The following is a 72,089-nucleotide window of genomic DNA, read 5'->3' as shown; positions in this document are numbered from 1 at the left end:
TTGAGGACCGCATCAGCATCATTACCAACAGCTGGGGTTGGCGGCATGGTAGGTGGTGGCTTGAGCAACACGTAATCAAGATCAAGTTGCTCGAAGAATATAAGAATTCTTTGGGACCACCTTCTATAGTTCTTTCCATCAAGTGCATCGAGCTTGGAAAGATCGGGAATGAGTTTGCTCAAAGGTGTCGACATGATTGCAGTTTATGGGAATTCGTTTCTAAATTGTTGGATATATGAACTGCAAAACTACACCGTTAGCACTGACTGAAAATATAAACAGTAATTAAGAAGAACAGATTCGTAAACCGTGTCGTGGTAAGAACCACTGCCTTAGAAACGAATTCGCCTCGATGTGTGTAATCGCTGCAGTAGGCGGACCGTCCCCCGAGGTTAACACGGTCGCTCCGAATTCCGTACACCCGAAACCGGAGTGGACTGCTGGTGGTATTGCACTTCTGATCGGAAAGCACTCAGAGAGAACTCATAGAGAGAACTTTAGAAAACACTTTGGTAAGTGAATTGTGAATGTTTTGGAGTGAGTTGAGAAGCTGAATATAGCTCTCTATTTATAGGCTAGAAATAGGGTTAAAGTCGTCCATAAAATTTCAGGATTAAACCTCTTATTTGTAACAGCTGAAATGACTAGATGAACCTGACTCAGAAATAGTCCAGGTTCATTGTATCATTATTCAGCTGTTATAACTCCCGAAATTATATAATGTAACCCCTGGAATTAAATCAAATAACTCCTGTAACTCCTGATATTAACAGCTTGTCTCCTCTGTACAAAGCTGTAAATCAGTCCAGGTACATCTTAACGTTTCTGATTTAATTTAGGAATAAACTGTTTAATTTCTGATAAAAAATAATTCAGCTGTTATTATTTGAAATTCAAACAGTCCTCAGCAGCCTATAAATATCAGTTGATATCTTTCACATTTTCCATTTGTTTCTTTCAAAGAGAAATTCCTCAAGAATTTTCTCTAAAAAGATAGTATCCGCGCGGACGTGTCGAAGACACGTATTACCACGACCACGACCACGACCTCGACCTCGACCACGACCACGACCACGAGCCGAGCCGAGCCGAGCCGTGCCGTGCCGTGCCGAGCCGAGCCGAGACGAGACGGACGGACGGCGGCGGCGGTGCGCGAGAGCCCCCCTTGTTCTCTATCACTCAACAAGGAAGTGGAATGTCAAGCCTTAAATACCATTCCCAATAGTGTTTCCAACACTATGTGGGATTGAGCATTACCAACATGATTAGCATCCTTGAACTGCCCTTTCGGTATTAATTAATTTCCAGTTATCTTTAATTAAGAAAATTGAAAGTTTAAATCAAAATGTAACATTTAATCCAAATTACTTATCTCCGATCTGTTTAAGCGAATACCCTTAAAATATTAAAAAATATTAGATTTGTAAAGTAGTATGCTAAATCTAAAAGGTAGATAAAGGTCAAATTATATTGCTTTTAAAAAATATACATGCTGGAGAATACAAGAAATGACATAAAATGCTCACATTGAATCACACAAAAAAGAATGTAAAGAACAAAATCTTATTAAAAACAAGTGATGCTAATGGCAAGCTAAAATATAAATAATAAAATAACTAAATAACAAAAGAATCTATTTTTTTAAAAAAAAGAAGTAAACAAATATATAACATAAAAAGAGAGTGAAATAAAAAAACAAAATAAATAAGATAATTAAAACAAAGTAAAAAAGATAGGAATAAAAAGAAAATTAAAATGAAAACGGAAACGGAAACAAAAAAAACAATACAATATATATATATATAATAAAAGAAATATACAAAAAATTATATATATATATATATATATATATATATATATAAAATGTTAGGGAAAAAGTAGATAATGAAGAACAGAAACAAAGCAAAGAAAAAAAACAATAAGTAAAATAAATAATATATGTATATATATAGTTAAAAAATATTAAAGTGAATAAATAAAATAAAATAAAAAACTAGAATATTTAATTTCAAAAGAAAATTAATAATAGGAACTAAATTAAAATAACAAGAAAACAGAGGGTAAAATTAAAAGACAATCGAGGTAAAAAAACTGAAATTAATGGTCAAAATAGGTCTTGCAAAATATGCAGGGACCAAAAGAGGAATTCCCCCATTATGATTAAAAAACGTATAGACCCTAAATCAGGTCAGGTCAAAGCACGGATCGACTATAAAGCCCACTTTTCAGAAACTCATTTCATTTTTTTTCATTTGATTCAAAATGGATCAAAAGGGAAAAACCCAAATGCTCTCAAGTGTTCTTCATTTCTTGAAGAACACGGCCGCTGGGTTCATACGAACCCAGATTCCGGTCGCCGTTCATCAGCGGCAACAATTTTTTTATATTTTTAAAAGCTCTTTAAATCCCCTCTTCAAAAACATCTTTGGTTTTTAAAAACAAGCCTCGAAGAGGGCTAGATCTGAGGAAAAGGTTCTCGAAGACCCTCCCCCATTCATCGACCGACTCTTTTTTTTTTCTCAAATCGAAAACAGAAAAAAGGGAAGCCTACAAGAAAAAATCAACCGAATCGAAGGTAAAAATAATACATTTTCTTATTCATCTTTGCTTTCAAAAGCTACAATATTTGGCTTTCGATTTCTTTGCCTTTTGCGTTTGTATTTTTGTCTAATTTATCGCGTATTCCTCTCCTTTCTCTTGATTTTACATGTATATTTATAGTCTAAATATGCTATATTTAGTCCCGATTTTTTAGAGTTCTATTTGGACTAAAATGTTCAGTTTGTTGGTTGTTGCATGATGTCGTGAAAATCGACCGTTGGAGACGTGAGGAGTGGGGAGTCTGCAGCGGCGCAGCGCTATGGAGAAAAGGCTAGGGTTTGAAGTAAGGCTTACGGTTCTAGAAACCTTAATTTACTGGTTCGGGTCACTTTGTCCCTGGGCCTGGATCGCGGGTCTTGGGCTGCTACTGGGTTCACTGCAAAGTAATCGGGCTTGCTGGGTTTTGGGCCTGAAAAAACAAAAACACAAGATGTTGTAAAATAAAAATATATAGTATATTAATAATATGTATATATATATATCATGAATAGTGTAATATATATAATGTATAATATAATGTGTATGTTATCGTGTAACAAAAATAGGGCAAAGATTAAAAGGCACAAATTTCGTCCATATCGAATATCCTCTACCGTAGAGTTGAAATTCGATGTCATGATTGATATGTTGATTTGGATTGAATCACAGATGACTCCCTCGTTGTAAGATTGAGTTGAACCGGAGAATCCTGAGCACGATATTCTTCGTTATGAAGTTGAAACCGAGCTCAAAGCATTGGAAAGTTTTCCCTGGATCGTCTTCTAGCCCAAGACACTTCGTCGTGAAGCTGAAACTCGACCTGAGGACTTCAGTGTTACAGATGACTCATTCGTCATGAAGTTGGGTCAATCTTTTAGGTACGATATCCTTCGCTGTGAAGTTGAAATCGTAGGAAAATTGGAAAGTGGCTTTTTTCCATTCTTGACCTCGGTCTTCTTCTCGACTTAAAGACATTGGCGTGAAAATTTTGACCGGAAAGTAGTTCCTTGCTGCTACCTTACGGTGAATACGTCTTCGAGTTGAATGGTATCGAACTCGACAGTGTTTGTTGACAGATAACTCTTCTCTCTTTTGAGTTATGTTGTACTTGGCTGGGGAATAAACCCATGTTGTTGAAGATGACTTCAAGTCGATCCATTGGGCACGATATACTTCGTCGTGAAGTTGAAATCGTGGATGACTCATTCTTCGTGAAGTTGAGCTTTGAGTTGGATATCCTTCGTTGTGAAGTTGAAATCCAAGGATTGTTTCACCAAATTGGTTTTGAGTTGGATATCTTTCATTGTGAAGTTGAAATACAATCTTGAATAAGTTTCATCAAATTGGCTTTGAGTTGGATATCTTTTGTTGTGAAGTTGAAATCCAATCTTTTGTAAATAGCGTTTCTTCGAGTTCAATATCCTTCGCTATGAAGTTGAAATTGACTTCTGTAGAATTATGCATATATGTGATGCTATGGATGCAATGCTCTTAGGTGTGCCTAAAATGCATATGTGAAATATGTTATTTTAGGCTCTGGAGAGAAATCTCGATCTCCGGTTGCCTATCTTGATTCTGGAATCTTGAATTTCTGCTTCCCGATCCTGAATTCTTCAAATGTTTAAATCTGATGTGCATATTTTATTTTTTATCCTTGATTTAGGAAATGCTTCTCAACAATCTCAAGTTTAGTGCATGAGCCTTGATCGGCTTCCGAGTACCTGTACTTTTCAAAAATCTTTGTATAATAATATGCAATTATCTTTTTAGAAGTGAATAAATTATTAGGTTTAAATTCAACCAAAGATGCTTAGAAATAATTGATTTAAAGAAATGGTTGTCTTTATTCATATAGGGAAAAAGAACAAACGATACATGAAAAACATTCTGGAAAATGAATACATAAATGAAGTGTGAATGAAATTCTCAGATCTCAATAATGCGGGCACTCTTGTACTGATAAGTCGTTAGGTGATTTTGAACATAACATTTGTTAAGGGATCTTCGAAGACGCGACAACGTTTAGGAGATTGCAACCTTTCTCTGATTCCTTAAGTCTATAGAATATTCGGATGTCGGAATGCTTCTCTGTCTGTATTAGGGACCTTTCTTGAATCAATATCCAAATTGCCCTTTCAGATTTTCAATTTAGACTCATCATTGGTTTCAAGACACCCTTTGCGGGTTTTCAATTTCTACCTCAATGAGCAACACTGCTTCCATTCCATACGCCAATGAAATTGGGGTCGCCTCAGTCGAAGTTCGTACTGAAGTTCGGTAAGCAAACAAAGCAAAAGGCAGTTTCTCGTGCCAATCCTTGTAGGTAGCAGTCATTTTTTCCACTATCTTCTTGATGTTTTTATTTGCTGCTTCTACTGCTCCGTTCATCTTTGGTCTATAAGTAGTATAGTTGTGATGTTTTATGTTGAATTGCTCACAAGCAACATCTATCATTTTGTTATTTAAGTTTGTAGCATTATCGGTAATGATCCTTTCAGATAAGCCATACCGACATATGATTTCTTTCTTCAAAAACTTGTAAATAGTGGACTGAGTGACACTGGCGTATGATGCAACCTCTACCCATTTGGTGAAATAATCAATTGCCACAAGAATAAACCGGTGACCAATTGAAGCCTTCTGATAGATTTGGCCGATAACATCCATGTCCCACATAGAGAAAGGTCATGGTGATGACATCACATGAAGTGAATGAGGTGGAACATTGATTTTATCTCCGTAAATTTGATATTTATGACATCTTCTAGCATAGTTGATGCAGTCACTTTTTAGTGTGGACCAAAAATATATGCATCTCATTATTTGTCTTGGCATCATATGTCCATTTGCATGTGTTCCACAAACTCCGTCATGTACTTCTTCTACTATCATCTTTGCCTCTTCTGCATCTACACACCTTAACAGAACTTGATCATGACATTTCTTGTATAAGGCCTCCCCATCAAGGACATATCCAACTGCCATCCTTTTAATAGTTTTTTTATCTGTTTTGGTGGCTTCCTCTGGAAACCTCCACTTCTTAATGTATTGCAGAATGTCGTGGTACCAAGGCTTAGTGTCTTTCACTTCCTCGATTTGGTAATAATGAGCTGGGTATTCATACGAATGCATGTCAATTGGCATCATTTCAGACTCCTCGCCAGCCTTGAATGCGGTTGCCAAGGTAACTAAAGCATCAACCATTTGATTTTCTTCTCTAAGCACATCGTGGAATGTGACTTTATCGAACTCTTCGAGCAGATCCAGTATTAGTTTCCAGTACTCTACCAGCTTTGCATCCTTGGTTTCCCATTCTCCACGGAGGTGATAGATTACTAAGGCTGAATCTCTATATACATGCAAGGTCTTTATATTTTTCCCCATTGTAGCTCAAATCCCCAAAACACAAGCCTCATATTCTACCATGTTGTTGGTACAATCGAAATTCAGTCTACTAGTGAATGAATAATGATTCCATTCTGGGGAGGCCAATATGGCCCGATGCCATGTCCTAATGCATTTGATGCACAATCAAAATGCATTCTCCAGGAACTGTCTGTTGAAGTACTTGCTTCCTCTAAGGATATGGCCATCAAGTCTTCGTCTGGGAAATCAAAGTCCAACGACTCGTAATTTTCATTGGTTCTACTTGCCAAGAAATTCGATATGACACTTTCCTTTATGGCTTTGTAGCTCACATACTCGATGTCAAATTCAGATAACAACATCTGCCATCGGGCTAAACTTCCAGAAAGAGCAGGGACACCCATCACGTACTTTAGTGGATCTAACTTGGAAATCAGCCAAGTGGTATGATACATCATGTATTGCCTGAGTCTTTGTATAGCCTAGACTAAAACACAACAAACCTTTTTATATAAGGATATATGACCTCGTAATCGGTGAACTTCTTGCTCAAGTAATATATGGCCCTTTCAATCATCCCAGATTCATTATGCTGACCCATGACACACCCCATCAAATTCTTGAATATAGATAAATACAAGAAAAGAGGCTTGCCCGGGATGGAGGACATCAGGATAGGAGTGTAAGATAAGTACTCATTTATCTTCTCGAATGCAGTTTGACAATTCTCATCCCATGCTCCAGGGTTGTTCTTTCGGAGAATGCGAAAGATTGGGTCACACTTGTCGATTAACTGAGATATGAACCGTTCTACGTAGTTTAATCTACCTAGAAAACCTCAAACCTCCTTTTGTGTTTGTGAGGGAGACATATTCTAGATAATCTTAACTTTTTCAGGGTCAACCTCGATGCATCTCCTGCTAACCACGAAGCCTAACACATTCTTAGATGTTTCTCCGAATGTGCACTTGCTAGGTTTCAGCCTCAGTTGAAACTTTCTTAATCTCTGGAAGAGCTTTCTTAGATTCTCAACATGTTCACTCTCGGTTTGTGCCTTGATAATCATATCATCGATATAAACCTTGATTTCTTTGTGTATCATATCGTGGAACAGGGTCACCATAGCTCTTTGATATGTTGCCCCAGCATTCTTTAATCCGAAGGGTATCACTTTGTAGCAGAAAGTTCTCTATATTATGATGAACATGGTTTTTTTCATATCTTCAGGATGCATCCTAATATGGTTATATCCTGAGAATCCATCCATGAGCGAGAATAATGTGTTCTCGGAAGTATTATCCACCAAAGTGTCTATGTGCGGCAGAGGGAAGTTGTCCTTTGGACTTGCCTTGTTAAGATCCCGGTAATCGACACACATACGCACATTCTCGTATTTCTTCGGAACCGGCATTATTTTGGCCACCTACTCCGGATACTTGGCCACTTGAAGGAAACCAGCATCGAATTGCTTCTTGACTTCTTCTTTGATTTTAAGAAGCATTTCTGGTTGCATTCTCCTCAATTTTTTTTGTACGGGTTTGTATTCTGGTTTAATAGGCAGCTTGTGGACTACCATATCTGTGTCTAGCCCTGACATGTCTTGATACGACCATATGAGCACATCATTCTATTCTTGAAGTAAGACTATTAAGTTTTCTCTTGCTTCAGCCGAAAGAGTTGTGCTGATTTTAACCTCATTTCTCTCATCTTCAGTGCCTAGATTCAAGATTTCTATCTTGTCCTCATGTGGCAGTATTTATTTGTCTTCTCTTTCTACCATTCTCAACAATTCGGTAGGTAAGTTGCACTCATCTTCATTGTTACATTCATCAAATTCCCCGATACAAATAGTTGATTCAAAATCCACTTCTATATCAGGATCATCAGTGTCTGCATTATCGTTATCTGGGGACCTGAAGGAAAAAGAAAATATGTATACTTGAGAGGATAATATCTCACACGGAACAGTCGAAAATTAACTTCGAAAGAGAATGAAATGGTGTACTGAAATGAAGAAAATAGAAAATGAATTCAAAAGAAATGAAATAAGAAAACTTATTTTCCATGGAAGAAATTGCATCTTTTATTGAATTTAAACAACACGTTTATTCACCCTTACAAAAGATCACCTATTGACCCAGGTATAGGCAAATAGGGATAGTTTGAATATTACTCTGAAAGACATTTGTAAATCACATGCAGTTCTTCCGCTGACCAGTTGCTGAGCACAGACCCAGGTGGCAGTGGACGAATTTTGAATTCATCCGCGTCTTTAGCATTTTTTGTGATTACAGCATTGATACTCAGATTTGTCAGAGCTGCTTCCAAATCTAATGAGGTGGTCTCAAACACATAACCACCCGACTTAAATGTGTCGTAAAGAGGTGGGAATACCATGGGTTCCTGTTAGAATTCATCTCCAGTTAACCTGGCTATTATTCTTTCCCGATTCTTTTGAATTTCCTTCATCTTTTCTTGATGATTGGGCTGAAAACCAATCCCAAAATGATCAAACTTTGATATAGGAAGGATTGAATTAATCATTTCTTGTAGTAATTTTCCAAATCCTCTTCCTGTTTTGGCACCTCGTCCCAAGGTCTATTTGATTTCCATCTTGGTGCACTCAGAAAGATGGGGCTTAGAAATTTTCCTTCCTTCAGCTACGAATGTGGCATTCACAAATTCCAAGGAGCAAAATGAACATTCTAACACCTCCTCATCTACCTCAATATATGAAGCGTCCGTGGTTACACTTGCCACAATATATTCTTCATCATTAATAATCACCAAGGCTCCATCGATAACAAACTTGACTTTTTGATGCAGCATGGATGGTACTGCACCAGCTTGATGAATCCAAGGCTTTCCCAAAAGACAGTTATAGGAAGACATGATGTCCATCACTAAAAACTCAACATTGTAGGTGGCCGGTCAGATTGTTAATGGCACTTTAATCTTTCCAATCACCTCTCTCTTGGTCTCATCAAATGCTCGAACTACGTTCTGACTGGTTCTCATATGGAGGTATCAATTAGTAACCTTTTCAGTGTAACTAAAGGCATCACATTAAAGGCCGAACTATTTTCGATTAATACACTCAGTAAAGCTTGCCCCTTATAGTGGGTAGTGATATGTAATGCCTTAGTTCGACCTTTCCCTCCAAATGGAATCTCATCACTTGAAAATGAGATGAGATTATCGGCTAGAATGTTGTTTACTAGTCGATCTATGTTGCTGATTGGTATGTTTTGTGGCACAAATGTTTGATTCAGGACTTCTAACAGTGCCTCTTGGTGTGCATTCGAGTTCAACAGTAGTGTCAACATTGAAGTACGTTTCGGTAGGCTATATAACTATTCTACAATGGTGTATTCACTGTGCTTCAAGAATTTGAGGAACTATCTAGCTTCTTTATTCTTTACGGGTTCGTTGATAGCCAACACATCTTCCTTGAAGGGTTCAAATGGCCTTTGCCCCACTTTATTGTCATCTTCCCTTGAAGTGCTCACCTGACATTCATACTTCCATGGCACTTGTCGAATGTCCTTGTAAGCAAAAGGTTGGGTGCTGTGATCACCACCTTTGCTTGTGTCATTGATGCTGTCTTTATTTTAGGGGTAATTATCAAAGGGTTACCCCTACCGTATTTCCTTTCGGATGATTCTCCGATAACGCAAACATCTTCTTCTAGAGAATCTTGAACTTCTCATAAAATTCCAACTTCTTTCTAACCATCATGAGTTGGACCAAAGTTTTAAATTCTGGGCAATCATGCACCTTATACCCTTCTTTGTTGTGGTAATAATAGTGGTTATCATCTTCATTCCTTGATGTATTCAAATGTGGTGTGAGAAGCCTTGTTTTTACTATTTGGCTCCATATCCAAACCAAAGGAGATTTTACTTCTGAAACACTAGCTTTTACTCCATTGCCCTTCTCGGTAGTGACTACGTTAATCCCAATCTTCTGATGATTAGGCAAAGGATTTTTTGCAAAGTTTGATGCTCCAGAGTTAAAATAGATCCAATTCTTATTTCATATTCTTTGTACAAGCCTCTTGAATGCGAGACAATTTTCGATCGCGTGCCCAATCACACCACCATGGTATTCGCAATGAGCATTCTCGTCATATCATCTGGGGTAAGGGGGCTTCATTGGCACCATAGGGTAAGGTGACACCACATGAGTGTCAAAAAGTTATTGGTATAGTTCTTTGTATGACATGGGAATATGATCAAATTGCTCATTCTCTCTTTCTTTCCTAGGTTCCCTCTGATTTTGTTTAGAAGTACCTAACGGTACAGCTGTAGTTGTTTTGGTGCTTGAGATCATAACGTATTTGTTGGCAATGTAGGTGTTAACGTTGTTGATCTCTCTATCCTTGTTCTTCATGGGAGGCTTCTTGCTGGATTTCCTTTTCTATTTTGCCTTGTTTTTTGGCCAAATCGATCATCTCACCGGCTATAACTAAGTCTGAAAAGTTTCCTGATGTGATTGCGACCAGGTGCTCGAAGAAAGGAGCATTCAGGTCTATACAAAAAGCTTCATGATTTCCTTCTCATCCAATGGTGGATGAACTTGCACAGCCAAATCCCTCTATCTCTGTACATACTGTCAGAAGCTCTTGTTATGCTTCTTATCCAGGCTCTATAGCATAACTTGGTATGGTCTCATATTATTAATGTGTTTGTACTATTCCAGGAAAGACTTATCCAGATCTTTCCAGGTCTTGATATGAGATCGGTTCAGTTGATTGTACCACCGGATAGCTGAACCGGACAAACTCTCCTGAAAGTAGTGAATCAAGAGTTGATCATTTCCCACATATCCTTCATCTTCTGATATAACATAGTGATGTGGGCTGAGGGGTAACTATTTTCGTCGAATTTCTCGAACTCAGGGACTTTGAATTTTGGTGGAAGCACCAAATCTGGAACTAGGCTTAATTCTAATGCATCCACCCTATAGTAGTCATGGTCCCCTTTTACCACTTTTATTTGGTCTTCCAGCATCTTAATCTTCTCTTCCATCTTCTTCGCCTTATCATCCTCATCAAAATCTGGTATGTGGTAATCATCTAGATTATTGTTAGGGTTGGTTGCAGAAGTTTGTATCTTCACATCAGATGTGGCTTTCCCTTTGTTAGCAGATGAGACCCTGGGTAAGATTCTGGGTGAAATAACCACCTATGGGGTCGGTGGTATAGTTACCCCATCAGACAAACCACACCCGGATGTACTGGTTTGATGTAAGTCGTATAACTTTGCCACAATCTGATCAACCAAGGACTCTTGGCTCTTTGTGATTGTGTCTAGGGTGCTCTGACTATTTTGAGTTATCTTTTCTTCTAGCTCTCTCTGTAATTTCAACATATTCTCCTCGATTTGAGTGATTATGGCCTCCATTTGTCTTTCTTCATTCGGGTGTTGTACGGATGATACGTGTCTAGAGCTTGTGGAGGTAAACTTGGTCTTTATTCTTTCTTCTGATGAGATATTTTCTGTTAGTTAATATGAATGTAAAAACATAGAAAATAAAAAGATAAACATGAAAAATAAAATGTAAAGTATGCATTGCATGATGTATGTAATTTAGAGGCATTGATCTAGAAATGTGTCTGTTATTATAAATAATCCTTATTTAAACAGAAGTGTTTTATCTTTTAAGATACAATAAACATATCAAATGTACATCTGGACTAAATCCTCTAAACCCCGAACAACTTTTAATAGGTTGACAAGTCTTCTTCCGTCATCTGTCACTGGTTGAATGCCTTGTCGAACCACTCTAGCTTCAATTGCTAAGCCATGCAAATGACGAGTTATCTTCTATACTTGTTTCAAGAAATCACGAATGACTGCATCTCTAGCCTTTACCCGTTGCTGAGCTTGCTCCCAATGGAAATGCCACTGTAACCCTCCATCAAAGGGAAATATCTGAAGCTTGCTTGCTTGCTTCTTGAATCCATCCACAATGGCTTTTAACTCAGCTATGGTTTTTTCATCCCGCTCTTGTTGTTTCTGGAGAGACTTCTCTAAATCAGCTACCTGGATTATCAAGCACTTATTCTGATGTTGGATGTCTATCAAATGCCTCTGAGCAGTCTTTAGCTATTCTTTCAAAGGCTCTTTTTCATCATGCCCTTTAAACTTCCTTTTCAAGTTACTGGCTTTGCCTTTCCAGTACTCAAAAGTCATTTTCAGATTGGAGTTATTTTGGACTTGCTCTTGGTACCTCTTTTTCAAATCCTCGAACTCAAAATAGACTTTCTTCTATTCCTTCTCTAGCTTGTTTACCCGATCCTTCTGAGTATCGGCATCTAACTTCCACTGATAACGTTCAGCCTCGAGTTCCCTTACCCTCTATTTCAGTTCATTCTTCACAGTTTCAAATTCTTCCCTTGCTATTTCCAGCTTGAAAGGGACAGACTTGAGATATCCCTCAATGGTCTGGGTATCCTCACAATCTGGTACTGGGATGTTGTCATTTTTCCTTAATCTTCGCCACTCCAAATAGTCCGAAGTAAGTATATCCTTGGCAGCCACGACATCCATTCGAATCACCTTCTTCTAAAACTCAGCTACTTCCTTGATCATTTTCTTGTAGTTGTCACCATAGTACACAAATTGTGATTTGGATAGTCCGTATGTTGATGGGACAAACTAGCGTGCCCCATACTATTGAAGGGCCAAAAGTGGAGAATATCCAACTCCTCCCCATAGTCCAAGTAATGTCATAGTGTCTGAATCCCCACATCGGAAGAGAATGTCATTGTGGGTCAACCAAGGAGCTCTCCAGGTAATATCTAGGTCCTGAAGATGTGTGAAGATTTTCATCCATTTTTCTTTTGAGGCACATTCATGCTATTTCAGAGTGATGAATTCTCCCAAAGGTGAATAAGTGGTATTGAATCAGCGGTAGGCAATCCCGTTAGTCTTTCAGAAATGGTTATGAATCAGACTTTGAGAAGCTGAGCACACCTTATGAACCTTCATCCGCCAGTCTTTCTGCAGTGGTTGAGAGAGCTGAAGGTCTCAGCTAAGATTGTTGGTGCTGGATTTATTTCCCTCAGGAGTTGTTCAAACAGTTCCACCACAGCTGCATCGATGCACCCCAAAGTCTTCGGGAAAATAACCAAACCATAAAAGCCTAATGCGAAAAGTTCTATTGCCTTCCATTCATTAGGGTGATTCTTCATCATTTGCTTGATGTCAGACCAAGGAATTCCTTCCCCGCTACCTCTGCGTTGAGTCCGGTCAGTTACCAATTTCTCGTCTACTCCTGTAACTTTTGCCAACCTATTTTTGAAGGGCTGACTTTTGATGTGCTTGATATAGGCTCATTTCAATCTGATACTTTCGCAGTGTAGCAGTGTAGTATATTCTTCGATTGTGGGCACCATATCCTCATGGTTAAAGGTGAAACATTTATACTTTGGATTCTAGAATTGAACCAAGGCTTTGATTAAGGGCTCATCTATCTTGACATAGAGCAGAAGTACGATATCACCATACCACTGGCTAAACTTCTATTTCCGGTCACCCTTCCAACTGTCTCAAATGCTCCATAGCTCTTGGACATCATTCTTCTTTAGGATGACATAGGTGTAGCTAACCAGTTCTGACACATAGCTTCCCTGAAGACTATCTCCTTTTTCTTTCTTAGTCTTTTTGGATCATAGTCGTACCTCGGCATTTTTTATCTCTTTCATTACAACACCTTTGTCCATTAATGAAAATTATTTGTCTAACTAACACCATTTTATGGATCAATAGCCTCTTTTTATGATGTAAATGCTAAAAAGACAAACACGAAAGTAAAAAGTTAGTAAGATAAAATATATATACTGAAGAAAATAAAAATAAAAATGGCACACTGCGTGAGTAAGAAAATCATCCTAGATTTTAAAATGGGGTTTCGGGATAGGCTATAATTCTCTGTAGTCTCCCGGTTTAGGTTCTAAAAAAGGGTACCCGAGTTCTCCTTATTGGTGCCCCTTGGGCTTGTCAGACCCTTAGTCCTAAGCCCATTAGAAGCTTGACTGGACTAATTTAAACCCGAGAGGATATATTCTCTTATGCCCACACGGAGAATAAATTCACACGAAGACATAAGGTATATGAATCCCGAAGGTTACTTGCTAGGCTCATACGGAGAATAAATTCTCACGTGAATGTCGCTTTCACCCCCACTTAAAAACGGGTTTGGAGCTCGGGTATAGAGCCTTATATGGAAACAAGCTTAAAATGTTGAAATCATTGAAAGAAACTATTAGTATAACTATTTATTTAGAAAAAAAAATAATCAAAAGTAAGTAATAAGGATCGAAAAGTTACCTTAAAATCCAAACATACCATTTTCATTAAAAAGACAATTGGAAATTAACCTTAGCCTAACTCACTTACCTGTCCCCAGCAGAGTCGCCAAACTATCGGAATCGTCTTTCGGGTGGGCCCGAAATTGGGCTACGACTTGAATAAATGGGTTAGAGTCACCACCGATCATTTTAAAAATAATATTTAGGCTGATCGGATACCATCTTACCTGATCTGTGCCTTACCAAAGATATGTCGGATTCGGGAGCCGGTAACAGTCAAGGAATGATTAACACCCTTGAACTTATTTTTTGGTATTAATTAATTTCCAGTTGTCTTTAATTAAGAAAATTAAAAGTTTAAATCAAAAGGTAACATTTAATCCAAATTACTTACCTCCGATCTGTTTAAGCGAATACCCTTAAAATGTTAAAAAATGTTAGATTTGTAATGTAGTATGCTGAATCTAAAAGGTAGATATAGGTCAAATTATATTGCTTTTAAAAAATATACATGCTGGAGAATACAAGAAATGACATAAAATTCTCACATTGAATCACACAACAAAGAATGTAAAGAACAAAATCTTATTAAAAACAGGTGATGCTAATGGCAAGCTAAAATATAAATAATAAAATAACTAAATAACAAAAGAATCTAATTTTTTTTAAAAAAAGAAATAAACAAATATATAACATAAAACAAAGTGAAATAAAAAAACAAAATAAATAAGATAATTAAAACAAAGAAAAAAGATAGGAATAAAAAGAAAATTAAAATGAAAACGGAAACAAAAAAAAGCACAAAAAACGATACAATATATATATAATAAAAGAAATAAACAAAAAATAATATATATATATATATATATAATGTTAGGAAAAACGTAGATAATGAAGAACATAAACAAAGCAAAGAAAAAAATAATAAGTAAAATAAATAATATATATATATATATAGTTAAAAAAATATTAAATTGAATAAATAAAATAAAAAATAGAATATTTAATTTCAAAAGAAAAGTAATAATAGGGACTAAATTAAAATAACAAGAAAATAGAGGATAAAATTAAAAGACAATCGGGGTAAAAAATCAAAATTAAGGGTCAAAATAGGTCTTGCAAAAAATGCAGGGACCAAAATGGGAATTCGCCCATTATGATTCAAAAACGCGCGGACCCTAGATCGAGTCGGATCGAAGTGCAGGTCGCCGAGCGGGTCGACTATAAAACCCACTTTTCAGAAACTCATTTCATTTTTTCATTTGATTCAAAATGGATCAAAAGGGAAAAACCCAATGCTCTCAAGTGTTCTTCATTTCTTGAAGAACACGGCCGCTGGGTTCATACGAACCTAGATTTCAGTCGGTCGTCTTTTTTTTCTATTTTTTGAAAGCTCTTTAAATTCCATCTTCAAAAACATCTTTGGTTTTTAAAAACAAGCCTCGATGAGGGCTATATCTAAGAAAAGGTTCTCGAAGACCCTCCCCATTCATCGGCCGACTCTTTTTTTTTTCAAATCGAAAACAAAAAAAAGGAAGCATGCAAGCGAAAATCCTCTTTGTTTTCGAAAGTTATAATATTTGGCTTTCGATTTCTTTACCTTTTGCGTTCGTATTTTTGTCTAATGTTTCGTGTATTCCTCTTCTTTCTCTTGATTTTACATGTATATTTATAGTCTAAAATATGCAATATTTAGTCATGATTTTTTAAAGTTCTATTTGGACTAAAATGTTCGGTTTATTGGTTGTTGCATGATGCCGTGAAAATCGGCCATTGGAGGCGTAAGGAGTGGGGAGTCTGCGGCGGCGCGACACTGTGGAGAAAAGGCTAGGGTTTGAAAAACCCTGGAGCAAAGTAAGGCTTAGGGTTCTAGAAACCCTAACTTACTAGTTCGGGTCGAGTTGTCCTTGGGCCTAGATCGGGGGTTCTGGGTTCACTGCAAAGTAATCAGGCTTGCTGGGTTTTGGGCCTGAAAAAACAAAAACACAAGATGTTGTAAATAATATATATATATATCGTGAATAATGTAATATATATAATGTATAATATAATGTGTATGCTACAAGACGAAATCACGTGTCTACAATTTTATTTTTATTTATCTTTGAACTGGTTTTCTACAAAATCTACTCAAGATCGACGAAAATTCATCTGAAAATTCAATGTGTATTGCTCTGATCTTCTTTGATGATCATCCATTGAGACTAATGTTGAGATATGTTGTTCAAATTCTATAAATAATATTTCATATTATTCAAAATTTAAAACAAACACCTCAATCCCTTCAAAACCAAGAAGAATTTGAGTGGTTCATTTGAAGTCTTACTCTTTTTCTACTCTTAATTTTGTTCGTTAAGAGTCATCCTATTGAGTAGAAATGTGTTTTTTCTTGGCAGTATCGAACTCTTTAAAAAATAAAAGAGTATTTTTTTAACTGTTTTCCTTTACGCTTACTATAAGTTATCGATGAATGACTTGGAAGATATTATTTCTCATTCTTTTTTAATTAACCAATATTTATTTTATTATTCACCCTTCTATATTTTTTATTTTTATTTTGATCAACTCTCTCCAATGAATATCATAATTTTTTGGGTAAAGTATAATAATGGTCACTGAACATTTCTGAAGCTTGCATTTAGGTCCCCCAACTTTTAAAACTTGCAATACAGTCTCTAACATTTAATCCTTTTACAATATGGTCCTACCGTTAAACTGTCGTTAGAAGAAGATGACGTGGCAGTTAGATACCATTTGCAGCCATGAAAATTAGGGTAAATTATATAAATGGTCACTGAACTTTTCAGATACTTGAATTTAGGTCCCCAACTTTTAAAACTTGAGTGAATAAAATAGGAGAGATAAGAAAGTTGAGTGATGATATGTGTAGTTTACTCAAACAAATTAAAAGAATGTTACTGAAACGACATTGTATAACATTTGGGAAAAGATAAATGGGTTTTAAACTCAAATCAACGATAAGTCAATGAAAAAAAATTCCAAAAAATGCGGATTAGGTTTATTTTGGGTTTTTACATTTAGGATTATTTTTAAGAGTATTGATTGTTGGTGGATTAAAAATGAGGGAGAAAAGGAGTCGATCGAAGGCTTGTTCAACTATGGTGAATGGTAAGTTTTTCTTTTTGATGTATTTCAAAGTTTCTTTGTTGTTTAGATTACAAATGTCGTATAATATTTTTTTATTTTGAAAATTTATAGATTTAAGTTTAAATCTTGGTTAACATGAAATTTTTTAGTGAAAATATTTCTGATGTTTTGATTGAGTTGTATTTGGTGAATTTTTTTATTTTTTTTGATTGAATGGTGGGATATGCATGTGTAATAGTTAAAAAATAAATTTATTTTTATAAGAATTTGTATAGAGGATTTCCACTAAAGTTCTCATGCCCAAAGTTTGGTCAAATTTGTCAATTGTGGGTTGTGTTCTGATCTCAACTCTTCTTTGCTTTAAGAGACACGTTGGCCCCCCTCAGTCGAGACCACCATCATGCTAAAATCCAAAAGGAGAGGCCCTGCGTGAAAAATAAAATAATATTATGACCCTTTTTCATGTTTAAAAAAATGTTTTCATCCCACAGCAAATGCTTTAGCCTTTACTAATAAGGATTCATGGTGCGCCAAGGAAATATAAGAAGAACTAGGTCTTATTTAAACCGGTCGGACACCAATCCAGGTGTGATATTTAATTTCATTTGTTGTAGCTTCTTCATTCTGGCTTTGGAGTCACATAATCAGTACAGGACTGACATATATAATATATTTTGTTTGTACGAAAGAATCTTCAATTCCACTCTAGTGGAGGACTGAGTGGACTCATTCTTTTCTAATCAATAAAAGCATGCAGGAGCTCCTTAACTAAAACATAAAATTATCAATAATAATGTTTGGTAAGCAATTATGATATAATATTTGATATGGCAATTTATGAGATAACTGGTTGAAATCTATTAATCTTTGCAGGGTGACAAATATGGTACAATTTTTTTAATAGATTTACTTGAATTAACTCCAGTGAAAACTTCATGATTAAAGAATTTTAAAGGTGGGGAATAGTCATGGGAATAGATTAAGTTGAAAGCTTGAAATGCCTTGATATCATTTCTTGCATGATGGTGGGGTATGCATGTGTAAATGATGCCAAGTTCATGTGAAAATTGATTGTTACTATTCTGAAAATTTATAGGTTTAAGTTCATGTGTTAGGCATTTATGATTTTGGATTTATAGGTGGGGTATGCATGTGTAAATGACGTTTGATGGTATTGGATATTGAGTTCTAATTTCTTATTGTTTTTTCAGATTGTGTTGCATGTGTATTAGGTATTGAGTTTGAATAAAATATTGTAAACATGGATGCTATTTAAATATTGGTTGTTGGAACTTAAATGTGAAACATTTTTTCATGTTTGTTGTTTGGTTGTAAGAACTTTTAGGGAGTTGTGGTTAGGGGTGTGCATTATCAGATATCAAATATTATCTGGTCCGAATTTTCAGATATAACCCGGGATATCAACGCCGAAGAGTATATTTCAGCCCCAACTGTTGAACATCCTTCAAAAAAGAAAACGAAAAAGAAATCCAAACAAAGCTAGTATAGGTTTGAACTATAAATTTTAGTCTAGACAAGTTCATGGTACGATGAAGTCTGCTAAATACGTTGTGGCGTTGCTTGATCCCGTGATGCAGATGTGCTACTATCGAGAAAAAGGCTTATATTAGACTGTGAAAACCCCTGAATATATCATGTTGGAACTTAATATAGTTGATCACCTAACTAGCTTGTGTTTTTGGGATGATTGATCATATAACTGCACATAATATCAGAGTTTACTAGTTTGAATCATGAAAACTTGATACCCTAAACAGACATAAAAAGGGCTTAATATTCATTCTCTTTGTTCAAACTATCGAAGAATAAGTAACATTTGTACCAGGTTAAAAATATTTTTTCAAAAAAAAAAACTTCAACACGCCTTAAAAGAAGTTTTGCACCTCAGGAGTAATGGAAAAAACACAATGTTATGCAAGAAAATACTTTCAGTTATGGTGGATCTCCTCCTATGTTTGGTTGCACACCCCTAGTTGTGATCCATATTGTGTTAGAACTTTTCATGAATAAAATATTATGCATATTTTTTTCTTCTCATTGTGAATTGAACTTATGTTTCTTTTCCTTTTACGTGTCTTAGTCCTATTATACATACTGTTTTATTTTCTTTTTTAGTTTAACTTACGTTTTTTTTTCATTGTACTTCTACTTGTCAGAAACTGTTCACAATGAAACATCAGAATCTGAAGGTTCTAATTATTGGCCATTTGAGCATGAAAGGTATGAATCTGACTTTGTGGATAGTGAAAATGATGTGTATGATACAGTTGAAGAAGATGATATAATATTTGTGACTAGTAGTGTACAAGAGAACCTAGGATTTATGCCTAATCATACTGCACTAGTTTGTGTTTCTTGTGATGGTGATAATGATGCAGAGTCATTGCATAGTGCTTTTTCTTATGATAGCACTAATCATAGTAAAAAAATAAAGATTTCTTGAGTTTAATACTGAGAAAGATATGGCATGCCCTAGTTTAAATAAAAACCTTATATTTGCTACTAAAGAAATCTTAAGAGATGCAATTAGGCAGTATGGAAGGGTTGAAAGGTTTAGCATGTCATTTAAGAAGAATGATAACCGAAGAGTGCAGGTTGTGTGTAGTAAAGAGAGTTGTTCTTGGGTATTATGGGCATCTAAGTTGAACCCTAAGGATCCTAATGATGACACATGGCATATTAAGACAATTAATGATGAACATAACTGTCAAAGAGGCATAAGAAACCAAAGGTTGATATCTGCCAAGTGGATTGCCGAAACGTTTTTTGCAAAATTTAAGACTTACCTCAAGTATTCAATTGTCTCACTGTAGCAAGATACTAGAGAAGATTATAGAACTTATTTGTGTTTAGCAAAATGTTCTAGGGCTAGGAAATTGACTATAGAAAATGTCTTAGGTTGTTTTACAGAACAATATAGCAAAATATATGAATACCTAGGAGAAGTGAGACACTCAAATCCTTGTACAACCACAATATGCAAGTTAGACAACAGACTCTTCGTTAGGTTGTACATGTGTTTGTAGGGTTGTAAACTAGGGTTTAAGAATCACTATAGACCCTTGATTTCTCTTGATGGATGTTTTCTGAAGGGTTATTACCAGGTTTACATATTGGCTGCTGTGAGAATTGATGCAAATGATTGCATTTATCTCACAGCAGTGATAGCTGTGGAATCTGAAAATCGTGATAGTTGGAAATGCTTCCTGTAATTATTGGGAGAAGACTTGGACATAGTCAACTCTCATCATGTCACATTTATGTCTGATAAACAAAAGGTAAAAGTTTATCATTTATTTGTTTTTTTAGGAATAAGCCATATTTTTTAGTATTCAAAACCAGCTATAAAAAGAAGGTTTACATCACTTTTCCAACAAAATATGTTGCACAAGTCTAAGCTGAAATTGATTTCTAAAAGAAAACGAGGTTGATATGCCACACCTTGCAATGCAAGCAGTGTCGTATACATTTTCATATGATGAAAAAATTGAAAATCAGATTAACCTGCAAAGCATCTGGCTCACAGGTAGAGGCAAACAATATCTCTATACAAATCATCATCAGTGCCTCAATAATGTTCCTCTAACAATAACGTGAAAAATCTAAAACATGAAGATCAAATGGCACTCATGAATTAACTTTCTTAGCCAAAAAAACTACCAGTCCCCAATTCCCATTGTTGCCACTCCTCCTTACGTTGCTCTTATCATTTATTTTCTATTTATTGATTGTGCTTGTTGTTTATTTGCTATTTATGGCTCTTGATATTTATTGGTTGTACTAGTTTTGAAATGTGGCAGGGACTTGTTAACTCAATTCTGGAATTGTATCCTAATGCTGAACACAGAACTTGTGTTAGGCATTTATACTCAAATTTTAAGAATGTGGAGGGCTATAAAGGAAAAGCATTGAAAGATTCTTTGTGGAAAGCTGCAAGGGCAACTACTGTGAGGGATTTTGATAGAGCCATGTCAGAAATAAGAGGGATGTCAGAGGATGCTTGTAACTATTTAAAGTCAAAGGATGCTACCATGTGGTCTAAATCTCATTTTTCCACAAGGTCAAAATGTGACCTCTTACTAAACAACTTTTCAGAATGTTTCAATAAGGTACATATAATTTCAAATTTTATTTACTGTAAATTCAATGTTATTTTGATCTTACTAATGTCTTTTGCCCCTTTTATATTACAAGATGATTCTGAAGGCAAGGGACAAGCCCATCTTGACCATGATGGAGATTATTCATACGAAGATGATGCATATAATTTCTAAAAATGGAGAAGATATTCAGAAGTCTTCTGGTTTACTGTGTCCTAAAATTCAAAAGAAGGTGGACACATTAATTGGGAAAGCTATTAGGTGTTGGCCATCATATGCTGGGGGTCTAAGATATGAAGTTGCAATTGGTCCATCTGACCAACATGTTGTGGATCTAGAAGTTAGAGACTGTTCTTGTAGGAAATGGGGTCTTACAATTATTACTTTATGCTTTTTAGACTTTAATTACTTGCTGTTTATTTGTTGTTTATTTGTTATTTTAGTTGTTGTTTATTTGTTGTTTATTTGTTATTTAGTTGTTGTGAGTTCAATATTATTAGATATTATGTCTATTTTTGGATGTTTAATTGCTATTTTAGTTGCTATTTATTTGTTATTTAGTTGGTGTGAATTCAATTCAATATTATTGTATATTATGTCTATTTATTGGATGTTTAGTTGTTATTTTAGTTGATATTTATTTGCTATTTGGTTGTTGTGAATTCAATATTATTGGATATTATGTCTATTTATTGGATGTTTAGTTGCTATTTTAGTTGTTGTTTATTTGTTATTTATTTTCTATTTAGTTGTTATGAATTCAATATTATTGGATATTATGTTTGTTTATTGGATGTATAGTTGTTATGTTAGAATTTACTTGATGTACTGGAATGGATCTAGAATTGAGTTGTTGTTTAGTTGGTTTCTTACAATTTATGTCTTTTTATTGGCTTTTAATGGTATTTGATATTTATGTTAGGGTCATATTGTGTACATGATGTTTGATGGTGTTGGATATTTATGTTTCTCAACAGGGATCCCATGTGCACATACTGTCTCAGTGACTTTATTGATTTAAGAGAGACCAGAGAACTATGTTAACAATCGCTACCATAGGTCAACTCAAATCCAGTTGTATTCTAACTTTATCTACCCTATCCGAGGAGTCAACAGTGTGAACCAGTCCCATCAATGGAGCCCATACTTCCTCCAATTTAGAGGAGGTCACCTGGTAGGCCTAAAAACAAAGGAAAAATGTTGCTGATGAACAACAAAGTGGTCCTAGTATGGGGTAAATGACCCTAGAAATTAAGTGCAAGAAATGTGGTAAAGCAGACCACAATATAAGGACATATAGAGGTCAGGTCAGAGGTAATTCTAGGCTTAACATACCACTTCCTTAAGCAGCAACACATCCATCAACCTCAATTGGTCCACCTCCAGGGTTTCCATTATCTTCATCTGCTTCATCTTTCATTGCTGCCAGAGTACCAAAATTACCAGTCAGTATTTAATTCTCCACAATCTCTATTATTTACTTTAACTAACAACTATCACATATTGGTATTTACAGTTTAGGAGGCCTTCTGCAACAAGTGCCACTTCCCACCACCTTAACAACAACCAAGTCTATATCAACATCTGATCAAAGGAAGAAGATTGAAAGGGCTGCAGGAGGACAAATCCCACCACCTCAACAACAACCAACTCCATATCATGTTAGATGGATGTTGCAATCACCTTCTCCCTCTGAAAATACAGTGATGTAGGATTCACAAGAATCAATTTCTAGTTTCAAACCAAAGAATGTTGATGGATGTTGACAAGAGCTTCAATATGTGTTGATGGATGTTAACTGCCATTTTTTGTGTTGATAGATGTTACCTATCATCTTTTGTGTCATTTTTTGTGTTTATGAATGTAAAGTGCCATCTTTAGTGTCATTTTTTGTATATGGCATAGTGACTTAGTCAATATGGTATGGTTACCAAAACCATATACCACGATATATGGTCATTTTTTGTATATCCATAATGGCTTAGTCAATATGGTATGGTTGTTAAACCATACACCATTATATATGGTAACATTTGAATGTAAATTGATGCAAATGATAATAGAAACAATATTACATTTTGTTATGATTTTTTTTCCATTTTGCTATTTGGGATGTTTAATCAATGCATATTGTTATTCAAAATTGATATAAACAGTTAAACAAACCTCAAATGTATATTAAAGTAAATATTCTCAAATAGTACATTCATGTTCAAAATTTCAAAACATCTCAATTTCATTCTAAACACCAAATTCTAAAATAATTCAATTTCATTCTAAACCCCAAATTCGACCAACAGCTTATTAGGATGATCAATTAATACCATAATGTGATCTTGTTGGAAACAAAGGATATTTCAAAATAACATATCCTATGTGTCTATTGTCTTCTGCTTAGAGATAACAGTGCTTTGTTAAATATAGGGTAAAATACACAAATGGTCCCTCGACTATAGGATATTGTTTTGTCGAGTCCCTTAACTATTAAAAGTTACAAAAATAGTCACTCGACTATTCATTATTTTCCAAACTCGTTCTTTTCCGTAAAAAATTAACGGCGGTATGAGTTGGACGTTAACTTATTGACAGAGATATGATAGTCGTTTGAAATTATGAGATCGAATTTTATCATATTTTAGTTAGTAGGTTAACGTCCAATTCAAAATGTCGTTAATTTTTTAACAGAAAAAGGACGAGTTTGAAACATAATAAATAGTCGAGTGACTATTTTTGTAACTTTTAATGGTCGAGGGACTTAACAAAGCAACTCCCTACAGTCGGAGGACACTTTGTAACTTTTAATAGTTAGGGGATTGAACAAAATAACATTATATAATCGGGGACCATTTGTTTACTTTACCCTTAAATTTATAAGAATTAAATGAAAGAACGGGTTTTTATGCACGATAATTGGGCAACGAAAATATGATTCTTAAATTTATTTATTATTTCACTCGTAATAAAATATTTTCATTATCATCGTATTGATAATAATTCGTAGAAATGGAAAGTTGAAAGTAATAACGTAAATATAAGTATATTTATAAACTTGATAATTATGTTTTTGTCACACCCATTACAATAAGCAAATCTATATTAGAAAGTAGCATCTTATTGGATTGAACACGCCACGCTCATGGGTTACAGCATGCACGAACCAAATGACGCTGGTCCGAGCACTTGAACCCGGCTCGCGAAACCACCCTAGCTAGTGCAACTTTCATTTATTTATACTACTACAACTCCGTGAAAATGTCCGTTCAATCATAGTTTTAGTACGGTGGAAATGCTGGGGCAACTCCCATGAACTCCACACCGCCAACGGGTCCCGGTGCAACCAAACCCGAGCTTCGGATCTCTGACATTCCTCTGCGCACATTTCCTTGTTGTGCCTCGCATAGTTTCGGAAGAAAAACACCTACCAAGAAGACAAACATTTTAAATCCCGGTCATAAGGACGTTTGATACAATTAATACTAATATCATACCTTCTCCAGCGGCGAGGTTGAAGTAAAGGTCGACGACGTTGGGGCAGCTGTTGTAGCATTGAGGGGAGCAAAGCATTTCCGTGAAGCGAGACTCGAGGAGCGAATCTGACGATATGCCAAATGAATTCCGGTCGATGCCGCAGGCTTTAACGCACTGGTCGATCTCGATCCAGTTCCTGATCTTATCGGCTTCGATTTCAGACGTGCGGCAAGTGTATTCTTCTTCTCCGCTCCTCTTGACGTGCTTCTCTAGCACACAGCGCTTGCCCGTGGATGCCACGGCGTAGGCGCAGGTGTCTTGGTCAAGGTGTTCACATGTTATTTCCCCTACAAACAAAACAAAATAAGTAGTTATAACCCATCAAATATAACACAAAATTAACTTAATTAGGGAGCAAAAAACTGATTTTGAAAATTAACCAAGGGTGGCTTGCAAATTGAAGGCGAACAATGCAAGAGCAAGGACAGCTAATCTCTTGGAAGCCATGGGAATGTAATGGACCGACAAAAAGCCTAAGATTTTGCTGTGTTTTTAGCAACTTTGTGGCTTGTTCGATGTAAGAGGAAGGGGTGTTTTTATAGTTGGTTTGGGCTTGACAGTGGGGACTTGAAAAATCAACACGACACGGATGATTTTCGTATTAGAAATTGACACGAACCCTACTTTATGTTAGCGACAGTAATGGTGGTCATGTGGAGCCCTACGGTGACCCAGTTAAGCTTTATATGTTTTCTCTGTCGTAAGCAAGAAGAATTCATTTCTTTGATGGTGCCTACTCGTGCCTCAAAATACTTTTGTTTACAGGTGTCCACAAATCTTGGATTTATATTCCACAAATAAATTATTCATTAATTTAAATTAAATATTATAAAATCTCTTACGAGATTAATATTTTTAATTTATTTTTTCTTCACAATATTATGATTTAATTCTTAAATTTTATTTGGATATCTTACTAAAATAAAGCATAATATGTAATTAAAAATATTTTTGAAAAAAATGGGACACGAACCGGAGAGGGAATACTATAGTATATCCGGTGGATGGCTGGACTGAGTCAATTCTTGCCGTGATCAGTGGGCGGGAATAGAGTTGAAGGCAGATTATTTTCCCATGTGGTAGGCAATTCTCGTTATGCTTTGGAAAATCGAATTAACTAAATTCCCGTTAATGAATTCGGCATATTTGTTAAAAAAACAATATAATTTCTTCTCTATTTTTTAAAAAATAAAAATATATTTAATGGAAATTTAAAAAAAAATTAAACTGTATCCTTGATTTTAAAATATATTTGTTTATTTTAAAAAACCAAACATATTAGTTTTTATTTATTTTTCTTAAATTGATATTAACTATATTTAATATATAGTTGAAATTAAATTAATTTTAAAATTTTAAAAGAATCAGAATATTAATTGAATTAAATTTCTCATGAGCCTAACCTTGTTTGGACTTTTGCACTTCCCATGATTAGGGAGTAAATAGTGGGCTTTAGATCCGAATTTTCATCTACATTTTTGACAAACAAAATAAATTAAACAAAAGTTAGGTCCTAAACATTTTGAAGCAACATGTTGTTATCATTATTTTTAAGTTTTGAGTTGCTTTCATTTAAATGCATAAAAGTATAGTTTGAATAATTTTTCCCACTTTTTTATAGTTGTCGATACTCAATTTATTGACCTTCTAATCTATATTTGAATACCGTAAAGATTTATTATGAAAACAATATTTATAATTTAATTTGTTTCATTCATAACATCAAAAACGTCCCTACACCATCAATATTGGTTGTACTGACCTTATGTCAGAACCTAGTAATTCGAGTACGATTGAGACACATGTAGCTGACATAATCTAAAGAAAAAAAATCAAGAAAGTGATTGCTGGATTCGATTGAAATGATACTAATAATTTAAAGATTGAAGTAAGATATTTCAAAAATCTAAGGATGAACCTAGAATAGGAATAATAGTTTGAGAATCCTCTATACAATTAATTCTTATATAATATATTAAGAAATCGTGACGGTTTTTTATTAAAATGATAATTATAAATGATGTTTCAAAACTATAACAGTCATTCTGAATTGATTTCTAAACTTTAAAACATATTGTATTGACCCTTAATTATAATTCTATATGAAAACACAATTGGACATTATACGCCAAGTGCAAGCCAACGTATTATATAACATATTTTATACACCAATTATATGTCTGATAATGAATTGATACATGTGTCGTAACCTCTCCCAGAAGATCCGTTAGACTTAAAAAATTAATTTCGAGAAAGGCAATGAAATTCAATTTTGAAAACGATTTGATTTTGGAGTCGCCACCAACCATTAAGTTAGGTAGGTTGAAAACCATAAACGTAAAAAAATGGTCTGCGTTTTACCAAAGATTCTATCGAAACGGTCTTTTACCAGTGGGGAAAAGGGGAGTCTCGTTTCGAAAATAATTCTTGGAACGACCGATTAGTGATAAAAACGTAGTTTGAGGAGTCGTCACCAATCTTTGATTAGGGTGTGATTAGGCACCCAAAATAAATTTGTCCTTTTAATAAAATTTTAATTTTAATTAAAACGACAAACTTGCGGTCTGCGTTACAAAAATTTGAGTTCGGGAGTCGGTTACGTGTGGGGAAGGATTAGCACCCCCACAACATCCTAAATCGATACCTAGTCAATTAATTAGTTGTCTTTGCAATAAAATTTACAAGTTCGCTCTAATTTGGTTTTTGATCCATTGTTTGGCTTAAATAAGTGTTTCTAATTTAAATATCCACTAAATAGTTGTATTGATCTGTTTGCTAATGTTTTCAGAGTAAATAATTGTTCAAGGTTTTGAGTTTTCTATTCAATGTTGTTTGCTTTGCTTTCGCTTTTCCTCACATACTGCACAGCTGCATTTGCATAACATGAGCTAAAACCCCGCTCTGTCTAATTTAGATAGAAGTCAGAAACTACTCCATCGTGTGGTTTTCACCTTCGCATGGGATAGTGAATCGCTCCTGGAGCTCATGCCTTCTGGTCCTCACGATGGTATTCACCTCCGCACGAACATAAGGAGGTTTGTTCTCTCAAATTGAACTCGATCCTTAAAAGCCTGTGATGGATTAAGATTGAGGGTTTGGTAGCCCAAGAGGGCACCGACAAGGACAATTCGAGAATCTATTACTTTATAACCGAACCCAGCATGTAGTAAACTTAGAACCCAAATAAAGCATTACCCAGATCATAGGATCCCGTGAAGAGAGTACAAAAGGAAAAGGTTGTTTGAGCCTTTTAATTTTTGTAGCGTAATTTTTATTCCCGAATAAATGTATGTGAACTAGAGATCATGCGGTTAGGTTTAATTTTTTTGGATAAGCATGCGAACTAAAAGGCATGAGGTTAGGAATTTTATAAACAAAGCATGTGGGTAGAAATCCTGTTTGGGTAGGATCTATTAAAGCATGATTGGGTAGCCAAAATGTGGGTAGGTTTTACCGAAAAATCATATCTGATTAATTCATTTATGATAACCAGTTTTATTTTGTTCTTTTGTTTAATTTTATTACCATTTTGCATTGCATAATTCATCCCATGGTGTTGATCCTTGAACGATGTCCATATAGAAGGCTAGTAATATGGAACAAAGGATTCAAAAGAGTAGAAAACGATGCAGATGTTTCGAGATGGTTCGAGTAGTCCCCGCTAACAAATGGAGGCAGTGTGCATACTGAGTCAGATCTGATTGGATACACACACATCAATGACCGTCAAATAACATGTTCACTAGCTACCTTCAACATGATCAAAGAATGACTCAGTACTTGGTTGACTTATCACATGAAGCGGATCTTGTAAGCAAAGGATTGGAGCCTAAGACTGAAGAAGCTCTGAATATTCTAGATTTACTAGGGCACATCCAACAATTAGGAAAGATAGTTCAGATTTATCTGTGATATGTTTAAGCCTTGTAATCGAACTTCGTTTCTAATATAAAAAATTATTCTAAGGAATCGTTTCAGAATCAACACCTTGCATAGCATTTACGTTGCATCTACATCGTATTTACTTTTTCGCATTTTAATCATATTTTCTTCACATTCATTAACAAAACACCAATATTAATAAAAAGATTACATGACATAATATATATTGCATCTTAACATACATTAATCACGAATCACGGTGGTAACTCGCTGAGAATCTTATGACAGAAATGCTAAAGGTAAATTGAGGTCACTTCGTTCGTGCCTAGAAAAAAGAACTAAATGTGAAGTTTGGGGCATACTACTAAGAATTGTGCGTATCGGAGAGCAACTTACAGAATTTGATAGGTTTGGAGATATGGTCTTTTAATGAGGCAGTGGGGCATTAGATTATAATAACCCTGAAGAACTAGACGAGCACCCACATGTCTGATTAGTAATGGGGTATCCTAATTAGGAGGAGATCATTTCATCCATCATAGAGCTTTATTCCATTTGAAGCATCTTGTTTGAATTTGTTTTTTGTCATTTTTCATCTTTTTGTAAGGATATTTAAATGAATTTATGATACTTTAAAAGATGGTGAGCATTGAATTAAATTTGCAACTTGAAATTCTTTGAATATCAACTGAATTAAAAAACTTTGTAAATGATCAGAGTTAGAATGTTTGAAAAAGTAACAAGATTGAGAACTAATAAAACAAGAACCCTTAACTTTACCCCAGAAGATACACTCGAACACCATACCCTTCCCTTGTAAAGGCCAAGCTAGCCTTCTTTCTGCATGAAGAGACGATTAGAGGCTTGGTATTCATGTATGATTAGGAGCGGATAACGTGGGGCATCTTTTGTGTATGATGTTACAAAATTGACTAGAACACACTTTTGTTGATGACATTCAATGATGATTATGATCTTCACAGATGGAATAGTCGAGTAGGTGAATCTAGCTTAGTTTAGTTGCTTGGAAATTGAACACTAAAGATGAAATTTTTTTACTTTCAACAACACCTAGACTATAACAGGTTCTTCTTGACAAGCTTAAGAAATTAGATCCGTATACCCATAATGTAATTATATATGTATACAAATAAAACTTGAGTTGTCTCTCTAGAGAAATTGGTTAAACGATCCGACTTTATGGATAAGATTCAGCTAGCCTGATAAATGTGATTATAATATATATACAATAAAGCTTGAGTTGTCCCTCTAGAGTAATTGGTTAAATGCCCCGGCTTTATGAATAAGATTTAGCTAGCCTGATAAAGGCAAACTACAACAAAGTTGAATTCCGCTAGCTAGACAATGACAAATTTATCTAAATAAAGAGTTTCAATAAAGATGGACTATGGGAGTTAAGGAACACCTGTTATAGTTAATTTCACACGAGCACTCAGGAATTTCATTTTTAGATTGATATTTATGCACTGTCTTTGTTAGAGGAGTCTACGAAGCTTGAAAAATGGAAGATTTCAGATAACCGAAATAGAAGTGTTCTAGAAAGTCTAGTAATTGATTATGCTAGTTGCATCATTTTGTCCGCATCCGATTAAAATACCAAGCCAAGAAAGAGAGGCATGTTGCGATGTTCACAATGACAGAGAAATAAATGAAATTTTGGTGGCCGGAACCTTAAAAATAGGAAGTAAACCCATCAATTTTGTTACTTATCAAAGAGCTATAACTCTGAAAACATTAAAGAGCTATAGATTCTTTTGGTATTATGTGAATTCATGTTTATGATTTGATTCGATTGTGAGCCTGAATTAAGGGGTAATACTTTATAAAAAAAAATCATTCTTTGATTCTTAAAATAAGAGAAATGAGAAAAATATTTTCAAATAGGAAAGTCTCAAATGCGAAAGGTCATTGAAGCATCTGAGACCCATTCTGCCTCTATTGGAGAAAAAGAGTAAGCAGTGCCAGAGTAATGAAGCATTCCCCAACTCGAAAGCAAATAATCTGAGAGACCATAAAGACGGGAAGATGGAACTTGTGACACTTTCTTGTGACATTGTCATAAACCCATCAAGAAGTAGATGATCGCCTTATTTTAAAGGGGCATATATCCTAGCTCATGACATAATACAATGAATGCGACCAATCAAGGATGAATTTTGGCACCCAAGTGGAGAAGAACCATGAAAATACCCACTTTGCGGCATGGCCAGAAACCCAGATCATATTGAGATTATAAGATTCAGACCAAGAAGACATTAAGAACGAGTCTCACTATTTGAAGTGTCAGGGGCAAACCCTGAATATAAGCATAACTTACATCATAAAACAAATCAGACAAGCATCAATTAATGGGAGTCCCAAAAAACAACTCTGATAACGTATTTGAGCCAAATGAAGAATGGGGCATAAAAATCATATTACTGATCGCAGCAAGAAATGAAGATTTTTTAACGATATTATAATGTTGATGAGAAGCAAACAAAACAAAAAGACAAGATGATTGGGAAGATCTTCAGAAGTTGTAAGCTGCTACACCAATATATGAGAAAACCCTAGAGAAGAGTGATCAAGAGGAAGAAGACATGGTTTTCCACTTTGAAGTTAAAAGAAAATTAAATCAGCATTTGTGCATACATGAGAACATCATTTGCATAAAAGAAAATGCATTACATTACATTCACATTTTACACATAAACATATGGTTTTTTACAGATTTTCTAATGAAAAGAGAAGATTCATGACATCAAAATTCCAAGAATTGGAAGCTAAAATTCAAACCTCAAATATAGAAAATCACATTCAGTGAGGCAGACTCCCATATTCAATAGTTGCGAGACAAATTTGCACAAGAAAAATCGATATTCGAATATTATCTTGAAATCCAAATCTTCAAGTATGATCTTTCAAATTTTTGAACAAATACTAACAATTGGTAATGTTTAATTTACAGATATGATATTCCCTTAGAAGAAGCAGAACATATCACTCTCTTCCAAGATTTGATATTCTTGAGTGAAAGCGGAACAAGTCTGCCCCGATTCAATGGATCATCTCCCCCATATCTGATATTCCCTTAGAAGAAACGGAACAAATCATTCTCTTCCAAGATTTGATATTCTCTGAGTCACAGTGGAACAAGTCTGCCTCGATTCAATGGATCAACTCCCCCAGATATGATATTCCCTTAGAAGAAACAAAACATATCACTTCCAAGATTTGATATTCCCTGAGTGATAGCGGAACAAGTCTACCCCGATTCAATGGATCAACTCCCTCAAATATGATATTCCCTCAGAAGAAGCGGAACATATCACTTCCAAGATTTGATATTCCTTGAGTGAAAGCGGAACAAATCACTCTCTTCCAAGATTTGATATTCCCTGAGTGACAGCGGAACAAGTCTGTCCCGTTTCAATGGATCATCTCCCCTAGATCTGATATTCCCTTAGAAGAAGTGGAACATATCACTCTCTTATAAGATTTGATATTCCCTGAGTGACAGCAGAATAAGTCTGCCCCAACAAAATAGATCAACATCCCCAAATCTGATATTCCCTAAGTGACAGCAGAACAGATCCCTTATCATTTTTCAAACAATGAAGTTGACCGGACGAAAAATGCATTGTCTCTTCTCCTTTGTTCTATTCTTGTTGACACAAGAATGGACAAAGATGGACAAAGAGGGGCAGCTGTCGATAATCATTTTTCGTCCCATTCGATATATTATTATATTATTATTATTATTATTATTATTATTATTATTATTAATTAATTAATATTTTTTTAGATCCAATTACAACATCCCAAGTTAGACCCAATTACAAAGGATCATCTGACCCAAACTCAAAGCCCAATAGTAACTCAAAACAATCTGAAGCCCAAACACCGGTCTGACCTGACCTGAGACCCGTTTTGGAGCCTAACCCATGAGGGTTTTTCACCGAACTCTCCAACCGCCACTCACATCAATCATTTCCACTCGTTATTTTCCACCGTCGCTGCAGCTAATCGAAGCCTTGCCATGTCATAAACAAATCAGCAAGCAACCATAAACCAAACCCAAACACGCAAGAAGTAAAGATTAAAGGCATGCAACAAGTCGGACGAAAGGGAAATCATTTTCCCTATAGTTAGACCAATACCACACGCAAAAACGACCTTTCTTTTCTTTTTGTTTGTAATCATTTTTATCTGAAAGAAAAAAGAGGGTTTAGGGTTTCAAACTTTACCCATATAATTTCATGGTCTATTGAGAACATGAAGACATAAGAAAGGTTTGGGCTGGGACACAGTGGTGACGAGATGCTTATCTGACGGCGGGATGTTAAAAAGGAAATTTTAGAAATATAATTTTAGGGTAAACTATTCCATATATAAAATCTTAATCTTTGTATTATTTTTTATTAAAATTTAAATAAATATGATTATAATATTATTTTCATTAGTTTTATATGTAATTATACTCAGGGCCGGTCCAATGAGTTTTAATGCCCTGGGCGAGATAATAATTTTATGCCCCTACACTTGTACCGTATAATAGACAACATAAATAATTTTTTTAAACCAAAAATGTAATAGAAATTATAGTCAAACAATATCAATAATAATACAAACCAAAACCTACAAGGATACAAATATCACCTAAAATGATGCATTCGTGCATTTTTTGAAGCAAAAACCTCTATTATTTTACGATAATCAAGTCTTTGTAAAAAATGACTTTCGATGCTTAGAATTGCTAATCCGTTCAATCTATCTTGAGTCATCGTGCTTCTAATATAGGATTTTAAGATCTTTAATTTTGAAAAACTTCTTTCCGCAGAAGCAACCGTAACCGGTACCGTCAACAAAATTTTATATGCTATCAACACATTAGGGAACATATCCATTCTTCTTGCAAACTCCATTATTTGAATACACTAACCATTTTCTATCACAAGAATCACCATTTCTTAATTTACGAATAAAAAAATCACAAGAAAAATGTCTATCATGTGCATCTTTTGGAAAACTTGTATTAGGTTCAATTTCTCTATTAGGCCCTTTTTCTATAAGTAAATCTTTCATTTTTGAATCTAAGTCATCCCACACTCTAGGATAAAAAAATATTAAAATCAGTTGATTTATCTTTATCAACAAATTCATTATTTTCATAATCTTTAGAATTATCAACCGAATCATTAGGTGAATTATTGGAATTTCCAATAGGATTATTAGAAGTATTAGGTGAATCATTGGAATTTCCAATAGGATTATTAGAAGTATTAGGTGATTCTTTGAAATTTCCAATAGGATTTTTAGAAGTATTAGGTGAATCATTGGAATTTCCAATCGGATTATTAGAAGGTTTAACTGGTCTAACAATATATCTATCTAAAGAACCATGTAAAGAATTAGCCATTTCTTGTTCTTGTTTTTTTTTTTTTCTATTTTGTGCACCCGATGGTTGTTTTCGAGGTAACATATTTAAAAGTAATCAATAAAACAAAATATAGTAGCAAGTAAACAATAAAACAAATATATTAGCAAGAAAAGATACAACCTAACCGGTGACCGAAGTTTATGTTGTTGACATGTTCTTTCTCACAATAAACTGATCTGTAAAATTAATAATGAAATCAATATAATGGCCATAAACTCAATATTTAGCCACTGTCTTTTTCCATCAAACTAAGTTTGCCACTACACAATCAAAATTCAAACAATCAAACAAGCCCATAAACTCAATAATTAGCCACTATTTTTTTTCAATCAAACTAATTTACAAAAAGGCGCCTAAGTCTTGGGGACTATAAACTAATTTACCCTTCGGCTTCAGTGACTAAAATTTAATTTACCCAAAAAAATTAATATAAAACCTAAATATACTAAACCTAAACTAAACTCATGCAAAGAACCCTAAGCCACTCGACCCCTCTCCCTTCTCTCCACTCACTTCATCTTATCCTATCGAAAGCCCTAAGGGCTTCAACTCACGCCACCGGTTGGCCACCGTCTTACCCAAACTACCACCAACCGTCATCGAAAACACCCAAGACTAAACCCCAATCGGATCGAAACACTCTCTACACTAAATCCCTTTCTTCTCTTTCGGTCTTGGACTCCGATGACTCAAATAACTTCGGTAAACATCTAACCTTATTTTACTTTTTTATTTTGATTCGAGAACAATAAAAAACAAAAAATGGTTGCATGGTATTGTTTAAGGAAAATCCATACCTCTGTAAATGATCTTTTATTTTTATTGCTGAATTCTTGCAAATAAAACTGAGTTTTTTACTGTTACCAAACGTTTTTCATTCGAGAAGAAGCCCCCTAATATTACAATTGTTTTCCTTTCAAAGAAAAAATAAACCCTCCCCTCTTTGTTACAAGTGTTTCGAATAGGATGAGAATTTTTAATCGAATGGTTGCTTTGTTCAGTCTCTTTTCGTGTATTTCGCTTGCTAATGGTCCTTCTTTTCTTGAATGGTTTTTTCAAATCCTCTTTCTTCCCCCTTTTTTGTGCTAGAAATGGCTCCCCTTTTCTATCTTTTTTCCCACCGAATCTTGCTTGTCCTCTTGTTGTTTTTTCTTCATTATTACTTATTTGGTGAAGTGAAATCTCGAAAAATTTAGGGATTTAGGTTACTTTTTCTTCTTTGACTTTGGGGATGATTTGGTAAATATTGAATTTTGATGATTTGGGTTACTTGCTTACAAATTTGGTGATGACGACAAGTATGGCTTGGCTTGAGCTGGTGTGCTGCGCTGGCAGCTTGCTTCACTGGGTCGGGTCACTGACATATATATACACACTACACTAGAAAACTGATGCCCCCTCAAACATGTTGCCCTGGGCTAAGGCCCATCTGGTACATGTATTGGGTCAGGCCTGATTATACCACTAAGTAATTAAATGACATATTATGTGACTATTTTATATTTTAGTTAATTTTGGTTTGTGAATTAATTTTATTATTACATTTTAAAGTATTTTGATTGTCGTTAGCAGTAAATTGTCGGCCGACACCTATTATTATTTACGATAAGAACAATATCATAATATGTCATTTTATTCTTATTTATTATCTTTGAACTGGTTTTCTACAAAATCTACTCAAAATCGATGAAAATTCATCTAAAAATTCAATGTGTATTGCTCTGATGTTCTTTGATGATCATCCATTGAGACTAATGTTGAGATATGTTGTTTTAATTTTATAGAATTTGAACAAACACCTCAATCCCTTCAAAACCAAGAAGAATTCGAGTGGCTCATTTGAAGTCTTACTCCTTTTCCTACTCAAAATTTTGATCGTTAAGAGTCATCTTATTTAGTAGAAATGTGTTTTTTCTTGGCAGTATCGAACTCTTTAAAAAATAAAAGAGTCATTTTTTAATTGTTTTCCTTTAGGCTTACGATTTCTATAAGTTATCGATGAATGGCTTGGAATATATTATTTCTCATTCTTTTTTAATTAACCAGTATCTATTTTATTATTCCTCCTTCTATATTTGTTGTTTTTATTTTGATCAACTCTCTCCAACGAATATCATAATTTTTTTATTAGTCAACGACATGATTAAAAGAAAAAGTCTGAAAATAAGTACATAAAAACATAACTTTCAATTATCACGTCTCTATTCTCAAATAATAATTTTTATTAATAAATATTAGATATAATAATAAAATACATTGCATTTCCTTTATAATAAATAAATACTCAAATCTTTAAAGAATGATATTTAAAAAATAGTCACGAATTTCGAACGTAAAAATAAAATAAAATATTTTCTAGCTTGACACAACAAAATCGTTGCTAGTAAAACATAAGGCAACAATCCGTATCGACTTGAACGCAACTGGGCCCCATTTCTACAGCTCAACAAAGAATGTCAAAGAGCACAGAAGTGGCCTTCATAATTAAGGCACTCATTCGGCCCGAGTCGGCATTAATCTTCAAAAATCCACTTCGTGGCTTATGCCACCTGCCCGGCCTATTAAAACTCCCCCACAACTCCTTTCCGCCAAAATTTATTTCGATGTGTCAACACACATTTTCGTCCTATTAGAATTCAGACTCTTAAAAATAAGATAAAATTTTGCTAGGATTCAAACTCCTAAAAATAGGATAGAGTTCTACTAAGATTTAAATTCCTAAAGATAGGATCCACAAGCACTATAAATAGCTATTGTAACTCACCATTGTAACACACGATTTACACACAAAACACATAGGAAAGCACGGGAAGATACAAAGGCAAAGCTATTGTAAAGGATTCGAAAAGGAAATAAAAGGTAGCATTTTCTTTTTTCTTTCTTTTGAATGTGCACGTTATTTTTCTTGAAATTTGGTTCGAATAACCCAAAACATGGGTTGCGCCGATGACCAAAATGGGTGGGGTTTCGATGTTTCGAACCTAGATCTACCCCGAGGCTTATTTTTAAAAACCGATTTGATTTTCGGTTAAAGGAGGGGAAGAGTTTTTTAAAAATCTATATTAGTCTCTTTATTTATTATATGGATATTTTATTCATTTTTTTATTATTCATGTTATTATTATATATATATATATATTAAATTATTTTCATTTGATTTTTTTACTATATTTTATTATTATTATTATTATATATATATTTCTTTAATATTTTATTTATAAGTCTAATATTACTATATATATATTATAATTATCTTTATCTAGTCGTATGTATTTTTTATACTTTTAATAGTTTATTTATATACATATTATTAAATATATATATTCTTAATTATTTTTATTTGATTATTTCTTTATTTATGTAATATATCTTATAACTTTATATATTTATATTATTTTTTATTATTTTCGTTTTTTTATTTATTATTATTATATTATTTTTTTTAAAAAAAAAACCTTGTGTCTTTATCATTATTATTATTAAACATTATATTATATACTACTAACCTAGAGGGCCCATTTTTTGTCTTATTTCTTACTAAAGCCCCCACTTTCGGTGAATTGGGAGGGTAACTTTTCTATTTTTAAGTATTTGATGTACATATACAGCTTATTTATTTTATTAATACTTTGATATATATATATATATATATATTTATATTTCTTTTTCCTTTTCCTTTTTTCAAATATTACTACTTTACTATTTTTTTTATCTTACTTATTATTTTATTTATTTTATTTTTCTCTTGTATCTTATTTGTTTTCTTTACCTTGTTTATCTAACACATTTCTCGATTTTTTTTTCAAATCAATCAAGGGTAAGTAATTAGGATCGAAACTTTACCTTTTAATTTAACTTGTTATTTTTCTTAATTAAGACAACTAGAAATTACGTAGTACCGAAAGGGCGGTTCAAGGGTGCTAATCCTTCCTTGACCGTAACCGACTCCCGAGCCCGACATATTTCTGGTAAGACGCAGATCAGGTAAGAAATAGGGTATCCGATCAACCCATTTATTTTTAAATAAATGATCGGTGGCGACTCCAATCCACATTTTTCAAGTCGAAGCCCAATTACGGGGCCCAACCAAAAGACGGGTACGACAGCTTGGCGACTCCGCTGGGGACCGTAAGTGAGTCAGGCTAAGGTAATTTCTAGTTGTCTTTTTAATGAAAAGGGTAAGTTTAAATTTTAAGGTAACATTTCGATCCTTATTGCTTACTTTTGATTATATTTTCGAAGTAAATAGTTGTACTGACCGTTCTTTAATGATTTCAGCCCTTAAAGATTTTTCATCTAAAGGCTCTATACCCGAGCTCCGAACCCTATTTAAGTGGGGGTGAAAGCGACGCCTTCGTGTGAATTTATTCTCCGTATGGGCCTATCAAGTAACCTTCGGGATTCATATACCTTATGCCTTCGTGTGAATTTATTCTCCGTATGGGCATAAGGGAATGTTTCCTCTCGAGTTTAACTTAGTCCACACAAGCCTGTGATGGGTTTAGGACTAAGGGTCTGGCAAGCCCAAGGGGGCACCAGCAAGGAGAACTCGGGTACCATTTTTTAGCACCTAAACCGGGATACCATGGAGAATTAGAGCCCACCCCAAAATCTCATTCCAAACCCTAGGCTGCTTTGTTTCCTGCTTTAGTTTCTGTTCAAAGCATGCGAACTAGACAAATATGCGGTTAGGATTTGTTTGAAAGTAGCATGCGGGATAGAGATCATGTCCGGGTAGGAATAATAAGCATGTGGGGTAGATATCATGTGGGGTAGGACTTTCATTTTTATGATCGTTTTTTATTTTTTTTTCACCTCACTAACTCTTTTCATCTTTCTTTTATTTTATTTTCATCACTTGCATCATAAAAGAGGTCATTGATCCACTAAAACGTGTTTGTTAAAACTCGAATAATCTGAATCCATGGACAAAGGTGTTGTAATACAAGAGATTAAAAACCCCGAGGTACGACTATGGTCCGAGAAGACTCAGAAGGAAAAGGGAGACAGTCTTCAAGGAAGCTATGTGTCAGTGCTGGTTAGCTACGCCTCTATCAACCTAAAACAGAATAATGTGCAAGAACTTCGAGACATCTGAGATAGTTGGAAGAATGATCGGAAATAGAAGTTCAGTCAGCGGTATGGTGACATTGTATTTTTGCTTCATGTTAAGACCGATGAGCCCTTAATCAGAGTCTTGGTTCAATTTTTGAACCTGGGATACAGTTGCTTTACTTTTAACCAGGAGGACATGGTACCTACCATCGAGGAGTATACTACACTATTGCACTGTGAAAGCATTAAACTGGAGCGAGCCTACATCAAACACATCAAGAGTCAGCCTTTCAAGAACGGACTGGCTAAGATTGCAGGAGTTGATGAAAAATGGGTGACTGACCGACTCCGAAACAAAGGTAACGGGCAAGGAATTGAGTGGATCCACATAAGGGAACTAATGAAGGACCACCGTGATGAATGGAAGACTATAGACCTTTTTGCACTAGGTCTGGATGGCTTGATCATCTTTCCAAAGGTTTTGGGATGCATTGACGCATCCGTGGTGGAACTGTTTGAGCAACTTCCGAAACGAGTCAACCCAGCACCGACCATCTCAGCCGAGACCTTTTGGTCTCTCAACCATTACCGAAGAGCTGGTGGAGGTAGATTCATTGGATGTGTTCAGTTCCTTCAAGTCTGGATTCACATCCACTTCTGGATTCACATCCACTTCTGAAAGACTAATGGGGTTGCCTACTGTAGATTTATCACTACGTATTCACCTTTGAGAGAGTTCATCACCATGACATGACATGAAGGCGCTTCAAAAGAGAAATGGATGAAAGTCTTCACTCATCTTCAGGACCGGGATATTACCTGGAGAGCCCCCTGGTTGTTCCTCAGTGATGTTCTTTTCAAGTGTGGGAATTCTGACACTATGACCCTATTTGGATTTTGAGGTGCAGTTGGGTATGCTCTGTTGTTGGCACTTAGACAGTATGGGGCACATCGGTTTGTCCCAACAACATATGGATTATCTATATCAGAGTTTATGTATCACGGTGACAGTTATAAGAAGATGATCAAAGAAGCAGTCGAGTCATGGAAGAAAGTATCTCGGATGGATGTCTAGAAGATTTAGTCCGAACATACCTTTTATTGTTTTTATATCTCTTACAAGATAAAACATTTTTGTCTGAATAAGGATTATTTATAATAATGGACACTTTTCTGGATCAATGCCTCGAACATTTCGTGCATTCTTGCATTTTGCATTTTTGCCTTTTTGCATTTTCATCTACATTTTAAGCATTTTCACAAACATGAAATTAAGTCGTGAAGGACTCGATGAAGCGAATTTAACCACATGGAAGCAAGATTGTAACATTAAAGAGCCTAATCAGCTGATGATAGGACAAAGCCGGCTAGGATGATCTAAGAAAAGAATCCTCATATCCTAAGGACTACAATGTTGAAGCTGTTAACTGTTACCACATAAGAAGCTCCAAACATTCCTCTGAGAACTATAAGGCGCTGAAGCGCAAGATCCAAAACCTGATGGATTCAGGGGCATTGACAGCCGAAGAAGGGGGCATGGCATATACCATTTGCACTTAGAGGATTGTTTTGTTTGAACACGTCACTGATATTTCATGTTTGCTTAATCTTTTAAACGATTGAATTTATGCTACTTTCTAAGGTGGAGCAATTGAACAAATTTTAATCTTTAGTTCTTCGAATATTAAATGAATTAAGGATTCTTTTAACTCTTCAAGAATTATAGATTTTTGACATATGACAAGATTAGACCTTTCTTATCATGTATCAAACCCCAAAATGAAATACCTTGATCATTACCAAAAAGACCAAATTTTGACATAACTTCCCTTTGAAATTCTTGAACATTGTCTTTATCTTTTTGATACACCCATACCTTTCTTTTAGTCAAATAAAGTCACACCATTGTCTTTTTAGACTCAAAATTGACATTTTAATACCCAAGGCATTGAGTTGTTCATTTGAACATGAGCATTCTTCTAAGACACAATTTGGGGCATCTCGCCGGGAGCCTGAACATTGAGATATGTTGGGAGCAAGGAGCATAAAAATAATCCATTCGAAATAATTCTTTCACGCATTAACTACACTGTTTTCATGTGAAGAAAATTAATCCTGAAAATCTATCCCCCTGGGATACCTCTTCTGTGAGGACTTCCATGTATGAACTGATGAACGACTTTCTTTCTTTATCCCTTTACAACAGGAGAAAATATATATCCCTTGTGTCCCCTTTTGAGCCTGTAGTATTTTTCTTCTGATTCAACCCTAACCAAGGATCACCCTCCACATTGGGGGGCAAGGTAGAAGAAATCTGCTCACATGAGTGACGACATCAATCAAAAGGAGACACCAAAAGGTGGACCAAATGGCAAGTGCGAAGATCCAATCAAGAACAAAAAAGAAAAGAAGCAAAAAAGCAAAAAAAACAAAGAAAAAGAGAAACAAGAACAAAAGGAAAAAAAAAGCAAAAATCAAAAAGAAAAAGGGACAAAAAGCACATGCAAAGATTCCCTAAAGACAAATGGCACATCAAGCTTCAAACTATGAGATTGATCAAGAACAATCATTCCCGAATCTCTGAATCACTTCACTCGAAGATCATGGAACATCCAGAGAAAATCCAGAGAAACACATATGAGCAGATCCAAATTGAGCAAGACAGAATTGAAGGCATCAGAATGAATTGATCATTGGTTCAACACCCTGAAACACTTGTTTGGGCCTATTTATCCTTTTCTTTCATAACCATGAGCCTTGGCCTACATTACGTGCCTTAAAAGTCCCTTCTAATCATACATGGATTTCTAAACAGAAGAGACTATCTTCAGATTTCATCCCGCCCATCAGGATTAATCGTTGTTTGCAAAAAAACAATGTAATTAATGCATGGTAGAAAAAATAACAAAGGGGGGTTCAAGACGTAAATCCTGAATAACGTCTTGAAACCAAAGGAGGGTTCGAGTTGAAAACCTGAAAAGGCGGCTCGAATATAAAAATTGTGCAACTGAGGCGATCACGTAAATTTCTTGATAAGGCATCGCACAATCCGAGTGTGACAACAAAGGTTGGGAGTCAGGGAACACTTCCAGCAGAGGAGCATGCAAGCTACCCCATCAATCTTTTGAGCATCCAATGTCAAACCTTTGAGCATCAAATGCCAAACCTTTGACCAAACACAATAACCTGAGACTTTTTATCCTTTCCTTACTTGACTATCTCCCAAAGATAGCTTGGATCTTGGCAGTTGTCAAATAGCTATAATTTATTGAAGGATTAACATTGTAATTAATTATTTGATATCCGATGAACTCTAGTTTTATGATTCGTCTCAATTGTAAAACCGTGATAGGGGCAATATTTTTAAAACTTGAGATTAAACATTTTTTGAAACTCTTTTAATTGATATTTTCATGACTTTGAAAATAAAAGAGAAAGAAAAACATTTTTTTTTCAAACAAGACAGTCTCTCTAGAGTGGATCTTGGTAAATGGCATGTGACTCTCAAACACAAAGCTCATGCTTAGAATCAATGATGAAGCAAGAAATGAGGAACATTTGGGGTATCTTTGAAGATTCAACATCAAATATTGGGGCATTTTTGGATATTGAGGCATCTTTGGGGATTCAACATCCTAATATGAATTATCAGACCTTTTTCAGGAGATAAAATATAACCAATTCATGTTACATGCATCTTATGCATACATTTTAGAGCGTCATATCTATCATTTTCTTTCCACGTACATAATTTTTACAGCTTTAGAGTCAAGTTCGACTTCAAGACGAAGGATACTCGATTCAAAAGCACCTTTACAAATTGATATCGGTTGCTTAGCTCGGCAGCAAGAAGCTACACTTCAACCAACTCGACAGATAGAAAGATCGACATTCATTTTCAGATTCGACATTTCCAATATAAATTATGTCTCGCTTGAGACAGTCTCATTTAATGCAGATGATTATCTCACTTGAGATTGCTTTTTTAAAACAGACTTTGTCTCACTTGGGACTGTTTTACTCGAAAGAAGATTTATTTCACTCATGATTGTTTTTCTTAAAACAAGATTTGTCTCGCTTGAGACCGTTTTCACTAGAAGAGTTTTGTCCCTCTTGAGACAGTTTCCCTTGAAACAAATTTTGTCTCCCTTGAGACAGTTTCTCTTGAAACATAAACATTGAAAACATTTCCCTTGAAATAAATTTTCGTCTCTCTTGAGATAATTTCCCTTGAAACAAAATTTTGTCTCTCTTGAGACAGTTTCCCTTGAAATAAATTTTGTCTCTCTTGAGACATTTTCCCTTGAAATAAATTTTGTCTCTCTTGAGATAGTTTCCCTTGAAACAAAATATTTAAATATGTTTTCTTGAAACAAATTTTGTCTCCCTTGAGACAGTTACTCTTGAAACACAAAATCTTCAAATTTATTTCCCTTAAGACATAATTTTGTTTCCCTTGAGACCGTTTCTCATGAAACAACATATATCTTTGAGATCGTTTCCCTTGAAACAAATTCTATCTCTTTCAAGACAACTTCTTTTGAAGCATCATCTGAACCGTTACACTCAGCTCAGGCACATACTTGAGATGGTCGAGAAGCATTTCTCAAATCAAAAATAGAATGTGCACATCAGATTTGAACATTTGAAGAATTCAAGATCAGAGATCAAAATTTGAAGATTCAAGAATCAAGATTCCAGACAGGCAACTGGAGATCGAGATTTCTCTCCAGAGCCCCAAGATAACATATGTTGCATATACATTTTAGGCACACCTAAGAGCATTGCATACATAGCATCACATATATGCATAACTTTTTCAGGTTTTAGCTAGAGTCAATTTCAACTTCGCGGCGAAGGATATTGAACTCAAAGCGACACAATTTGCTCGAGAGTGGATTTCAACTTCACGACGAAGGATATCTAGCTCGAAGCCAAACTTCACAATAAAGGGGTCTCCACGGTTTCAACTTCACAGCGAAGGATATTGGACCCAAGACAGCACAAGCTCAACTTCACAGCGAAGGGGCGGCTGACTGTCGACAAGCAATTTCGGAGCCAATCTCAACTTCACAGCGAAGGATATTGGACTCGAGACAACACAAGTTCAACTTCACAGCGAAGGGACGGCTGGTTGTCAACAAACAATTTCCCAATTCCAGAGCCGATTTCAACTCCACGACGGAGGATATCGTGCTACCCGAGACAACACAAGTTCAACTTCACAACGAAGGGACGGCTGGTTGTCAACGAACAACTTTTCAGTTTCATCCGCGATTTCAACTCCACGACGGAGGATATCGTGCCATTCCAGACAACGCAAGTTTAACTTCACGACGAAGGGACCGCTGCTTGTCAACAACAACTTCTCAATTTCAGAGCCAATTTCAACTTCACAACGAATGATATTAGACTCCAGACAACGCAAGTTCAACTCCACGACGAAGGGACCGCTGCTTGTCAACAAAATTTCATTCAGAGTCAATTTTAACTTCACAGCGAAGGATATTGGACTCGAGACAACACAAGTTCAACTTCACAACGAAGGGACGGCTGGTTGTCAACAAACAATTTCCCGGTTCCAGAGCCAATTTCAACTTCACGACGGAGGATATTGGACTCGGAACAATGCTACTTACTTGGATTTCAACTTCACGACGAAGGATATCCAACTCAAAGAAGGATTATCTGCCATCAAAATTATCGAGTTCGACTCCATTCAGCTCGATGACACATCAATCGCACTACTTTCCGGTTGCAGTCGAGGTTTTCAAGTCGAGAAGATGACCTGGGTTAGCCGTGCCTCAGTGACAAGCAACTATTTTCAAACAACATAGCTTAAGTCAAGAAAAAGCTATCTGTCAATGAAGATTTCTGAGTTCGATTCCGATCCAAGGTCTTTAAACCGAGAAGAAGACCGAAGGGTAATGGGAAGCCACGTGCTCATTCAAATTCTGAACTACGGCTTCAATTTCATATCATTTCAAGATGAACTCGACTTCACGATGGAGGAGTCATCCGTAACTCAATTCGACAGGGAGTTATTGAAACATCAGAGTTAATTTTCAACTCCACTGAACGAAAAGTGTGTCTTTTAATCTTTGCCCTATCCCCGTTACACGACTATGGGCAAAGAGGGGCAGCTGTCAACACACATTTTCGTCCTACTAGAATTCAGACTCCTAAAAATAGGATAAAATTTTGCTAGGATTCAAACTCCTAAAAATAGGATAGAGTTCTACTAAGATTTAAATTCCTAAAGATAGGATCCACAAGCACTATAAATAGCCATTGTAACTCACCATTGTAACACACGATTTACACACAAAACACATAGGAAAGCACGGGAAGATACAAAGGCAAAGCTATTGTAAAGGATTCGAAAAGGAAATAAAAGGTAGCATTTTCTTTTTTCTTTCTTTTGAATGTGCACGTTATTTTTCTTGAAATTTGGTTCGAATAACCCAAAACATGGGTTGCGCCGATGACCAAAATGGGTGGGGTTTCGATGTTTCGAACCTAGATCTACCCCGAGGCTTATTTTTAAAAACCGATTTGATTTTCGGTTAAAGGAGGGGAAGAGTTTTTTAAAAATCTATATTAGTCTCTTTATTTATTATATGGATATTTTATTCATTTTTTTATTATTCATGTTATTATATATATATATATATATTAAATTATTTTCATTTGATTTTTTTACTATATTTTTTTTTATTATTATTATATATATATTTCTTCAATATTTTATTTATAAGTCTAATATTACTATATATATTATAATTATCTTTATCTAGTCGTATGTATTTTTTATACTTTTAATAGTTTATTTATATACATATTATTAAATATATATTCTTAATTATTTTATTTGATTATTTCTTTATTTATGTAATATATCTTATAACTTTATATATTTATATTTTTTTATTATTTTCGTTTTTTTTATTCATTATTATTATATTATTTTTTTAAAAAAAAAAACCTTGTGTCTTTATCATTATTATTATTAAACATTATATTATATACTACTAACCTAGAGGGCCCATTTTTTGTCTTATTTCTTACTAAAGCCCCCACTTTCGATGAATTGGGAGGGTAACTTTTCTATTTTTAAGTATTTGATGTACATATACAGCTTATTTATTTTATTAATACTTTGATATATATATATATATATATATATTTATATTTCTTTTTCCTTTTTTCAAATATTACTACTTTACTATTTTTTTTTATCTTACTTATTATTTTATTTATTTTATTTTTCTCTTGTATCTTATTTGTTTTCTTTACCTTGTTTATCTAACACATTTCTCGATTTTTTTTTCAAATCAATCAAGGGTAAGTAATTAGGATCGAAACTTTACCTTTTAATTTAACTTGTTATTTTTCTTAATTAAGACAACTGGAAATTACGTAGTACCGAAAGGGCGGTTCAAGGGTGCTAATCCTTCCTTGACCGTAACCGACTCCCGAGCCCGACATATTTCTGGTAAGACGCATATCAGGTAAGAAATAGGGTATCCGATCAACCCATTTATTTTTAAATAAATGATATGTGGCGACTCCAATCCACATTTTTCAAGTCGAAGCTCAATTACGGGGCCCAACCGAAAGACGGGTGCGACACGATGGTGTCTCGTATCTCCCAACAAATTATAGAGATATAATTTTACAATTTAAATATCAAATTTTTTTAATTTATTATATTATTAAATCAATCCTACAAACAGTATAACTTTATATAATGTATCGTATTTTCGAGATAATACCACTATAGATGACAGATCATGGAAATGCATGTCACCATCAAAGTTACTAATCCTGCTACTTCGCAATCTTCACGTATCTTTGGCAGTTCGGATCGCAGAAGCATCGTTTGCCCTGGTTCGAATTCTCTCCACCAGCAGCTTATCAGGATGATCAAGTAATACCATAATGTAATCTTGTTGGAAACAAAGGATTTTTCAAAATAACATATCCTACGTGTCTATTGTCTTTTGCTTAGAGATCACACTGCTTTATTAAATATATAGGGTACAGAGTACACAAATAGTCTCCCGACTATAGGATATTATTTTGTTGAGTCCCATAATTATTAAAAGTTAAAAAAATAGTCACTCTACTATTTATTATTTTCCAAACTCATCATTTTTCGTTAAAAAAATTAACGACATTCTGAGTTGGACGCTAAATTACTGATTAAGATATGATAGTCGTTTGAGATTATGTGATCGAATTTTATCATATCTCAGTCAACAGGTTAACGTCCAATTCAAAATGCCGTTAATTTTTTAACTGAAAAATGACGAGTTTAGAACATAATAAATAATCGAGTGACTATTTTTGTAACTTTTAATGGCCGAATAACTCAACAAAGCAACTCCCTACAGTCGGAAGACACTTTGTATTTTTTTAATAGTTAGGAGATTCAACAAAATAATATCCTATAGTGAGATACCATTTGTTTACTTTACACTTAAATTTTTAAGAATTAGATGGAAGGAGGGGTTTTTATGCACGATAATTGGGCAGCGAAAATATGATTCTTAAATTTATTTATTACTTCACTCGTAATAAAATATTTTCACTATCATCGTACTTGATAATAATTCGTAGAAATGGAAAGTTGAAAGTAATAACGTAAATATAAGTATATTTATAAACTTGATAATTATGTTTTTGTCACACCCATTACAATAAGCAAAACTATCTTAGAAAGTAGCATCTTATTGGATTGAACACACCACGCTCATGGATCACAACATGCACGAACCAAATGACGCTGGTCCGAGCACTTGAACCCGGCTCGCGAAACCACCCTAGCTAGTGCAACTTTCATTTATTTTATACTACTACAACTCCGTGAAAATGTCCGTTCAATCATAGTTTTAGTACGGCGGAAATGCTGGGGCAACTCCCATGAACTCCACACCGCCAACGGGTCCCGGTGCAACCAAACCCGAGCTTCGGATCTCTGACATTCCTCTGCGCACATTTCCTTGTTGTGCCTCGCATAGTTTCGGAAGAAAAACACCTACCAAGAAGACAAACATTTTAAATCCCGGTCATAAGGACGTTTGATACAATTAATACTAATATCATACCTTCTCCAGCGGCGAGGTTGAAGTAAAGATCGACGACGTTGGGGCAGCCGTTGTAGCATTGAGGGGAGCAAAGCATTTCCGTGAAGCGAGACTCGAGGAGCGAATCTGACGATATGCCGAATGAATTCCGGTCGATGCCGCAGGCTTTAACGCACTGGTCGGTCTCGATCCAGTTCCTGATCTTATCGGCTTCGATTTTAGACGTGCGGCAAGTGTATTCTTCTTCTCCGCTCCTCTTGACGTGCTTCTCTAGCACACAGCGCTTGCCCGTGGATGCCACGGCGTAGGCGCAGGTGTCCTGGTCAAGGTGTTCACATGTTATTTCCCCTACAAACAAAACAAAATAAGTAGTTATAACCCATCAAATTATAACACAAAATTAACGTAATTAGGGAGCAAAAAACTGATTTTGAAAATTAACCAAGGGTGGCTTGCAAATTGAAGGCGAGCAATGCAAGAGCAAGGACAGCTAATCTCTTGGAAGCCATGGGATTGTAATGGACCGACAAAAAACCTAAGATTTTGCTGTGTTTTTAGCAACTTTGTGGCTTGTTCGATGTAAGAGGAAGGGGTGTTTTTATAGTTGGTTTGGGCTTGGCAGTGGGGCTTGAAAAATCAACAAACACGGCACGGATAATTTTTCGTATTAGAAATTGACACGAACCCTACTTTATGTTAGCGACAGTGGTCATGTGGAGCCCTACGGTGACCCAGTTAAGCTTTCTAGGTTTTCTCGTAAGCAAGAAGAATTCATTTCTTTGATGGTGCCTACTCGTGCCTCAAAATACTTTTGTTTACAGGTGTCCACAAATCTTGGATTTTATATTCCACAAATAAATTATTCATTAATTTAATTAAATATTATAAAATCTATTAAGAGATTAATATTTTTAATTTATTTTTTCTTCACAATATTATGATTTAATTCTTAAATTTTATTTGGATATCTTATTAAAATAAATCATAATATGTAATTAAAAATATTTTTGAAAAAATGGGACACGAACCGGAGAGGGAATACTATACAAGTATATCTGGTGGATGGCTGGACTGAGTCTACTCTTGCCGTGATTAGTGGGCGGGAATAGAGTTGAACGCAGATTATTTTCCCATGTGGTAGTCAATTCTCGTTATGCTTTGGAAAATCGAATTAACTAAATTCCCGTTAATGAATTAGGCATATTTGTTCAAAAATAATAATATAATTTCTTCTCTGTTTTTTTTCAAAAAAATAAAAATATATTTAATGGACAATTTAAAAAATGTAAACTCTATCATTGATTTGAAAATATATTTGTTTATTTAAAAAAACAAAAAAATTAGTTTTTATTTTTTTTCTTAAATTGATATTAACTGTATTTAATATGTAGTTGAAATTAAATTAATTTTTAAATTTTAAAAGAATCAGAATATTGAATTAAATTTCTCTTGAGCCTAACCCTGTTTGGATTTTTGCACTTCCAATGATTAGGGAGTAAATAGTGGGCTTTGATCCGAATTGTCAGCTAAATTTTTGACAAACAAAATAAGTTAAACAAAAGTTGGGTCCTAAACATTTTGAAGCGACATGTTGTTGTCATTATTTTTAATTTTTGAGTTGCTTTCATTTAAATGCATAAAAGTATTATTTGAATAATTTTCCCACTTTTTTATAGTTGTCGATACTCGATTTACTGACCTTCTAATCTATATTTGAATACTGTAAAGATTTATTATGAAAACAAATATTTATAATTTAATTTGTTTCATTCATAACATCAAAAAGGTCCTAACACCATCAATATTGGTTGTACTGACCTTATGTCAGAACCCAGTAATTCGAGTACGATTGAGACACGTGTAGCTGACATAACCTGAAGAAAAAAATGAAGAAAGTGATAGCGGATTCGATTGAAATGATACTAATAATTTAAAGATTGAAGTAAGATATTTAAAAAATCTAAGGATGAATCTAGAATAGGAATAATAGTTTGAGAATCCTCTATACAATTAATTCTTATCCAATATATTAAGAAATCGTGACGGTTTTTGATTAAAATGATAATTATAAATGATGTTTCAAAACTATAACAGTCATTTTGAATTGGTTTCTAAACTTTAAAACATATTGTATTGACCCTTAATTATAATTCTATTTGAAAACACAATTGGATATTATACGCCAAGTGCAAGCCAACGTATTATATAACATATTTTATACACCAATTATATGTCCGATAATGAATTGATACATGTCTACAGTAGAAAAATTGAAAGCATAATAGGTTTTTATACACTAACTATAAGCCAACGTATTATAGGATGTATTGAAATGGTTAATATCTGAGAACAGACTTAAGGTTTTACGCAAATCACCTTATGTTCATCCATGTTAATATCTATCCTGCTGTCTATGAAGGATGAGCTTACCAAAAGTAGGAGGCTTGATACAAAACTGAGGATGAACAATTCTGTAAAGATCATAGGATTAAATGCACCATTGCCCCCTAAACTATTTCGTTTTTACTGAGTTATCCCTTAAAGTATTTTTCGGGATGTTTTGACCCCTAAAGTATAAATCGCTACCTCATTTGCCCCAAACCATTAACTCCGTCAAAAAACATGTGGGTAAATTACATATTTAGTCACTCCACTATTTATGTGGTTCTGTTTGAGTTACCCAACTTTTTTTCTTCAAAAGCATCACTAAACTTAAGTTTTTGTTACGTTTTGGTCACCCAAATTGATTCAATTTATTTTTAAAATATTTAATGCATAAGAATTCGCTTATATTATTTTTTTACTCGACACATAAATTTATTTTTCAGTAATAAGTACTATTATACAATGAATAATAAATAATATATTAAGTTATATATAACACAAATAATATGTAACATAAATAATAAATAATAAATAGACAACAACAAAAAAAAAGTTGAAACCAAACCAAAATTTAAGCAAAAAAATAGCTATTAAAATTGCATCCAAAGTCTAAAGAAATCCATCCCAAACAAACTAGAATCGGGACTTTTGCAAGTGATTTCTCATAGCAAAATCTAGTTTTTCAAACAATTAAAATAAAAGAGAAAATATTTGGGAAAAAAAACTAAACCAATAAAAATAAAAATACCTCCAACGAAGAAAGTTTTTAAAAAAAGCTTAAAGACACCGATCGATGGCGGTGTAGACAGTGCAAGCGACAGTGAAGGTCAGGAAAATATGAGGAAGGAATGCCAAGAAAGAAATAAGAGGAAAACGATGAGTTTCATTTTGTTTGGATTCATAAAAACACTCGAAAAATATGTAAATTTAAATTTTTTAAAATATAATTAATATATTTTTATTTCAAAATCAAATCTCATAACTTAAAAAAAATGATTTTTATATTTTATACTCATAATTTTTTTATAGTGTTGTTAATGATGTATGTGAGAATGATAAGAAAATAGTTTGGGTGCATGAGATTAGGAGACTACTACCCCAATCCTTGTTGAGTAGGTCTACTTAAGCACAATATTCTTTTTACCGGAAGTGACGCGACTAACCATTTTTCTGGTGTGAAAAAATATATATTTTTTTATCATTTCTCCAAAAATTGCTAAACTAGGTGGGTGATCAATGTTTCTTCATACGTTGTGTAATTATCGTTTATGATATTTTAAATAAATAATTAATATTTCATTTAATAGAATTTTAATTACATATAATTTAATATATTGTTTATTATTTATCTTATAATATTACTTATTTTAAATTTATGAGTCGGGTAAAAAATATAATATAAATGAATTCTTATAAATTAAAATTTTAAAAAGTAAATTGAATCAAATTGGGTGGCCAAAACGTAACAAAAACTTAAGTTTAGTGATGATTTTGAAGAAGAAAAAGTTGGGTAACTCAAATAGAACTGCATAAATAGTGGAGTGACTAAATATGTAATATACCCGCATGTTTTTTTGACGGATTTAACGTTTTGGGACAAATGAAGTAACAATTTATACTTTAGGGGGCAAAACGTCCTAAAAAACACTTTAAGGGGCAACTCGATAAAAATAGTATAATTTAAGGGACAATGATACATTTAAGTCAAGATCATATAATCGAATGGACAAACAACTTGCTCGTTATAGAAGCAATAAATAATGGACCCTGGATTCTTTCATTGAAAGCCAATCAACATTGGATCAAATACGATCCCTTAGGAGCTCACCACCTGCACTAAGAATAGAACACACACCTTTGTTTTGCTAATTCAGGATTAAGGCATGCTTTGGAGTTCATGCCTTATAAAGAGCTGACTCCCAAAGTAATGTATCCATCGGATACAATAATTGATAAAACTTGAATTTTGATATTTATAAGGAAAACAAATAAAATTATCTGAATTTTAAATTCGAAATTGATATACAACAAAATTTAATATAATATTTTTGTCATTCTACTCATGATTTAATTGATATCAATCTTAGAAAAGATTTTAAGGGTGAAAAATTCAATCAACGCCCATAAGCCATAGAAATTTAATAATAGACTTTGACAGTGTAAGCAGGTTTATGGCCTGCAACTGTGAGCCTAATTTGTAGTCATCAGGCAGTTTGTTGTCCATTAAGGCCCGAAATTAATGTAAAACGCTGCCGTTTGAGAAAGATTGGGGAAAAAATAACAAGGGCCCTACCGGGTTCGAACCGGTGACCTCTTGATCTGCAGTCAAATGCTCTACCACTGAGCTAAGGACCCAAGCTGTCGTTACCCTGAAATAATTATGAGGGTAAACTAAAGTAAGTTAAACTGAAATGTCAGATTTACCTCAACAATGGTAGTCTTAGAAATTAATGGTTACCATAATTGCACATTTTATTTATTATTTGTACATAACTCGAAATTTAAGCTATTGAACATAATTAATTATACTATATTTCTTTCTTTTATTTACACACATGATTGAGTTATATTCAGAAACGAAGTTAGAAAGAGTTGATTGTATCATATGTCCTCAAACTATGCTTTTTATTTTTAATTGAACTCTAAATTTTTAAATATTCCAATTACATCCCTAAATTATAATTATCATTCTAAATTAGTCCTTAAACGTTTTAACATTTTAATTTCATCCCAAAACTATGAATTTTATTCTAAAGTAGTCCCCAAACTTTTGAAATTCCAATTTCATCCCAAATTATACATATACACTAATCACATATCTAGCTAATAATACCGATAGGCCAAATTATATTATTATATATGTTTTATAAAAAATAAAATTTAGGTTAAATTATGGTTGAAACTAATTACATATTTGGGGATGGAATTGGAATATTCAAAAGTTTGGGGACTACTTTAGAAAGAGGATCATAGTTTAGGGATGAAATTAAAATATTCAGAAGTTTAAGGACTAATTTAAAATGAGAGTCATAGTTTAGGGATGAGTTTGAAAAATTCAAAAGTTTAAGAATCAATTTAAAATTAGGGTTATAACTTGGGGACATATGATGCAATTGTCTCAATTAAAAATTATAAATTACGGTATCATAATTTAAGATATCTAAATAAATTTATATAGAATAATCTAAAGGTAATGTCATTTTCTATATTATATATAATATTTATATAAGAGATTTTTTAGATGTTAACTTTCTTTATCGACTCCGTCAGTAGTTATATTTACATGTTTATATAATATATATTTGTATTAAAAATTATAAATTATAAATTCATTCATTAAAATAGAGAATTTAAACTATAAATATATATTAAAAATAGGATGATAAGCTATAAATTTAAACCATGAAGAATAAAGCTACTAGCTAACTTTGGGCAAAAGTGCCCAAATAATGATGTTGGAATGTTTAATTCCCAAAATAAGGATGTCAGTTGATTATTTCCCCAAATGGGGTGAATGTTACAGGATTACATGCATTGCTTTGGATCTCTTGGAGTCTTTAGGGGTGTTGGATTCGTTCAAGGATCTCTCGGCGTCTTCAACTTTGCTGCGAAACTGAAACTGCCCCTGCTGCATTTACGAGCTGCGACAGTGCTGCTGCCTGAGGTGCTACTACTGTTGCATGTGGGAGCTCTGCATGTGGGTCTAGACGTGGGAAATCACGGGGGTGAGCAGAGAAAGTTGTTGTTGCATGTGCTGTTGTTGCATGTGCAACATTCTTTGCGGGCTCAATTCCCCATGGCTTTGGATTCTTCAACAGCTGAGACAAAATCAATGGAACTGCCAAAACAATAGCTCCACCAGCCACAACCGTGGGATTCTCAGTTGCAAAATCGAGGACAGAATCAAGGATCCAACTTGGATCTACTTCCAATGAGGAAGGGGACCCCGTAGTCTGTTGCAAGGCTTCCTCGTACGATAAAGCTTCGACGAAACCAGTAGGGAGAACTGATGACAGTAGCAGTAGACCCCCATGCAAGCTTCTAGGTGGTTGGATCTTGATAAAAGTTGGTTTGAATGGTAAAGCAATGGAGGGCAATAGTGGTTGTCTGGTTTCTGTTCTTCTGTCGGAGAGAATGGAGAGGGATGTCGAGCTTGGAGCTGCTCCAATGAGGGTCCTCATTGCATAATTTGTAGAATTGGTCGGTCGGATGACAAAGGCTTAGCTTTGGGAGGAGGTATTTGGCTGCTGCAGTTTGAATGCTGAAATGAGATATGATATCTGTTGCATGTGCTAGGGGTGAGCAGCTGTTGTTGCCGAGCATTCCCTACATGGAAGACCGCCTAGCATTCAGTATTGCCATGCTTAAAGACGCCGAGCATTCCCTGCATGGAAGATGCCGAGATATCCACCTACATGGAAAATTTTGTGTTGAAGACGGCGAGAGATCCTTGAACGAATCCAACACCCCTGAAGACGCCGAGAGATCCAAAGCAATACATCCAACCCTATAGCATTCACCCCATTTGGGGAAATAATCGACTGACATCCTTATTTTGGGAATTAAACATTCCCAGCAGCATTATTTGGGCACTTTTGCCTCTAACTTTGATGATTGATCACTATTTTATTGCAAATTGCATCCTACTTTTTTTTAGTGATGGCTACCACTGATCCTTCCATCACCTTAATATATATCGTTAAATCTTTAAATAAGATTTAAATTTTTAAGGACTTTTCGTATAAGAATTTAAATTTTTTGAAATTGTCGAAAAAACACTTTAAATTTTTAAAAGATTATACCTTTGTAGTATTATCTTATTTAAATACTCACCCTATACATATAAGTCATTATCATCTTCTTAAAAGATATCTCTAATATAATGTGTAATTTTTTTTACGTGGGAGCATGACAATTGTATAAAACTCATTAACATTATTATTTTTTTTATTTCTACAAAAAATAAAATTATAAACTTTAATCTCAATCATCCATTTATATCCATCAAATGATGATATTTTTCGTGTATATTTAATGAATTTTATACGATTTAAGTGAAATAGATTTATAATTGTTAAATGAGTGAAGAATGAGATTAAATCCTTGTTTTTTTTTTCCAGTGAATATCTTATCATTTTTATTGTTAATTTAACTGTCATAAATTTATATAAAATTAAAAGAATTTTACATTGTATAATAGGGCTCTATCACAAATTTATTTACATATCTTGTGCTTATATATAATATATGCACATATTCACTAAAATCTCATAATTAATATATTTTGTTAATGTGATATTTATAAATCCAAAAGCCATCATAGCTGCAAAAAGCCTTATTCCAGGGGGGGGGGGAGGATTGGTTCACCTTTAACTACGTAGCCACCATTGCTAACGATAGAAAATTTATAACATTAGTCACGTTTCAAACATTGAGAATTGTATTAATAACATATTTAATAATAAATTTCCCTTAAGAACTCATTGTATCAAATAAAATTTCCTTAAGAACTCATTGTATCTAATATCTTTATAATATGCTCGAATAATTTGAACCGACCTCAAATTTTAAAATATTTTAATCAAGTAATTGAATCTTTTCGTCTATCTAATAAAATGTTTGAACAATAAACTTCATCTCAAATTCGAAGTGAAATTCATTTAAAATACATGGATCAAATTTTAAAAACACATAATATATTACACTGGTAATACAAACTTAGCATGTAAAAACAGACAACAATGTCATTAAAATTTAACTATCAAAAATAAGAATTTTACTAATGCAATAGTATGATTGAAACAGTATTGATAATTTGAAGATTCGGTTAAGATATTTCAAAGTCGGAAAATTAATTCAAAATATAAGTTATATTTTTTCGGATGCCTAATGCAATTAGATCTTTCTAAAGTATTTAAATAATTAATTAGGGTCCCATAAGTTTAATTGTTTTTCACATGAGCTTTTATTTAGCATATTTAATTTTAATTAAGCTTTGACTCGGGGGTTAAGCTTTCCTAGAAATTCATGGGAGTTCGATTACCCATTAAGTCTTGACCTGGGGGAGCGGCTTCGAATCCATTATCTAACCCATTAACTTATCCATATCCCTGAATTATATTAAAATAATCTTTTTAGTTATTAAAGTTTAAAAAATTATAAAATAATTATCCATATTTATTATTTTATAATATATATTTATATACACTACAAAAAAATTAGTTTTAGTGGCGTTTTTAAGCGCTGCTAAAATCTTTCTTGGCGCTTGAAAAAAACAACACAAAAAGTGCCGCTAACAAACTCCGCAACCGTTAGCGATGTTTGTGAAAAAAAACGCTGTAATAGGTCGTGACATATAGCGACGTATTTTTTCAAAACGCCACTATATGTTTTGATATATAGTGGCGTTTTTACCACAAACGCGGCTATTGACTATGTATTTAGTGGTGTTTGTCTATGAAAACGCCGCAAATGGAACTATTAGGAGCACCTGCATGAGTTGCATAAAACACCATTCAAGACAATTTTTACACCCACAATAAGAATTAATTCTACAAATCAAAGCATATATTCTATATATTAAATAAAAACAAGTCACTTGAAACTAAAAGAGTTGAAAGCATTAATTTCATAAAAATACACACAAATTTATATGTATGGGTTACATATACTAGAAACAAAAAAGCAAACTAGTTGCATGTGTATTTTCATGCTTCCCACTTATGCCTCTGATTTCCAATGGCAACCTTTCCCAACTTCTCGCTACATCCAAAGCTCCATCTGCATTTTGGTTACCGATATCTTTATGGACAAAGTAGAACTGAAATAGAAGGAAATCACTTGATCTTCAATACTGGAAAAACTTGATTGAGAATTCATATTCCATGTCTTTAATGAGAAAGAAGAAACTATACTATTGTCTCTATCACACTTGATATGATTTACCACTTGACCATCGTGATTGTGAAATGTTCTAGTAGTGGAAGATGTCTATACCAGAAGCAGAAGTTATTAGAGAACATATTAGTGAATAAACTACAGAGGTGGGCATGAGCAATAATTTTAATATATTAATTAAACCCCTTTTTAGTTATTATATGAAAATTTTCTTTAAATAACAAGCAAAGCAAAGGAACACAAGTCGAGCTTAATACAATCCAGTTCATAAAGAACACAATACTTATTAAAGCTTTCTATTGTCCTGCAGCTAATTTATCCCCAAAGAACCAAAATATTTCTGTTTTGAGGCAGCCAAATGGCAGAGGCAATTGAAATCTAATATACCCAGCAAGAAAAGAATTAAACACCATTCTAACAGATTTCTACTCCACTAATTCAATAATGTGAACTAATTCAATCAACAAATCTGAAGAAGCCAACAACAAGCAAAGGATTAAAAACCAATTTGACAGATTTGTACTCCACTAATTCAAGCAAATCGTGAATTGTCATATGGTAAAACATATTAAACAGGATACTTGAATAAAAACGGAGGTCACTTGCATATAATCTTCAATGACTAGGCAGCTTTAAAGGTTCTCTATTTAGCCATGTAGCAGCTTCCATGAATCTTTAATAGGAAATAGAGAGTGTTAGACTTGGATAAGGAAAAAAGAATTTAGAATTTTATGTTCATATTAGATAAAATAAATCTAACAGAACTGCAGACCATATACTGAAGCAACTCAAATTTCAGGACATGGCTTCCCTGATGAAACTTCATCACCGCCAACAATGACAGAGAAACAGTCTTTCCGACCTTGGTGATAATAAATTTTAGATTCAATATTTCCCCTATGGGAGTTTGAAGCTAATGCCATTTGCACACCAATGACTACTCAAATGTTGAAGTAGCTAACAACAATAACATAAAACCTGACTTACTGGGCAGAGAATACTGAATACATTTCTGCAAGAAATTCATCATTTCCAGAAGGAAATCCATACTCTTCAACAGTAATCGCAGTAACTTCCAATGGCGTTTTTCCTATTGTTTTTTTTTTTGCTTCCCTTCCATCCCATTGTTTCCCATAGTTACCCAGGAATACTTTTTAAACCTCAATTATTACACCATCTGTCGTTTTATTTAAAACAAAAAAGCATTCAATATTTGTCGTTTTATTTAAAACAAAAAAGCATTCAATATTAATCAATACTCTAATTCCTTTGCATAATATCAAGAAAGAAATAATCTCAAATCTTTATAAAATCGAGTCAAGTGAAAAGTGGGACCTAAGAGGATTAGAGGACCAAATTGGGGCTGAAGGGTCAAGCGAGTGAAGATCGCCACCAGGGATACGAATGTCTTCTAATAAACCATATTCATCAAAAATCCATTCGATGGAATTTTCAAGGGAAACCAGATCCTCCGCATGTTGTTGCGCAAAAGTAATGAAAACAAAAGAAGAATAAAGAGAGAGATTACAAAGATATGAAACGAGTGAATTTGGTTGATTTGGAGAAATACCTCGTACCTTTGGATTGGCGAGACCTAAATTTGGGGACTTCAAAAAATGCTTCCGATAATGATGTTGTCCGACAATGAAGCCCTCAATACTTGCGATGGGTGGTGTTGTCTGGCAGTGAAGCCCTCAAGCCTTGTGAATCAGCAGTTTCGGAGAAGAAGCAATAGATGAGTTTGGGTAAACGACGGGAATGAAAAAATAGGTGGAAAGAAAAAAAAATAAAAAAGGGTTAAAGGGTGTGTGGGACTTAGTAACGCAAAACCTGCGGTGTTTGTAAATACAAACGCCAGTAATTTACTGATAAATTATGGCGTTTAAACGTCATTAAAGTATCTGTTGCAGCATTTTTTTAAAAATACCATTATATATGTGTCTTATTACGGCGTTTATTCAGAAACGCCACAAGTATGAGTCTTTAGCAGCGTTTATTCAAAAACACCACTAAAATGTGAGTCTATAGCGTCGTTTAACTAAAAAACGCCATTAAAATATGAGTCTTTAGTAATGTTTGTTCAAAAACGCCGTTAATTTTATCTCTATAAGTGCCAGTGTATACCTGTTTCACTGTAGTAATAGTGACTAATTAAATAATTATTTTGTACCTTTTGAAACTCCATCAAAAAGATAATTTTAACATAGTATAGTAACATTTGTGTACATTAGACAAGAAAGTATATATGAAGTTTAAAATAATTTATCTAAGAGGTTAATAAATTATGCTAAAATAATATTTTCTGCTACAAAATTTTCAATATAATGTCGATAATTTTGTTACAATTCAATAAATTTAATGATTATTTTATCTATTAAAAATTTAATGATTAGAATGATAATTTAAAATACCTATGATGTGTTTTACCATAAATTTTATTATCTTTTATCTTTATTTATTTATTTATCTTATGATTTCATATGATTTACGTATTTAAATATATACATTATCAATAAATCAAATATAAAATTTTCATTTAATTATGTCATTTAATATTTTTCAAATGATTATATAATAAAATACTAAAATAAATTCAAATCAAATTGCAAAACTCAAAGACCAAGAGCCAATATATTTGAAAAGAAAACCATAGCAAGGACTGGAATTCAACGTGAAGATCAAAGAATTGAAAAGGGTTGGAGCACAAACAGTCAACAATCCGACATTCTTGAATTCCCCACTACTTGTCCTCTGCTATAAATACCACCACTTCATATCTCCTAAACAAAAACAACAGTAGCTCATTGTCGTAATTATCTTGAGCCTTAGCAATGGTGTTTTCCATGTTGTTGAGCTTGGCCATGCTGGGTTTTCTGCTTTATTTGTTCTTGACATTGGTATTCTCTTGCTGGATTATTCCCATTGGAGCTTACCGCAGGATAAAGAAGAATGGGTTTGTGGGTCCAACTCCAAGCTTTCCCGTGGGAAATATTAGAGAGATGAGAAATAATAGTACGGATCGTGTTGAACTTGGATCCTCTGCTATTTCACATGATATACACCGCACTGTGTTTCCTTACTTTGCTCGTTGGCAGAAATCATATGGTAAGTATTTCCCATCTAAAAAAAGAATGAGAAGGAACCCTTAAGAGTAACGCTTGTGACTGGGTGTTTGTATTGCAGGAAAATTGTTTATTTATTGGCTGGGGACGGAGCCATTTTTGTACGTGGGAGAGGCAGAGTTCCTGAGAAAAATGTCATCGGGAGTGTTGGGAAAGAGCTGGGGAAAGCCCAGAGTGTTTAAAAAGGATAGGGAGCCCATGTTCGGAAGTGGGTTGGTGATGGTCGAAGGAGATGACTGGGTTCGTCATCGCCATGTTATTACTCCTGCATTCTCTCCATCTAACTTGAAGGTCTCTCTCTTATTTCTCTTACACCACACACTAAAATCAAATATTACGAATAAATTATAATAGTAAGTATTAGCCATACAAAAATTAAAAAATGAAGGTCGAAAAATTTTAATATTCTTTTTTCGAATAAAATGATATTTTTTCTCATTCTCTTAATATATTGAATTATATTTAATAATTTATCCAAAATAATATGCATACACCTGACCCCTTATGGGCCAAATGCATTCACCCATGATAAGTATATTAGAAATTACTAAATTATATTAAAATAATAGTTTCGATCATTAAACTTTCAAAAAAAATTTATAATGAATCGTAAAAATTTTAAAACGATTATAAAATCATTACTAAATGTATTGAACTACTTAAAATGCTCATTAAATTTTATCACAATTTTACAGAATTGAGTTTAAATTTAGGGTAAAGTATACTAGAGGCCAGTCAACGACATTTGAGTGATTGTTTTGATCATTAAGCTTTTAAAAATTATAGAATGGTTATTAAACTTATTGAACTGTTACAAAATGCTCACTGCAATGTTATAATAAATTGTAAAAGTTAATAAATTCAACGATGATTATGTAACATTTTGATAAAATTTAATGACTAGTTGCAACAATTCAATAAATTTAATGATAATTTTGTCACCGTTCAAAAATATTAATGACCATTTTGTAACTTTTAAAAGTTCAATTATCAAAATAATCATTTATGCATAGTTTAGTAACTTATGATTTACTTTACCCTTAAATTTATTGAATTTACCATTAGTTATAATAGCACAATGACAATTTTGTAACAATTCAATGAATCTAATAATCATTTTATAATTTTTAAAAATTCAGTTATTTTAACATAGTTTAGTGATTTTTGTATACTTTACCCTATATTATATGTAATATACGTAGTGAACGAATGATGATAAATCATTTAAAAAAACTATTTTCATCGTAATTCATTGAAAATGATGGTAGTATACTTACTACATATGGTAACGTCGACGTTGATAAAATATATTTTGTTTCGATAACGCAGGCTATGGCAAGCTTAATGGTGGAACCGGCAACAAAGATGCTAGACAGGTGGGCAGCCCTAATAAACTCTGGCAAACCCGAAATCGACGTCGAACGAGAGATCACGACGACGGCGGGGGAAATCATTGCAAGGACTAGCTTCGGGTTAAGCTACCAAAACGGGAGCAAAGTGTTCGAAAAATTAAGAGCCATGCAAATCACCCTTTTCAACTCAAACCGTTACGTGGGTGTGCCATTTAGCAAATGGATGTGCCCTAGGAAAAACCTAGAGGCCAAGAGACTCGGCAAAGAGATCGACCAACTGCTTTTATCCATCATCGACGGTCGAAAGAATTGTTGGGACGGATCGTCTCCTCCGAAGGACTTGCTCGGTTTATTGATGGACGGCAGCCATGTCGCTGGCAGGGTCGGGAAGAGCTTGACGGCGAGGGAGCTCGTCGATGAGTGCAAGACTTTCTTCTTCGGTGGACATGAAACGACGGCGTTGGCACTCACTTGGACGTTGCTGCTTTTGGCCATGTATCCGGAGTGGCAAAACCAATTGAGGGACGAAATTAGACAAGTGATTGGAGATGACGAGATCGATTTCGCCAAGCTTGCTGGCTTAAAGAAGGTAAATATCTGACCAAATTACGTTTTTAATTCTTCAGCTTTATAATTTAATCCCTATAGATTAATTCGTCATTATTTGTTCTTAACATTCATGATATCATTAGTTATTCCAGGTAGTGGGCACTAGATTTTTTCAAGTAAAATGAAAACATTCCTTTTTAGGGACAAAGCCAAGATTAAACTGTGAAGGGGCTAAATTACTTAAATTTAAAACAAATAGGGTCTTAAAAATAATTAAACTATAAAAATTGAGGAAGTTTACTAGTTCTAATTTTACTATTTTAATTAATATTAAAAATGACAGGGTCTTAAAAATAATTAAACAAAAAAATCGGAAGGGGTTAGGGCTTAATTCAATAGTTTCAAAACTATTAATGACTTAAAATAAAATCAAACCATCTCCTTCCACCTGCAACGTGCCTTCATCCCTCATTTTAAATCATCATACAGACAACACGATTCTTTTATGCTGGAAAGATTGTTTCTAAAAAAAATTCATGCTGATATTTTAAACAGGAATAAATAACGATGTTTAATTGTTTAAACTAAACAACGCTATAAAAAATGTAGAGATCCGATTTATTAAATTAGTGATAGATTTAAACCATAATTTGACCCAAGTATATTGCTTTATATTAGTACTCTCCTTTTCTTTTCCTTCATTTCCATCCAATTTCTTGATTAATTTTCAAGTACACATGTTTCTCGAGTCGTAATATGAGAATTTTCATGGTGGGAAAATTCAAAAACACAAGTCAATTGTCAATGTTGAACCATATGGGAGGCGTGTCATCAACTCACGTGTGGAAAACAAACCAAGTCCTTTTGATTTCTTCGGCTGTGGCTACTGTCATTTAGGAATATATATGTGATTTTTTTTATTGCAGTGTGAATTTAAGAAATTATTTTAGGAATTTATGGGATATAAAATCATAAAATTCTTAAAAATACGAAATTAGATCATCAACAAAAAATAAAGAAAATATTTAAATAAACCTATTAGATGTCTGCACCCCAAACACCTCTCGATCCATCCCTGACGACAATTTCCTAATGATTTTGTATTTGCCGTACATGTTTCCATGACTTGCAGATGGAATGTGTGATGAAGGAAGTGCTAAGACTCTACTCACCGGCACCAAACGCACAAAGGCAAGCGAGAGAAGATATCAAAGTGGATGATCTGGTTATTCCTAATGGAACCAACATTTGGATCGACGTTGTGGCCATGCACCATGATCCGGAGATATGGGGCGATGACGTTAACGAGTTCCAACCAGACAGGTTTAAAGACGATCATCTATACGGCGGGTGCAAGCACAAGATGGGATTCTTGCCGTTCGGATTCGGAGGGAGGATGTGTGTAGGGAGGAATTTGACAATGATGGAGTACAAAGTTGTGTTAACCCTTATGCTCAATAGGTTTTCTTTCTCACTTTCACCAAGTTATAGACATTCACCTTCTATTTTGCTTTCCCTAAGGCCTAGATATGGACTGCCCCTCCTAGTTCAAACCCTCTAGGCCTTTAACACCTTAATACATTGTATTAATTCTTTCTTTCTTTCTTTATCCTCAGTAAAAGTATTCATTCTTCTTGTTTCTTTAAACTGGTGGAGTAATCTAAAATTATGTCAACGGTTAAGAAACTAAAAATCAAAGTCAAACAACGGATTGTTCGACGGTTGAACCGATTTTAGAAATTTTATAATTCTGTAATTACTTCTTTAATCAATTATTGTCAAACCCGAGGTTCAACAGATCAAATTGATTGAACAAAGAATCAATGATCTGATCAGTTGAACCATCGGTCCAATTTTTTACATTTGTATGAAGTACTGTACTGAATAATTTGTCGCAAGTATAGAAAGAATCATCTATCTCGGTGAAACCTGCAAATGCATTTCAATGGCAACGGCTGATACTTTTTTACCAAATATAAGTCCTGTAAACAAGATTGTAGGTGTGCCGAAACATTACCTGTTGTGACGGTATAAGGTTGTGGCAAGTTTTATCGCATGGATATGGGCAGTCGATCTCTTTGGCTATTTTTCTGCCAAAGTAACAATCTCCAACTGCTTCTGCAATGGTCTGTAACGCCATTTTCAGGTTTCCACATGTGAAATCAGAAAACTAGGACAAAGACATGTATGATAAAGAGTCAAGTATCAAACATCATCAAAAAAATTCTTCATCATGTAAGAAACTATGGGAAAATGTAGGACAATGGCTTCGCAAAACTTAGTTTACTTTCTCCGATTGAATGAGTGTAGGATATGAGTGTGCATACATGCATACATACATACATGCATACATACATACATACATACATACATACATACATACATACATACATACATACATACATACATACATACATACATACATACATACATACATACATACATACATACATACATACATACATACATACATACATACATACATACATACATACATACATACATACATACATACATACATACATACATACATACATACATACATACATACATACATACATACATACTACATACATACATACATACATACATACATACATACATACATACATACATACATACATACATACATACATACATACATACATACATACATATATACATACATACATATACATACATACATACATACATACATACATACATACATACATACATACATACATACATACATACATACATACATACATACATACATACATACATACATACATACATACATACATACATACATACATACATACATACATACATACATACATACATACATACATACATACATACATACATACATACATACATACATACATACATACATACATACATACATACATACATACATACATACATACATACATACATACATACATACATACATACATACATACATACATACATACATACATACATACATACATACATACATACATGCATGCATGCATGCATGCATGCATGCATGCATGCATGCATGCATGCATGCATGCATGCATGCATGCATGCATGCATGCATGCATGCATGCATGCATACATACATACATACATACATACATACATACATACATACATACATACATACATACATACATACATACATACATACATACATACATACATACATACATACATACATACATACATACATACATACATACATACATACATACATACATACATACATACATACATACATACATACATACATACATACATACATACATACATACATACATACATACATACATACATACATACATACATACATACATACATACATACATACTACATACATACATACATACATACATACATACATACATACATACATACATACATACATACATACATACATACATACATACATACATACATACATACATACATATACATACATACATACATACATACATACATACATACATACATACATACATACATACATACATACATACATACATACATACATACATACATACATACATACATACATACATACATACATACATACATACATACATACATACATACATACATACATACATACATACATACATACATACATACATACATACATACATACATACATACATACATACATACATACATACATACATACATACATACATACATACATACATACATACATACATACATACATACATACATACATACATACATACATACATACATACATACATACATACATACATACATACATACATACATACATACATACATACATACATACATACATACATACATACATACATACATACATACATACATACATACATACATACATACATACATACATACATACATACATACATACATACATACATACATACATATATTGCAAACGGAATAAATATTGGGGGACTGTATTGCAAGTTTTAAAAGTTGGGACCTAAATGCAAGCTTCAGAAATGTTCAGTGACCATTACTATACTTTACCCTATTATTTAATTAAATCTCTATTTTTATTAAATAAAAATAATATTCCTTTAATAAATATATTATTTCGGATTGGGTCTGGTTGAGTTCGGATTTTATCTCAAAAAATCGAGTCGGATTCTAGTTGGGTGAAGGGTGTGTACTTTTCGGGTCGGGTCGGGTACTAGTGAAAAGTATATGATTTTCGAGTCGGGTCGAATTCTGGTGGAAAGTATATAATTTTCGGGTTGAGACAAAAAATCCGACACTACCCAATCCAACCCAACCGTCCATCCCCAGGTGAAGTACTGAAGTTTTCATTTTTCATTATCGTAGTTTGCATTCAACACGCTAAGGACATGTCTACTTTAGGCAAGGAACAACAGCTGTTCCTTCCCATTTCCACCACAGTCGTGTAGTTGGCAGTTGGAGAAACATTATATAAAATATGATGCGCGTGTCAAATATGAAGAGAAACAAACAAGATTCCAGTACTCAACCAAACCTTTCTACCCACCGATTTGTTGGGAGGTCAAAATCTAGGAATCATGACCAGTGTTTTAAAAACCGGATCGGATCGGTTAGTTTAACCGGTTCAATCGGAAATCGCTATCTGATCCGGTTCATTATAGTCCGGTTAAACCGTTACTACTGAATCGGACAGAACCGCTGAATCGTTCGAACTAGACCGGACCGTGAATTGGTTGAACCGCCAATTTTTTTTTAAAAAAATTAAACCAATCGACATCGTTTGTTAAACGAGCCGAGTCGAACTCGAGTATTGCTAAGCTCGACTCGAACTTAAAAACTTTAAAAGTAAGCTCAACTCAACTCAAACTCACGAGCTAAAAATTATCAAGTTCAACTCGAACTCGAAATATAATATTGAAACTTGAACTCGAAAAGGCTCGAACTCAAAAAAAAAAATTAGAAGCTCGATTGAAGCCTAAAATTCGAGCTTGATTGAAGTGAAAGAATAGTTCACTCTATGCTCACCAAAAGGCTCCATGATTTTGAATGCTAAATTACATCTATTATTTATAGAAGTTAGTTGGATGCTCTTCTATGTTTCTTAACCATATGTAATTGTTTTGTTCTCATATTTTTACTCACTTCTGGGATGTTCTTCTATGTTTCTTAGCCATGTGGGATTGTTTTTTATTAAAAAAAAATAAACCAAACAATATCATTTTGTTATGCTTTTTTAGCCCCAAATTTATTTTTTAATTATAGTTATATAATTATATTTATTATTTAATATGTTTTACCTTAAATATTATGTTGTAGTTAATTTGAATATTTTGTTTAATTTGATTTTATGTTTTTTTAACTTATATATGTTATGACTTGCTTTGAATATAACTTGTGATATAAAAAATTATTTTTTATTAAATATTTTTGGTATTTTTATTTAATTTTTTAAATAATTATGACGTTGTCCGATTCTTCCGACCGATCGGACCAGTTCGATCGGTTGAACCAATGAACCGGTAACATAGCCGGTTCGCTAACCGGTCCGGTTCTGAAAACCATGATCATAACGAATTGGAACCAACATGCAAGGTTATATATGTAATTTACCATAGACCAAGACGACAAACCCAAGAGCAATGAAACAAAGCCTGGAAGAGAACCCGGTGGTGCCATCAAGGATCGAGAACTTCAAAAATAAAATAAATCTGGAAGAGGCCAAGTGCTACTTAGCCGCAACCTATAAATTAATCGAAACGATAACATTGGCATGTCTGCATGATTACCGGAAAATGGATGACCCTTTTTTCAAACAAAGGTCTATACTAGATATCCGGTTCAAAACAGTACTGTAATGATTGGTCGAGGATATTAAAGGGGTCTGACTAGTCATTAAATTTTTTAAAATTTTTTTGATTTTTTTAATTATGAATAAAGGCTTTTTTTTTCTAACAGAAAAATGAGGGATAAATATATCAAACAAAAGTTTTTATTTGATACATCTGTACATGAGTATGACAAAAATACCAACGTCACATGAAGCTAAAATATCCCCATTAATCAATCATAAGACCCAGCGGCTTAAATGTGGACACATGTACCGAACCCATATATTTTGCTATCCATTTTGTAGGTCTGATTGATCTAAAATCATGTACTCTATGTAAGAAAAATGACTGTCATGAGAATAGGAATAAAATGCAACAGATAGAAACAGTGTCTAAAACAGAACACACACATCACAGATAGCAGCAATGACACACGTATGTGGATCATATTTTAAATCATTTAATAAAAATAAGTACAAAACTATATATATTGTTGAAAAACTAAAAATCATTTAATGTGGGATATAGTCCTTTTGCATTATCAACACTCTATATAAAAGCTTCTAATTAGTTCAAAAAATTATGGATCAGATTCACATCACGTAGTAAAAAGACTCTGAGTCAATTAATATGGGAAATGAGAAATAGGATGTGAAATGCACCTGGATTTAGGGAGGCATTGTTGCTTAAGATGCCAGAGAAGACTGCAAACTTGCTCATGTAACGGGTTGATCCACGGCGGGTGTTGGCTCTTTCCAGGCACGATGACATATCATTACACCAACCACCACTCTGATGAACAGATTATAGTATAAATGGAATAAAATTTATGATTCAGAGTAATTAATATTCCCAAGAACATGTCACACAACTACCGGTACTGACCAAGTGACCATCCCGTTAATCTTCCGACATTGTGCTTCTTTAGGCTCAACGCTTGGGCTTTTGAATAGACTTTATCATTTTATTGCATGCAACTTTAATTTGTTTTATGGAACCATAAAACAGCCATTTTTTAACCCAACATTTTTAAACCTAAACATATTTAAATCTAACATTTCGATAGTGAAATAAGTTACATAACATGATGATAAAAATAACATAACAATTGCTATTTAGCTTATGACTTATTAATAAAATGGTGTTGTGCGATTTCAATCAAATACAAATCATATATATTTGTTATTAAGCTAAATAATCATTTTTATTAGAAACATACACAAATATTTATTTAAGAATAAAACATCAAAAATATGATTATAGATATCACAAAATGGACGATATGGCGATCTAACTCATCCTAGGACGATACGTATAAAAGCGCCATGTCTAGCTACCCCAAATCATTTAAAAAAAATTGTAGTGCATACTTTCTATGATTCAATTATATTATACGACATGTTGGTCTAACACATAAGGCATATCCTAAATTTATTCAAAATTGAAAAAGCGACTTAATTTGATAGATTTAATTAGTTTAAGCGGAGACTCACTGAAGGTTTTACTCTAATAATAGTCAATGTTCATGAAATCTAAGCAATAGCATAAGATAATCACAATGATAGTTAGCATTTGATTAATGGCCGCAAATGAGCCAATTACTTTTCTTAATCACGCTCGCATGCAGTTCATACCCTTTCAATTCATACCTTTTACTCAACTAAATCTGGAACTGAATTATTTATTATATTTTTTTACTCCTTTTGCTAGTCTTGAATGGAATGATAGTAACTTTGTCTGACAAATTTGACCTATAGTTAGCGTCCACCCAGCCGATTTCACTGGTGGTCCGCTCTAAAACTAAAAGAGAGAAAGGGAAAAAAACCATAAAAGCGAATAGCACGAGACCCCAGGTTTCAAAAACAGCATCAAATTATTTTGGTATTGGATTTTCCAATGCATCGAAACTAGTCTAATCATCTTGAAGCGAAATCTACGATGAAATTGCAATTTAAATTTTATCATCCTATTTCAACAAATACTAGCTAATTATACTAGTAAGGATGAGCTCAGTGATTACCTCAAACTGTAGAATCCAGTTGTTCGATCCAGCGCCGAATCCTCTGTGCAGATGATACGCGGGCAAACTTCCATCCAAACAAACTGCCACAATTAATAAATCAAATAGATTACCGCCAAAAAAACATAAAGAACATTCACTCAAATCTTTAAAAGCTTATAATCAGAAGCGATAATCCAGCTACCGGCGCCACGAGCCGCGGCGTCTGGAACCAGAGTCATGCCAACGAATAGTCGTTCGTCGGAGTAAATGCTCCATGGCGCGAACACTAAGAGTAAACAGAGCACAAACTCAATATGCATCTCCATCTTCACGTTGAATTTTGAAATGCCTCTGATTCTCGTTGAACTAATCAAGAAAAAATAATGGCTGAAAAATCTGGTTCTCGCGGTTTTCTACTGATAACGGACCCACGAAGGAAACAGATCTGTTAATATAAAGCTGCGGGAACTGACAGATGATGGATTTCAGTAACGTGAGAGAGAGGCCAAATAACGTACCATAATGTGTGTGAATCTTGGAAAACCGGCATTAGAGGATAAAAGAAATTAAATGTGCTGGGGATTGTTTAGCGTCAAAATCAGAGAAAATCACAACACTCGAACACTCTCATGTCTCCATCACAAGGAGAAAGAACAAACAACAATAATCATAATATTCCAAGAATATTAAATGAAATTGACAAACTCATTGATAAGATAAACACGCCAATTAGGCTTCGCCGGAAAGCGATCTTAAATTTATGTTTTGATTTCATTCAGATTTATTTTACACAAATTAATAGTAATAATTATTTATATATTTTTTAAATAATATGAAGTGATTATTTATTTTAATTTCATTTTGATTATAATGTAGTATCGGTTGAATTTTTTTTATTAACCATTAAAAACGCAGACACACCTTGCAGGAGGAGCTACGCGAACTCAATAAATTTTAGGGTAAAGTATAATAATAGTCATTGAACTTTTCTAAATCTTTCATTTAGGTCCTCAAACTTTTAAAACTTGCAATACAGTCCCCCAACATTTAGTCAGTTTGCAATATGGTCCCCCAACATTTAGTCTATTTGCAATATGGTCCCCGACGTAATCGACCGTTTGACGCCGTTACACTGCCGTTAGTACGTTTGTAATAAGGTCACTGAACTTTTCAGGAGCTAGCATTTAGGTCCCCCAACTTTTAAAACTTGCAACACAGTCCTAAATTTCATTTTAAACATCAAATTCCTTTTTGATCTCGAATTTCCTTTTCCGCTTCTCTCTTCTCATTTCCAGCGTAACTTTTCAATCGAGGATGCATGGGAAATTCTAATCTAACTTTGAATTATGTGGAGGTGTTGACTTGAATAAAGGTCCATTGAGAGAAGACCCAACCAAGGGACTATTTAGACCATCAACGATTCAAGGTGTAATGTTAGATACAAGTCATCTCAGGTGAAGCATAGATGTTCGATGAAATGCTTTTGAGAAAAAAATGGGGTTAG

The 72,089-nt window shown here is 34.0% G+C and overlaps 5 protein-coding genes and 1 non-coding gene across 6 annotated transcripts; 1 reads left to right on the top strand and 5 right to left on the bottom strand.

The window, feature by feature from the left end:
• Positions 1–24,586: 24,586 nt before the first annotated feature.
• Positions 24,587–25,559, bottom strand: LOC120116613. Its single transcript, XM_039137044.1, has 3 exons — positions 25,401–25,559; positions 24,981–25,307; positions 24,587–24,910 (listed from the first exon to the last, which is right to left on the bottom strand). Exons 1-3 carry the CDS (start codon positions 25,465–25,467, stop codon positions 24,765–24,767), a joined length of 540 nt encoding a protein of 179 aa, XP_038992975.1. The 5' UTR covers positions 25,468–25,559; the 3' UTR covers positions 24,587–24,764.
• Positions 25,560–48,292: 22,733 nt separating this feature from the next.
• Positions 48,293–49,013, bottom strand: LOC120116605. The gene is made up of 3 exons (XM_039137040.1): positions 48,932–49,013; positions 48,511–48,837; positions 48,293–48,440 (listed from the first exon to the last, which is right to left on the bottom strand). The coding sequence occupies exons 1-3, from the start codon at positions 48,996–48,998 to the stop codon at positions 48,295–48,297; spliced, it is 540 nt and encodes a 179-aa protein (XP_038992971.1). The 5' UTR covers positions 48,999–49,013; the 3' UTR covers positions 48,293–48,294.
• Positions 49,014–53,157: 4,144 nt separating this feature from the next.
• Positions 53,158–53,229, bottom strand: TRNAC-GCA. Its single transcript has one exon. It is a non-coding gene; the product is annotated as a tRNA-Cys (tRNA).
• Positions 53,230–54,470: 1,241 nt separating this feature from the next.
• Positions 54,471–55,055, bottom strand: LOC120117047 (rhodanese-like domain-containing protein 4, chloroplastic). Its single transcript, XM_039137390.1, has one exon. It carries the CDS (start codon positions 55,053–55,055, stop codon positions 54,471–54,473), a length of 585 nt encoding a protein of 194 aa, XP_038993321.1.
• Positions 55,056–60,600: 5,545 nt separating this feature from the next.
• LOC120117941 (cytokinin hydroxylase-like) lies at positions 60,601–64,357 on the top strand. The gene is made up of 4 exons (XM_039138100.1): positions 60,601–60,876; positions 60,955–61,184; positions 62,223–62,834; positions 63,927–64,357. The coding sequence occupies exons 1-4, from the start codon at positions 60,603–60,605 to the stop codon at positions 64,353–64,355; spliced, it is 1,545 nt and encodes a 514-aa protein (XP_038994031.1). The 5' UTR covers positions 60,601–60,602; the 3' UTR covers positions 64,356–64,357.
• Positions 64,358–69,204: 4,847 nt separating this feature from the next.
• LOC120117039 (pectin acetylesterase 9-like) lies at positions 69,205–71,017 on the bottom strand. Its single transcript, XM_039137379.1, has 3 exons — positions 70,788–71,017; positions 70,604–70,686; positions 69,205–69,375 (listed from the first exon to the last, which is right to left on the bottom strand). The coding sequence occupies exons 1-3, from the start codon at positions 70,909–70,911 to the stop codon at positions 69,205–69,207; spliced, it is 378 nt and encodes a 125-aa protein (XP_038993310.1). The 5' UTR covers positions 70,912–71,017.
• Between the last annotated feature and the right edge of the window lie 1,072 nt (positions 71,018–72,089).

The sequence above is a fragment of the Hibiscus syriacus genome, unplaced genomic scaffold (assembly GCF_006381635.1).
Source record: "Hibiscus syriacus cultivar Baekdansim isolate YM2019G1 unplaced genomic scaffold, ASM638163v2 tig00000916_pilon, whole genome shotgun sequence".
NCBI lineage: Eukaryota > Viridiplantae > Streptophyta > Magnoliopsida > Malvales > Malvaceae > Hibiscus > Hibiscus syriacus.
This window is presented reverse-complemented; position numbering and strand designations above follow the sequence as displayed.

What these genes read in the sequence shown, in the direction of transcription:
- LOC120116613 (XM_039137044.1), bottom strand. Translation starts at nt 25,467, where the DNA reads ATGGCTTCCAAGAGATTAGCTGTCCTTGCTCTTGCATTGTTCGCCTTC. An exon ending in CAATTTGCAAGCCACCCTTG is followed by an intron (nt 25,308 to 25,400) that starts GTTAATTTTCAA and finishes TTTTGTTTGTAG; the next exon opens with GGGAAATAACATGTGAACAC. An exon ending in CAACCTCGCCGCTGGAGAAG is followed by an intron (nt 24,911 to 24,980) that starts GTATGATATTAG and finishes TCTTCTTGGTAG; the next exon opens with GTGTTTTTCTTCCGAAACTA.
- LOC120116605 (XM_039137040.1), bottom strand. Translation starts at nt 48,998, where the DNA reads ATGGCTTCCAAGAGATTAGCTGTCCTTGCTCTTGCATTGCTCGCCTTC. An exon ending in CAATTTGCAAGCCACCCTTG is followed by an intron (nt 48,838 to 48,931) that starts GTTAATTTTCAA and finishes TTTTGTTTGTAG; the next exon opens with GGGAAATAACATGTGAACAC. An exon ending in CAACCTCGCCGCTGGAGAAG is followed by an intron (nt 48,441 to 48,510) that starts GTATGATATTAG and finishes TCTTCTTGGTAG; the next exon opens with GTGTTTTTCTTCCGAAACTA.
- LOC120117047 (XM_039137390.1), bottom strand. Translation starts at nt 55,055, where the DNA reads ATGAGGACCCTCATTGGAGCAGCTCCAAGCTCGACATCCCTCTCCATT.
- LOC120117941 (XM_039138100.1), top strand. Translation starts at nt 60,603, where the DNA reads ATGGTGTTTTCCATGTTGTTGAGCTTGGCCATGCTGGGTTTTCTGCTT. An exon ending in TCGTTGGCAGAAATCATATG is followed by an intron (nt 60,877 to 60,954) that starts GTAAGTATTTCC and finishes TTTGTATTGCAG; the next exon opens with GAAAATTGTTTATTTATTGG. An exon ending in TCTCTCCATCTAACTTGAAG is followed by an intron (nt 61,185 to 62,222) that starts GTCTCTCTCTTA and finishes TCGATAACGCAG; the next exon opens with GCTATGGCAAGCTTAATGGT.
- LOC120117039 (XM_039137379.1), bottom strand. Translation starts at nt 70,911, where the DNA reads ATGGAGATGCATATTGAGTTTGTGCTCTGTTTACTCTTAGTGTTCGCG. An exon ending in CGCCGCGGCTCGTGGCGCCG is followed by an intron (nt 70,687 to 70,787) that starts GTAGCTGGATTA and finishes TAATTGTGGCAG; the next exon opens with TTTGTTTGGATGGAAGTTTG. An exon ending in ACTGGATTCTACAGTTTGAG is followed by an intron (nt 69,376 to 70,603) that starts GTAATCACTGAG and finishes TCTGTTCATCAG; the next exon opens with AGTGGTGGTTGGTGTAATGA.